Source organism: Equus caballus, chromosome 1 (genome assembly GCF_041296265.1).
Source record: "Equus caballus isolate H_3958 breed thoroughbred chromosome 1, TB-T2T, whole genome shotgun sequence".
In the NCBI taxonomy this organism is placed as follows: domain Eukaryota; kingdom Metazoa; phylum Chordata; class Mammalia; order Perissodactyla; family Equidae; genus Equus; species Equus caballus.
Window position 1 is genome coordinate 22557296 of NC_091684.1, and position 72089 is coordinate 22629384.

At 40.5% G+C, this 72089-nt stretch overlaps 1 long non-coding RNA gene across 1 annotated transcript; it reads left to right on the forward strand.

Moving 5' to 3' along the window:
• The first annotated feature begins 3685 nt into the window (after positions 1-3685).
• On the forward strand, positions 3686-28572 carry LOC138923217 (uncharacterized). The gene is made up of 5 exons (XR_011436535.1): positions 3686-3914; positions 15735-15793; positions 26584-26713; positions 27011-27232; positions 27324-28572. It is a non-coding gene; the product is annotated as an uncharacterized lncRNA (long non-coding RNA).
• Positions 28573-72089: the final 43517 nt, after the last annotated feature.

The following is a 72089-nucleotide window of genomic DNA, read 5'->3' on the forward strand; positions in this document are numbered from 1 at the left end:
GACGTGTATCATAAACACCCTGCAGTATCATTGATACTGATAAGAGGTTTTAAAGAATGAACTTTTACGGTATTTTGGGGGGGAGGAAGATTGGCCCGAAGCCAACATCTGTTCCAATCCTCCTCTATTCTTTGTGGGATGCTGCCACAGTGTGGCTTGACAAGTGGCGCTAGGTCCACACCTGGGATCCAAAACTATGAACCCTGGGCCACCGAAGCGGAGCATGTGAACTCAACCACTACGTCACCGGGCCAGCCCCTTACGGTATTTTTCAATCAGGTAGATGACCTTTCCTGATTTTACAGAAGTAAGTTCTTAAGTCCTTCATCCAAAGACACTCAGAGAAGGTGAATAAGCTGATACCTAAGAGGTGAGATGAAACCAGTCCCAGACAGAGCGGGGATGAGCATTCCAAGCAGGTAGACCTGTACTCACAAAGGCTACCAGTTGGGAATAAACATGACACATGAAGGGTTTGAGATCCCAGCGTGGCTGGAGCATAACGAGTGAGGTGGGAGACCCATGACAAATGAGCTTGAGACATAGGCAGGGGCCAGCTCACTCAGGCCTCATGATCCCTGTTTGATTTTATTCTGAGTACAATGAGGAACTGTCAAAGGTTTGAAGCAAAAGGAGTTACACGACATTTTTATGTGTTTAAAATATTATCTTATGCTGCTTTGGAGGGTAGGGGTTTCTCTACTGTTTTGATTATATATCTAGCTGAATAGAAAGAATTTTGAGCACGTGCTCCCCAAATATTCATATTTGTTCATGAACTGTTTCTGTTGCTACCCTTCAGTAATCAAACATTGGTAAAAATAATTGCTAGCTTTTAAATATAAAAATTAAGGATATAAAAAACGAATTATTTTCCTTCTTCTCCCCCTGCTGTGTTGTTGTCTGGTCCTGCTAGGTGTATAAACCCCACCTTGAATATGAATTTTGAAGAGAAGAGGTAAAGAAAGAGTGCCTGAGAAGCAGGGACAGTAACGTGGAAGCTGCTGGGGTAGACAAGATGGGATGTGGAAAGAGCTGGGATATATTTTTCATGTCTTCAGACTTCTTGTAGGAACCACCCATCTATTGCCTGGCTCCTGACATCAACCCCCTCTCCCCCACCCACTGAATAGTTCATCCTTTTAGCATCTCATCAATGAAATCCGTTGGAAGATTTTAAAGGGATTCTGGATTGGGACCTCTTAATTAGATTAGTCTATTTCTCTACCTGGTGAGGCTATTTCTATGGCAGTTTTGTTAAAGGGGATAGGTTTGGGGAATTAGTAGTGTTTTTAAACTTCTGCCTGGTGACAGAGACCAATGGGGAGCAGAGCTCAATGAATTAAAAGGTAATAACCATAAAACAAAGAAAGAAACAAACTAAACAACGCACCTTGGAACCAATTTAATCTAGATCTTCCTGATTAAACCCTTCCTCAAGTGGAAAACTAAAATTGAACATTAAAAAAAAAGATGAGGCCTCAGCGAATTCATCTCAAATGAATCTGAAACATCCTCTTTCCAAGGGGATGGTTGGGGTAAGTTAGTTCAGGAAGAAAGGCGATATAACCTCACGGGAGAATAATCAGCTGTATTTTCACCAAGTTTCTTCATGTTGGAGAAATGATTTAAGGCAGTAATAGTTCTAGGTTGAAATGCAAGTGTATTAAGGCAAAATCAATATTGGCTCATAGCCTTCAAATCTTCTGATTTCTTCTCTCCTATTCCCTTTTTATTTGCTTTTCCAGCCCTATATTTGGATAGGGATCTATTTGGCTTCTGACTTTTTAATCTACTTTTCCTCTCCAGAAGGAACTTTGGCATACTTATCCAGGTGGGAAAGGAGGTTAGTAGGGCGGGAAGAGAAGGCATTAAGCAAACGATCCTGCAAAGCTCTGAAAACTTTCTGCGGAGAGGGGAATGGCTGGCCTGGATTTCACAAAGAGCCCTTGCAATCTGGAGTGAGGAAGAATCTTCACTCTCCTCTCACCTATCCAGAGGCCACAGCCCACCAGATGCTGTTACCTTTATGGAAGGGACAGAGCTAGGTTCCAAGGATGAGCCATTAGTCAAGGGCCATAAAAGGGAGTTTCTGGAATGACATTCCAGGTTCCTTTCATGTCAGACATCACTCTATTCAACTTCGGTGATTGAGGAGGCTGCTCTCCTTCTGTTCCTGCTTGTCTTGGAGTGGCTTTAAGACTATGACTCAGAGAAGTTTGTTATAATTCTGCCTTGAGAAGAGTTTGTGTAAGAGATGTTTTCTTGAACCCCGTTAGAAACATTGATGGGGCATTATTTCTATATTTTCAAGGTAGACCTATTGTAGATATTGGGTCAAATTTTCAGTGATGTTACCATGGTAATAGCAATGAAGAAAATATATATGTTGAAATTAGTACTATTTTTTTTTGCAACAGGCATTGACTATCTGAGTGTTCATTTATTTAGTCATGAACATCTGTTGTCTAATTACATGTATGACCAACAGTGTTACTAAGTCTGAGAGGACTTAGAAATTTGAAGAAATTTTAGCTCTAGTTTTAAAGCAATTTTTTAAAAGAAAAACAGTAATTTAAAACATTTTAAAATTCACCTATTACAGATCTTCATTTGAACTTTTAAAATAGCAGCAGAGGTGCTGTGCTGATGTGCTCGAACAATTCAGAATATTAGATACTGGAGGAGACTTTGTGGTCTAACCAACCCATTCATTTTATTATTTATTTATTTATTTATTTTGAGGAAGATTAGCCTTGAGCTAACTACTGCCAATCCTCCTCTTTTTGCTGAGGAAGATAGCTCCTGAGCTAACATCCACGCCCAACTTCCTCTACTTTATATGTGGGATGCCTACCACAGCATGGTGTGCTAAGCAGTGCCATGTCCACACCAGGGATCAGAACCAGCAAACCCCAGGAACTTAACAGCTGCGCCACCGGGTGGCCCCAACCCATTCATTCTAAAGCTGAGTTCGTTGAGAGCTGGCTTGAGCAAGTATCCTCTACAAACTAATGGGAGAGTATCCAGTACTGGAGTTGAGGCTGGCTAACTTCATTTAGGTTCATTCCAAGACGTTACAAGGCACATACCGAAACCCGAGGCCAATTTGGCTTTAACTATACTTCATTAGCTGTCTGTTTGCAAAAGTGGTTAGACAGTGTATTACTAAAACTCACCCTGTAGACAATGTCGCTGAGGCTTGGGTCACCATGGTAACAGGTAGATTGCTTGAGTTTTTCAGGAACTGAGCGTCCACTCCTTGTCCAGTTCAGGCTGAGACCACCAACTCATCAGCTGAGCCTGCACACAAATGCTCCGTAAGTGACCTGTTTGAGGTCAAGGAGCTAAAAACTCCACCCTCAGATCACAGTAATGCTGCCATTTTGTGAACATACCTTCCACGAAGAGCCCTGAAGCTGTACTACGCTTGCCCAGATCATCAATTACCTCACTTCAGACCTCCAATCATCTATTCCCACACTTCAGACCACCTTGCTCCCTACCCTGTAAACATCCCTGAGTCCCCATTTCCGAGGAGGCAGATCTGAGATCGATTCTCCCTCCTCCTCGCTAGGCTGCCTTGTGATTCAGTCTTTTCTCTTTGTAAACTGCTTGTCTTGGTGATTGGCATAATCATGGGCGGGCAGAACCAACGTGGTTGGGTAGCAACATCAGTGGCTCTGAGCTTGGCAGGTAGGTGAGGACAAGACCAGTGCTGACAGCTACCTCTCCGGGAGATATCTATGTTTCACACTCCGTGTCAGGCACGTTTCTAAGAACCGTGAGCAAAATCCAACTCTGTGCTTCTTCCCAGGGAGCTCCCAGGTTTGTCCTCCAGTCTGCAGGAAGTTTACCGTGTTTGGGGAGACCCAAAATACATGCCCACAAAACATGCAAAAGGCAGCCAATAGGTAAGTGCTCTTTCAAGGAGGGTGAAGTGCGGCATGAGAGAGGAGTGCTTTAGGAAGTCAGAAAAGGGAACATGTATACACCATCAATCAATGATTAACATTATTTTCTGCCCAGGCGGGGACACGCAATCTATGCTCTGGGTCAGGTCAATGTCTCAACGTGCAGAGAGCGCAGGAAACCTGCACCCCAGCGTGTAGTCTCAGGTTTGATTCCACAGTCGGTAGGACTGGAGGAGACCGCCGGCGGAGGCGCCAGCTTGTGCTTGGGATGGGGCCGGGAGGAGCAGAGGCGGTGGCTGCAGTGCATCCAATATGTCCGCAGCCCGCGGGGGCGCGGCGGGAAGGAGGGGCCGCGGAACCCGAGCCCCGCCGCCCCCAGCCCGGTGCTGGGCTCCGCAGGCGGCCGCACCGGACCCTGAGACGCCTTTGCTCTGTGCCAAGCAAGAGGCCGTCTCCGCCCACCGCCTCCGCGGCCCAGCTTGGATGGAGCTGGGGTCCCGAGCGCCTGTCCCCCACGGCCGGCCTGCGGAGAGACCCGCGCCGCCACCTCGGGTCCAGGACTGCCCTCCGCTCCCGCGACGGGAAAAGTTGGCGCTGCCGGCGGCACACCGGCCCGGCTGAGCGCGCTCCTCGCCCGCGTGGGTCTCGGTCCATCACGCCCCGGGCGCCCGCGGCGGCGGCTCCTGCTGTATCCCGCGGTCCCAGGGCTCCGACCCAGTGGGGCTTCCCTCACCAAAGGCCGCAGGGCCGGGCTTCTGCCACTCCTTTAGCCTGTCTTCGGGCGCTGCCTGTAGTGAGGGCGCCAAGGCGGGGACGAGAACTGCGGGTCCCTGAGTGCCTGGCGCTCAACAGCGGAACACGGGCAAAGCCACCCGCCTGGAGCTGGGGGAGCTAAGGCCAATCAAGGTAGCGTTTGCTTTTGACAAGAGGCTCCTTACACATCTAAGTCTTGGTGCGCGGTTCTGGCCCCAACCGCAGGGTGAGGAGAGAAGAAGTGATGGGGTTGGAGCCAGAAGAGTTAAAAGAGAGGAAAGAGATAAAGCCGGCTGAAGGATCACATGGAGAATGTGAGTCGATGGAGCTTCCGGACGCCGGAGGTGCTGTGAACTGGAGCTTTTGTCCATCTTCCACGGAAGTGATATTTCCTTCAGCAAGACACACCTCCATGCCACCCGAAGCCCATCTTCTTTTCTAAACCCCAACCGTGTAAAAACTTCGTAGCGCACGAACGGTGTGACCTGCCCCCCTACTCACAGGGGCGGGTGTGTTGCTGAGGGCCAGGCAAAGACTTGGGAGCAACAGTGTCAGGACTGCGGAGATGAAAGAGTTAATTTCAGCAGGTTGACTTTCCTTCCAGGGACTTTCCCTTCTCTTGCTAGACTTTGAAGTGGGCTCAAGTTAGACAAAAATCGTTTGTGTTTTTAGGTATTTTAGATGGGGAGTCACTCCCTCATCCCTTCCTTCTCCAGAGGGGAGGAGAGTGCCAACAGATGCTCTGGCCTTGGGTATTCCCTGCTTCTGGGCACTCACCACTTACCTTACAGGGAGCGAACTCTGCAGCATCTTCTCATAGCGCTGGAGAAAGCGGTCAGACGTGGAGCTTTCCAGCCTGTGGATGAGCCATTGTTTCTGATGGATCAGTCCTAGGAAGATAGGATATCCCAGTGACAACCCCCGGTTGTCCCCTTTGCCTGGCCTCCTCCAGTGAAGAGCACAAATACAAACATGATCCTCCTCCCCTCTCTATGGAGGGAGGCTGAGTATGAGTGGGCTTTGGTTACACACAGAGCATTGGAAGGAAGTCAGTGATCTGTGGCCTTTTCAGGGGAGTTTGTAGATTTTTGAGAAAATTCTGTATATTTTATTATTATTATTATTTTTGTTGGAGAAGATTTGCCCTGAGCTAACAACTGTGCCAGTCTTCCTCTATTTTGTATGTGGTTCGCTGCCACAGCGTGGCTGCCTACGAGTGGTGTGTGTCCATGCTCAGGAACCAAACCCAGAGCTGCCGAGGAGGAGCATGACAAACTTAACTACTAGGCCACCTGCTGGCTCCAATTCTGCATATTTTAAATCTCAAAGAACTGTTACAATTTAAGCTGGTCCCAGAAACTTTAACTTCCCGGAAGACAAACATCTTGGATGCAATAGCTAAAGACCATCTAAAAATGTTCTCCAGGCTATGAGAACATTAACGCCAAATAAAGGTACCTTTCAATGTGTGTTCGATTGTCATGTAATTTCCAGAAACATTCTCCGAGAGGTGTCACTTTTAGTTGTGGCTCATTGTCAGCTGATAATGAATTTGTGAGCATTTAAAAATAACAATTTCCTTTTTCAGAATCCCTTTGGTGTCCAGGCATAGATTGCATTAAGACAAATCATGATAATAGTAGTTCTTACACTATCAGTTAATTTTGCCTATTTTTGAACTTCAAGTAAATTTGTACTATTTTGAGTACATATAATTTCAAGTAAATATGCAGTCTTTTGCTCAACATCATGTTTGTGGGACTCATCTGCAGCTGTCCTTGTAGCCAGCAAATACTTGCTTACACAATCTTATGAATATCTTAGTTTTGTTTTAACTTACTGGTGTGGTATAATAGAAAAAAATGTCAAACAATGTTTTATCAAACTCCCACTGTGCACTCAGGCTCTGTGCTGAGAACTGGGGAGACATAGATGACAAAGTCAGGGAAGGTGTTCCCTTGGGGTTATCAGTTGAACGAGGGAGTCTTATTAACCAAAGACCATTACCTTGTGATAAATGTTGCAGAACGTATGTGCAAGAGTGATAGGAACACAGAGCATGCTGGGGCTCACATTTTCCAGGGCATTGTCACAGCGGAAGTGAATATCTGCTAGTTCTTGAGGACAATTAACAGTTTAAGTAGAAACTTAGTGGAAACTTGGAGGTCGTTGTAGGGAAACCTGTGTTCAGGTCGGCTGTGTCAACCAGCCTTGAGGTGTGGTCTCTGAATTCAGATTCCTTCTCTGTCATGTTGAGATGTCCTGCACTACCCACCCTCACAGGGGTCTGGTGAGATCCAAGGAGATGTTATGATACACTTCTCATGCTAACAGCGCTGTATAGAGGTAGCTGTCATCCTTAACTGTGAGTGAGTTATCTTATGCTTTTTACAAGATCCCTTGAGAGCCTGGTGGTTTGTGTGAGGAGTAGCTGCAAGAATGAAGAAACCCCCAAGGAAGGGAGATGAATATATAGAACTCAAATATCTCTAATAACACTAATTTGCTGATGTCTGGTTGGAGATGGAGATGACGGAAGCAAACACAGACAAATACTCAAGCAGCAAGGCAGTGTGGTTTGGAGGAAAGAGAATGGGCTTGGTAGTCAAACAGTGAGGGGGCTGAATCCCGACTTCAAGTTCTGCAGCCACTGAATAAGTTAATATTTTGGAGCAGGTCATTGAATCCCTCTGAGCTTTAGAATTCACATCCTGAAATGGAGCTTGTAGTTACTAAACAATTTTTGAAAATCACTTGATATGGTCTTTTACTAGCTTATTTAACAAACAGATACTGAGCGCATCCCTTGTGCTAAGTGTCGTGCTGCCGGGATAAGCAAGGACAAGGCTGCTGCTTTCATGGAGTGTCTTTTGTAGGAACAGAAAATAAGTTAAAGACGAACTTGGGACTCCTTAGTTATTATACAGGTTAATCAGTAGATGTGTTAATAGTGAAGAAAGATGTTGAGAAGATGAAATGAGCTGATGCTGGGTTGATGAGGATAAATAAAAAAGCATGCCAAGGAATTTCCTGCTCATTCATGTTGTATGACACAATGGTAATAATATCAAATCCCTGATGATACTTTTGAGGAAGACTTTTAAATTCCCACTTTAGCTATTTTAATGTTTAGATACAGAATGAGCAGCCCTTGAAAGTGCACACAGCTGAGAATGGTCTCTGTAGCTTGTGGCTGAAAATGTGGCCTTGTCCCGGCTTAACACTGGTACCCTGGCTCCAGTTGCTTTTGGTACTGGTATCAGGAAAGGAATTGGGTTATTGCATGGGAAGTCATCCTTCTATCATCTGGTGCCTTCCAGGAAATAACTGGCTTTGTAAAGAAGCTGTCCTGGTCAGGGAAAAATGCAAGAAGAGCTGTTTCCCTGATGAATTTGTCCTACAAAGATGTCTCAGCAAAGAAAAGGTACCAGTTTTCTGAGGGTAGAATTGTGTCTCATGAATTTGATTAGCCTTTTCATTTTTTGAAAAACTTAAGGTGTAATTGACATATTGTATTAGTTTCAGGTGTACAACTTACTGATCTGATATTTGTATATATCGCAAAATGATCACCATTGTAAGTCTGGTTAACATCTGTCACCATACAGTTATAATTTTTTTTCTTGCAAAGAGAACTTTTAAGATTTTATCTCTTACCAACTTTTAAATATGCAGTACAGTATTAACTGTAGTTGCCATGCTGTACATTACATCCCCATGACTTATTTACTTTATAAGTGGAAATTTGTACTTTTGGACCCCTTTCACCCATTTCGCCCATCTCCCTCCCCCCACCTCTGGCAACCACCAATCTGTTCTCTGTATCTATGAGCTCTTTTTTTTAGATTCTACGTATAAGTGAGATCATATGCTATTTGTTTTTTTCTGTCTGATTTATTTCTCTTATCATAAGGCCCTCAAGGTCTGTCCATGTTGTCACAAGTGACAAGATTCCATTCTTTTCTATGACTGAATAATATTCCATTTTATGTATATACCACAACTTCTTTATCCATTCATCCATCAGTGAACAGAGTTTCTTTCCATGTTTTGGCTATTGTGAATAATACATGCTGCAATGAACATAGGGGTGAATATATCTCTTTGAGTTACTGGTATCATCTTTTTCAGGTAAATACCCAGAAGTGGAGTTGCTGGATCTATTTTTCATTCTTTGAAGAACCTCCATACTGTTTTCCATAGTGGCTGCACTAATTTACATTCCCACCAGCAGTGCACAAGAGTTCCCTTTTCTCAACATCCTCACCAATACCTGTTATTTATTATATTTTTGATAATATGCATTGTAACAGGTGTGAGGTGATATCTCATTGTGGCTTTGATTTGCATTTCCCTGATTAGTGATGTTGAGCATGTTTTCATGGACTTGTTGGCCATATGTATGTCTTCTGTGGAAAAACATCTATTTAGATCCTCTGCCCATTTTTTAATCAAATTGGTTATTTTTTTATATTTAGTTGTACGAGTTCTTTATATATTTTGGGTATTAACCCTTTATTAGATATAGATTTGCACATATTTTCTCCCATTCGGTAGGTTGCCTTTTCATTTTGTTGATGGTTTCCTTTGCTGTGCAGAAGCTTTTTAGTTTGATCTAATCCCACTGGTTTATTTTCACTTTTGTTGCCTTTGGTTTTGGTGTCAAATCCAAAAAATCATCACCAAGATTAATGTCAATTTGCTTACTGCCCATGTTTTCTTCTAGGAATTTTACGGCTTCAGGTCTTACATTTAAGTCTTGAATCCATTTTGAGCTAATATTTGTGTACGGGGTATGTTTCAGTCTGCTGTCTGTGCAGTGCCCTGGGGTGGTAGCCTGCCAAGAACTCTGTCTCCAAGTGTTACAGTCCCTGGGGCCCCGGAACGCAAGCCCGCCTAGCCACCAGAGTCAGGCGATCAAGGAGCATCTTTGGGCAGCAGCCACAAAAATTAGGGCACCAGACACGTGTCAAAGCTCCGCTTGGGAGATACTGGCACTCCAGAGCAGGACAGAGGGAAGCACAAAGACAGCACCCTTTCTCTGAGGTCTCTGGAAAGGATTATAGTCAGCCCTTATATATGTGTTTAATTAGAAGCGTGCCACTGAGGCTGCAGCTAGGATGATAAGTTGATAGGCCTTTTTCACAGAAAGACTGAGCTCCTGGGTCTGTTGCCTCTTGTTGGGCCCTGGATGTGGTAACCAATTAAGAACTCTTTCTCCATTGGTTATAGGCCTGTGGGGCCCCTGAGCATAAGCCCTGCTGGCCTTCAGAGCCAGGAGATGTAGACGTGTCCCATGGCGGCAGCTGTGAATGCTGGGGCGCCAGACACTTGTAAAAGTGGCCCTGCGAGCTCTGGAGGGTGGCCAAGGGAGAGCTTGGAAATGGTGCCCACTGGCTGGAGAGAGAAGAAGAGCGTAGAGATGGCACCGGCAAGGAGAGAGTAAAGAAAGAATGAATGAAAAACCAAAAGAGAAAAGATGGCGCACACCTGCGAGGCAGGAGAGCATAGAGATGATGCCCTCTGGGAAAGAAAAAATAATGATTTAAAAAAAAAAAACCTGGAATGTTTTTTAAAAAGAATGGCCCCCACTGGCTGGAGCATAGAGAGAGAGAGAGCACAAAGATGGCATCCCCCAGTCTCAGCCCTGACAATATGACAAATGTGTGTCATATTGGATGCCTGCCCCTCAGGCCGAGGCTCCGAGTCAAGCAGATGAGCTGCTCCCACACAAAGTCTGGCCCCTCCATTGCCAACTCCATGCTGGGTCCTCAGGCAGTGAGCTCTAGCCCCTAAGAGTAGTTTTTGTCAGATCGCGCCTGTGGGTCTTGGGATGTGAGCCCGTTGGTTTTCAAAGCTAGATGTTTTGAGGGCCGTCTCTCAGCAGCAGGTCGTAAATGTTTGAGGTGCCAGATGTCGGGGCTAAAACCCTCTCTTTCAGGGAGAAGCTCCCAGTTTTGAGTTCCCTCCAGACTGTGGGTCCCTGCTCTGGGATGGGGTTTATGGCAGGATTGTGTCCCAGCCTCTCCACCTGCTTCCAGGTGGGCCTTCTCTTGTTTGCCCGATGTGTAGGAGTGGCTCAGCCAGTTTTTAGTTTTTTTCCAGAGGAAGCTGTTCCATATGTAACTGTAGATTCGGTGTGTTCATGGCGTGAGGTGAGTTCAGGATCCTCTTACTTTCCCATCTTGAGCTGGAGCTGATTTGGCTTAATTTACCTTTATATTGATTCCTTGCTTAAAGCTTGTTAGAAATTTGAATTTGATACTGCCAAGGGAGCCATGGTTTTGGCTGCTCTTGATGGTTGTTTTTCAGGTTCTCCCTCCTTTCCAGTCAGGGCCATCTCCTTCCTTCACCAGCATTTTGGTGATTAGCATCTGAAATGGAGAGACAGTGTGAGAATGTGGGACTTCACTAAGTGGGCTTTGATCGAGACCCCAGTGTATTCTCTGGCAGTGTCAGCCGTGAGGGGATTGAGGGTGTGGCCTCTGAGCTCCAACCGTCTGGGTTAGTATCACACCCCCATCTTTCGCTGGGGCAGGCCCAGGTAAGGCCGGAGGAGCATGGATGGGATCTGGAGTCGGTCAGACAGACCCATGTTCACATCCCAGCCCACTGACAAGCCCAGCTTCCTTGGATAAGCCTTTTTGACTCCTGTGAAGTACAAGGTAGAAGGGCCAGGGAAGGCTTTGTGCAAAAGTTGGGTGTTGACAAAGATGAATACAAGTGAGCAGAGAGGAAAGAGGAAATTCCAACAAAAGGTAGATTTTCAAATGCCGTGTTGGTGGGCTGTGGTGGGATGGATCCAGTCGGCATGAATGCTCTGAGAGGGAGAAAAACAGGCAGGTAAGTTGGTCACTTTAATAGTGAGAATTGAAGTCTAATTTTTGTCTTATTTGCCTTTCTGACATCTGTCTACTGGACTTCTCCCAGGTTCCAGGGGGCATCGGTCATGTGTAGCTTTCTAGTTGGTCGACAGAGCTCAATGCCAGGCAGAGGGAGATGACCCTAGGGAGGCAAAGGAGGAAGACAAGGAAAGTATTTCAGCATGATGACTTGGAATTAGAAGTCTGTGTAATTTTCCATACCTGGAGTTTGAACACTAAAACTCAGACCTGCTAGTTTGCTTAGCTGATAGGATCTACAGAAAAATGTGACTAGACCCAAAGATGGAGGTCTTTTGACTGACATGGTCCAGAGTTTGTTGTCTGGTGGGAAAACTTACCAGCCTTGGTGAAGACTCTGGTGCCTCAGTGTGCATGGAATTGTTTCTGTTCAAAGAACATCGAAGTTTGCCTCCTAAAGAATCATTACGGTGTGAGGGGATTTCTGTAGGTCTTGTGTTGAGAAAACCCTTAGGGACTTGGAAGTTCTGTAGTAATCACTTCCAAACCCAACTTCTACCCCTGGATCTACCGTGATTTGGGTCTCTCTTGCTATGTCAGCAAATGACAGCAGCGGTGTTTTGAAAAGTGAAGGTGGTATATTCAGAAAAGAGTAAAGTTTCTGTCCAGTAGCATGCCAGGCCACCCAGGTTGGGAGCAGTATTACTGAGCCCTCTGACATTGTGTCTACCTAATTGTAGTTTCATACACCAGCTTTGCTGGGACACTGGATGGTGAGATCAAGGAGAAAGGGAGAAGAGGCTGGAAGACTGAAAAAGACAACTTCCCTCTCTTCTAACTCCGTGATCTTTCTCTTCTTCTTGAAAACCATGTTCACAACCAGGATTTGGACAAGAGCTCTGTTTAAAATCACTTTAGTGGAAGCTTTCATTGAAATAATAAAACTTGAATTGGCTGTCTCCACTTTTCATAGTCTCTCTAAATGTCACCAAGTAACGTTATTGTTGCTACATTATGATTTATGGTGCCCATGGCTTTATTTTTAGTTTTGCCTCTGCATGGTTAAATTCTTCATTCTCGTTAAATGGCTAGGTTTAATTGCTCTCTCTCTCCAGCCTGGTTCACACCTTGGTTGGTCTTAAAGAAAGAGACGAGAAAAAAACATTAGTCCTTTAATAAGCAGAACTGTTACCTGTGAGCCGAACTATTGGTAGTATAATCAGGAGATCTCTTCTTGGAAAACAAGTAATAAGTAGACAGCTAGAATCTTGTCCATCTCCCAGAGTAACAGAGATAAGAAAAATGACTTGACAACCATTACCCAAGTGCATTCTGTGGAATATTAGTAGGTCTTACATAAAACAATATATGTATATTTTTGGTGGTGGTGGTTTGGACTACACTGGGTTAGACTGCTTGTTTACTGCATTACTTATCATAGTCTTTAGTATTCTACACTCATTAAGAATTCTCAGATTTGTGTGAAAATATGAACTTTCTTCCCCCCTGGACCATCTTGCCAGACCAGTCTTCTGTGAAATGCAGTTGGAAAGGGATGGATCAGTGGCCTCTTATCATGTTGTGGATTTTAAATTAATGAGAGATGTGGGAAACAGTTCTTACTTTTTTGAGGAAGACATCATGGAGGGCTATCGCTCAGTCTTAAAAATATCACTTTTGCGTCTCTGTCAGAGACATTTTTTGTATGTCTGGATTAATGGACAGACCAAAGGGTGAATGTCCTGTTGAGACATTGTCAGTTGCTGTTCCAGCAGGCAGTCTTTGTCTCTGTTCCCCTTTTCCTTGCTGACACACCATGGTTTTTGTTTTTTATTTTCCTGAGGGGGGAGTGAGGAGTGAGGAGTGGAGTGATGGTAACAACTTTGTTGTCCTTTGCCGGATACAGTCACACACCGCATAATGATGTTTCGGTCAATGAGGGACTGCATATACGACGGTGTTCCCATAAGATTATAATGGAGCTGAAAAATTCCTATCATCTAGCGACATCGTGGCTGTTGTAATTTCAGAGCACAATGCATTACTCACATGTTTGTGGTGATGCTAATGTAAACAAACCTACTGTGATGCCAATTGTATAAAAGTATAGCACATACAATTACCTACAGTATATAGTACTTGATAATGATAATAAATGACTATGTTACTGCTTTATGTATTGTACTATACTTTTAATCATTATTTTAGAGTAAAAAAGTTACAGTAAGTTCAGATTAATTTATTATTGAAGAAAGAAAAATATTTTTTATCAATTTAGTGTCGCCCAAGTGTACAGTCTTTATAAAGTCTATGGTAGTGTCCAGTATTGTCCTAGGACTTCACATTCACCCACCGCTCACTCGCTGACTCACCCAGAACAACTTCCTGTAAGCTCCATTCATGGTAAGTACCCTCTACAGGTGTACCATTTTTTTTTTTTAAAGATTTTATCTTTTTCCTTTTTCTCCCCAAAGCCCCCCAGTACATAGTTGTATATTCTTCGTTGTGGGTCCTTCTAGTTGTGGCATGTGGGATGCCGCCTCAGCGTGGTTTGATGAGCGGTGCCGTGTCCACGCCCAGGATTCAAACCGACGAAACACTGGGCCGCCTGCAGCGGAGCACGTGAACTTAACCGCTCGGTCACGGGGCCAGCCCCTAGATGTACCATTTAAAAAAAATCTTTTAGACCATATTTTTACCGTGTAAGGTAATTACACAAGTATTTACCGTTGTGTTACAATTGCATACAGTATTCAGTTCAGTAACACGCTATTCTGGCTTGTAGCCTAGGAGCAGTAGGCTATAGTGTGTAACCTAGGTGTGTAGTAGGTTGTACCATCTAGGTTTGTGTAAGTAATCTCTAGGATGTTTGCACAATGACAAAATTGCCTAATGATGCATGTCTCAGAATATGTTTCTGTTGTTAAGCAATACATGACTGTATTTACTTTCCCGGCTTCCTTGTAGCTAAAGGAGGCCTGGTACCCTAGTGGCTAATGAGACAAAGAAGAGACCTACTAGGAGCGGGGGATGGGTGGAGGGGAGACTGGCATTTTCTGGATATTTGGAAGTCCACAGTCCCTTGTAGTCCACAGATGTAGAGGAGCCACCCTTGACTTGACCTTAAGACTGGAGACATTTGCTTAGGTTGAAAGCTGGTTTTAATTGTTGATTTCCTTTGAATGAGTTTGGAGCATTGGATGGTGAAGGCACAAACTAAGAGTGAAAAGTCAATACTCTGAGGATGACAGAACAGAAGGACACAAAGAACTTAGACTTCTGGAGATGGGACTGAGCTGCTGCACTGAATTGCCTATCTTCAAATTTCTTAAGTAAACAATGAATGTCTTTATTATTTAAGTCCCTGTTAACAAGTTTTATTATTATTATTAACTTGCTGTCGAACACGTCCTAAGTGATACATGTTTTGTTCCCGGTATGTGCCTTCCTATTATTTTCTTTCTCCCGTGTCTGCTCTTGAGACTTTGGGTAGCTCGACGGAAGCAAGCACCTTTCTTTGAGTGTTTTGAACAGGATCTGAGCATGTTGATAACCTTTTACTGGTTGCAAAACTAATATGTTGGCCTGTTTTAAATGACTTTTTTCTTCTCCTGACTTAGTCAAGTAGGGCAGGTGCTTTATGGAAATATCCCCATGTTCCTCAGTGGCTTGAGAGCTCGGCTTGTGTTTATATATTAAAAAAAGACATACTGTCATGTACAGGTAATAAGTCAGGCCTGTTATTGACTGTACAAAAGTAATTGCTGTTGGATTAACCTGTGAGCTTTCTGGGAGTATTTCAAAGAGGATTTTAGCAGCCAAAGTGAGGGTTGTCAGAGCCTTTGAGGAGCTTGTCACTCGAATTGATAGAGGTCTGTCCTTTTGTCTCTTTGTTGCTGACTTCTGTTCCCAAACAGCTGGGCGGCTTGACTGGTAAGAGGGCTCCCAGGAGCTGGATTCCAGACCCCCTGGGACAGGGAATAAGGGAATGACTATGAGGAATCAAAGGGCCTGCCCAGTGATGTAATTAAGGATTCTGAGAATAAAGAACTGAAATGTGCTGGGTGATAAGGGCATGATATTTTAAGTGCTTTCAGTTTCTAGACTGCTAGTGCACAGTGTCTGGTGTTCTCCTTTCTGCCTTCTAATAAATTTAAACTGTGCTCAGATTCCCAAACCTCAACCTGTCACAGTGTAGCCCTTTCTGATTTTGTGTTTTTCTCAGGGTATTGTCGTCTGGGAGTTTAAGAAATTTGGAAAGTGAGAAACATGGACAGATCACAGGTAAATTTTATCTACCTACCTAATCATTCTACTTATCTACCCTCATACCTTTGTTGCTGTTAATGCCAGCCGGTTGACTCCTAGCGACGCTGTGTACAGCAGAGCAGAACCCCTCAAAGTCTTTTTGTGCAACCTTCTCACCTTCAGGTGCTGTATCAGCCAGCGCTCTGCTGCTATTCATAGGGTTTCCATGGGTAATTTTTTCCAAGTGGGTGGCCAGGTCCTTCTTCCTAATCTGTCTTAGTTTGAAAGCTCTGTGAAACCTGTCCACCACGGGTGACCTGCTGGTATTTGAAATACCAGTGGCATAACTTTCAGCATCACGGCAACATAGCAACACGCAGCCACCACTGTATGACAACTGACGGATGGGTGGTGTGGTTCCCTGACCAGGAAATGAACCTGGGCTGTGGTGGTGAGGGCACTGAATCTTAACCACTAGACCACCAGGGCTGGCTATCTATTTATCTACATGCATACTTACATATCTGCCCAACCTGCTTAACACTCTTAAACTACTTATCTTGCCTAATCTGCTTTCTTACCATATACGTACCAGCTTACCCATCTACCTATCTTTTTGAATCATAAAGAGGACCTGTGAATGAAACTCTTTCCTGGGGCCGGCCCAGTGGTGCAGCTGTTGGGTTCACACATTTCACTTCAGTGGCCCGGAGTTAGCAAGTTCTGATCCCAGGTGTGAAGCTATGTATTGCTTGTCAAGCCATATTGTGGCAGCCATCCCACATATAAAGTAGAGGAAGATGGGCACGGATGTTAGCTCAGGGCCAGTCTTCCTCAGCAAAAAGAGGAGGATTGGTGGCAGATACTAGCTCGGGGCTACTCTGCCTCAAAGAAGAAAAAAAGAAAAAAAATTCTTTCCCCATTTTATGATTTTGCTTACTGTTACTTTGACCTTGAATTGAATGGCGTTAGGCATGTTCATGGACTGTTTTTGTTGTTGTTGTTGTTATGGTTCTATTTAGGAAGCAGCCTTTATGTGATACTCATGGGGATGATAAGCAGATGTGGCTTTGCTAAATTCTTTAATAGATGATGGTGATACTGAAACTGATTATGAAGACATTGAAGGAATTATCTCTGAGTTTGTGGGAGATTTTTAAGTTGGCTCCATACAGAATGATTCGTTTATTTATTTCTCTTAAATTTATGCATTTTCCCTCCATCCCTGATGTTTTCCTTCTATTACTCATCAAGTTCATTAAGTGCCAATATGTACTTTAACTTATGCCAGGTGAAATAATAAAAGGCATTTGGATTCAGAGAAATGAAGTTACAGTTCCTGATGATAGAAACTTGATCTTTGTCTCAACAAAAGGAAGAAATTTCTAACACATTGTACTGGGTTGAAGAGTGTGCCCCAAACTTCATATCTACTTAGAACCTGTGAATGTGACCTCATTTGGAAATAGAGTCTTTGCAGATGTAATCAAGTTAAGATGAAGCCATCCACATTAGAGGGTAATTTGGACATGGACACAGAGGGAAGAAGGCTGTGTGACAACAGAACAGAGATTGGAGTGGTCCAGCTGCAAGCCAAGGAGTGCTGACGATTGCCAGCAGCCGCTAGAAGCTAGGAAGACGCGAGAGAGGAGTCTTCCCTGGAACCTGGAGAGGGAGCATGGCCCTGCCTGCAGCTGAATTTCGAGCTTCAGTGCCACAGACTGTGAGAGAATAAATTTCTACTGTTTGCAGCCATCCAGTTTGTGGTAGTTAGTTACGGCTGCCCTAGGAAACTAGTGCCAATATTTGGAGTTTTAATAGGACATTTAATTCAGGAACATAAAACATTAGGAAAAAAGAGACAAAAATCACCCAAGCTTCTATGTGTGAATCCAATCTCTTTCAATCCTTCCGTAATGTAAATATTTACTGGTTGTAGACAGAGTGTAATATTTTTTGTTTGTTTCTGTTAGACATTTATCATTATTATTATTATTATTTTTTTTAGGAAGATTAGCCCTGAGCTAACTGCTGCCAATCCTCCTCTTTTTGCTGAGGAAGGCTGGCCCTGAGCTAACATCTGTGTCCAACTTCCTCTACTTTATACGTGGGATGCCTACCACAGCTTGGCTTGCCAAGCAGTGCCGTGTCCGCACTCGGGATCCGAACCAGCGAACCTCGGGCCGCTGAGAAGCAGAATGTGCGAACTTAACCACTGTGCCACTGGGCTGGCCCTATCATTATCTTTTGACCATTTAGCATTTGTATCTTTTTTGGCAAAAGTATTTGGGGGATCTTCCAAGCACACTTGCAAATGCCGGGGCCTCACTTTCCCAACATCCCCTAAAGCTCATGAATAGTCAGATACACCCCCTTTACACCTGAATGAAAAGCTGCTCACAGGAAGGTGCCGGGACTGCACAGGAGACAGCGATGTTTGGGGCCAGCTACACCCAAGTTCAGAGGTGATGGGGTTGGTGACTTCAGGCCCAAACGCCTCAGCCTGCAGAACTGGCAGCCTCAGCGCCAGAGCCTGGTTTTCTGGGTCGCAGTGAATTACCTAATGTTGTTTTAATATAACTTTTGGGGTAAAACTAACAAGAGTGAATTCTGAATGCTTATAAGAAAAATTCTGGCTGATACAGCATCCTGCTTTTTTAATTTAGCATTGTATCATAAGCAAACTCTATAATGTTACATATCTCTGACCATCCTTTAAAATTGCTGGATAACATTCAATTGTGCTGGTGTATAATGATAGATGTAGTAATTCTCCTGCTAGAACAGTGGGTCATTTCAAAGGAAAACTGCAATGGATGTATTTGTGTGTATAATTTGCTTTTCCCTTGTATTATTTTTTAATGAAAATTTCAAGAAATACGTACACTGGGTCAAAGAGTGTGAACTCTATATCACTTGCTTTCCTGAAAAGTAGTCACGATTTGTACTGCTGCCAGCAGTGTAGGAAAGTGCTAATTTTACTGCATCTTTGTTTACACAGGGGGGTATTTCTACAATCTTGCTGGGTGGAAAACAGTAACTAGATGTTTTAATTTTCCCTGATCTGATTACTAGTGAGAACAACACATAGTTCCCTTCTTTTATTTACTGATTGGGTAAAATGATTTTTCTATTTTTCTATTTTTTTTTTTACTTTTTATTAACCAGGCAGGAACCTAAAATAGACACGTAGAAGCTTGGGATAAGCAGGGTAAGCATGTTAACAAGGTTACAAGTCCAAAATCACTACACCCATTTGAGCAGACTGGGCAACTTGATGAGGTGGTGATGAGGGTGGGGGATTCAAGAGGTACAGATGCAGTAAAGTCTTTCAATCCTGAGATTTTTTTATTTTTCTTGGGGAAAAAGAAATGCAGAAGCATGCTGTGCCTGCAAGTGCCAAGTTCACAGTGACAGAATCACCAAGGAAAAATTCTTTCTCTTTCTGGTTTTGCTCCAGTGTTCTCATTTCTTTTCGTGTACATTTTATATTTCCCATCCTAGGAAATGAAATCTTAGTGACATTTCTTTAGTGGTCACTTTCTGATTAGCACCTTTTAAGAACTGCTGAGTTTTCACCTGTCGTTTTCTTTCCTTCCTCTCCAGGGTTTTAAGGTACAATCTTGTATCTTGTGGTTTCTTGAAGCTGATTTCTCACCAGTGGGTGGCAGCCTATTGCTTTCAAGAGGGGCAGCTGCAAGGATTTGCGTGTAGAGGACGGGGTGGGGGGCGTGTGGTGTGTAAGAGATAACTGGAGCTCTCCGGCAGGGAAACGGCTGTTGAACGCACTTGATAGCAGCGTCGGTTTGGCAGTTTGCTTGACCAATTTCAGATAAAGACTGATTTAAAAAACTCCTGGTGCATAAGCTTTAGCATTATTCCTGGGAAGTTTTGGGATGCACCCTACAGAGAAAAAAAATGTACGTTTGACATATATTTTTTTTCTGCTTCCAGACTCTCATGGAGAGATTTGATTTCATCAGAGAATACGGGCACCTGGCTCTCCCCTCACCCCCAGGAGTCCATCGCCCTGAGTCAGAGGATAATAAACCGATAATCTCAAACTCCTCTTGTCAAGGATAAGGTTTACATAATGCTTGTGACCGTTTCACTCATGTTCTAAATTTTGGGGCTGAGAGAAATGAAAGGGAGGAGTTTGTCTTAATTTCCAGAAGAAAAGAAATTCTGATCATTTTATAGAAGTTTGGGTGATTTGGGGAAGCAGAAACCCCATACACCGGTTAGTGAGGTCAAGAAGTTTGTCTTTGCATCTCCAAACAGCTTGGCTCAAGCCATTCTAGAGGGAGGCCAGGAGCCTGAGAGCATGGAAAGAGCAGCAGATGATGAGTAAATAAGCCGGGGTTCTTGATCCCGGTATCACCAGTTAGCCGAGGGACTGGATGCATTCCTTCCTGTCTCTGGGCAAAAGCTTTTCAACTACGAAATGAGAGGGCTCCAGGGCCAATCCCAGCTCTAAAATTCTGTGAGGCTTCCATCTTTCCTGTCTTAAACTTCTCTAGGCAATCCAGTCCCTTGACTTTTAAAATTAATCTTTCCTTAAACTGGGCTCAGGCTACACAATGAGTTGCATATTTTCTTCACATTTCTCTGACTGGGAACTTCAGCACATCCCTTATCTTGATCCTTTTCCATGAGCATTTTGCTGGACAGGAGCGTTCTTCTGGTGAGAAAGTCAGTGGCCTCAGGGAGTGTTCTCATTGACTTTTTGTGCTTCCTTTAATTGGCTGAGAGTCCTCTGAATTGCCTGCTTAGTCCATTGGATCACTAAAGAGTGATTCATTCATTCAATCACTCATTCAACAAATATTCACTGAGCGCCTACTGAGTTCCTAGTACTCTGCTGGGTGCAGTAGTGCTGCCCAGGGACTATTTGAGAATCTCCCTTTCTTTTGCCTAACTACAAGTCTGTCTACTCACCTCAATGATCTCCATGGGGGGAAGATCCTCGGATTCTCAGAACTTCTCCAGAGGCAGCAGTTTCAAGTAGGGGAAGAGCCTGTCCCTCCATTGAACCTTCCCTGTGGGGCTCACAACTTAGTTAAGCAGGACATAACATCAGCAGGCACCCTGCTCTGAAGGTGAGTGGGCTGAATCCTGGGCAAGGGGAGCCTTTTTCTAATTTGTACAAAAGCATCTTATGGGATGTGGTGGCTCCGCTTCCCAGGGTCTCAGCATCTGAGATTTTATTTCCTTCTCTTTCTTTCTTAGATTCTTTCTCATTTTCATCTTTCGATGCCCACTCCCACACATGAGAGATTTTGTCCCATTCTGGACCCCTCCACTTTCAAATTTTTTCCTTGGTAAAGAATGCTCAAAATGTATTTAAATTTTTATGAAGCTCTTGGTTTATTATACTAATAAATCCTCTTTTGGTTTGTGAAACATTTGCAGTAAATGTGATGCGTTTATATGGAAATCAAGGTAGCACTACATCTTTTTAATTAGACAGACATATATGTACAAGGAAACAAATGTCTGCTGGATGGAGGAAGGATCGGGCTTGGAGGAGAGAGTTTCTCCTCTGTCTTCATAGGTTACTGTGGACAGTGTTGATGCACAAGGTCCACCGTGGCGGAGTGCCTCCCTCCACAGAAAGAAAGGGGAGGGGTTCGTCCTTTTCTGTACCTGGTAATTTATTCAAAATTTGCGGCCTCTCCCGCTGATATTATTGATGTCACAGGCAAGGAAAGCAGTTTGCAGCTTCCTATGGAGCATGGCAGAGGCCCATCATTTGCCTGATACAGTCGTTCTCAGCCATGGCTGCATATTAGAACTGCCTGGGTGCTTTACAAAGCTCTTGTATTTAGTCTCCACTACAGAGTAATACGTGATAATTGTAATCTTTGAAAATGGGGTTTGGGCATCAGTATTTCTTCAAAAGCTCCCCAGAGTCTGTGCGGAGACATCGAGATTCAGTGGCCTGTATTTTGCAAGGGTTAGTGTGACAACAACGCAGAGTAACTTAAGAGCATTGATGGGCCAAATTGGAGTCATTCAGTTCTGTCCTTTGTCACACAAATACACATACATATGGCTTATTTGGTATGGGATACAAAAGAGGAATTTCACTGACAGACACAGCACAGAGAGAACATAGACACACACACAACCCCCAGTGAGAGACTCACACATCACAGACAGAGGCATATGTACACACACACACACACACACACACACGGTTAAGAGACCATGGCTCCTGACACACATTTAGACACATATCCCAGTTCAGATGCATAATCCTAGGACTTCATTGTAAAAAGTACCCAGACTCAGACACACACACACATTTCACAATACAGACACAGAGACACATGCACACAGGCACAGACAGACATATAGTTTCATGGTGGACACACAGTTACACATAGAAAGAGACACACATACAAAGAGCTCACATTTATAGACGTAGATCCAGATACACGGAGATGCACAGACGTTGACACACAGAGACCTATATCAGAGATGTGGAGGGGCACATGGAGCACGTTCAGACACCCTGCACGAAGAGACACATGCTCAGAAATGCACTCGGTAACTTTTAGGACTTTGTGTGCAAGATCTTGAAGCACACTGAGGAATCACTGGCTTCTTTTCCTCAGAGAGAATTTGCCTATGTCTATTTCCAGGTGGATGTGGGGAAAGATGATAAAGTTGTGTAGCTTCAGAGGAGGGAACACACTAGTTTTCCACAGAAATAGATCCTATTGAGAAGTTTTCCTTCTTGTGAGCCTGCAGTCTTGGGGAAGGAACAACAACATAATGACGAAACTGTCACTTTATTTGGGGTGCTGACAGCCCTGGAGATTAGAACAAAAGATCCTACTGATCAGGGTCTACTGATTTCTCTTATACCTATGAACTCAAGCATACCATTTGTAGTGAGCATTACAGGTATAATGTCGTTTTATCTTCAGAACAACCTAGTGGGCTAAGTTCTATTATTCTTCCTCATTTTGTAGGTGTGGAAACTCAGGAACAGAGAGGTTAGGGAAGTAACCTTCTCTGGGTCACCCAGCAGTAGATTCGGATTCATATCTGACTTGAGTCTGTGCTCTTCACCACCCCTGACACTGCTCCTTCTCTCACTGAGAGGGAGTTGCATTCCTACTGTTCTTTCAGATGAGAAGACAGAGGGTCAGAGAGGCTAAGCACCTCAGCCAGGCTCCTCAAAGATAAACTCAAACCTTGAATCTGAGTGTCTGGTTCCTGGTCCAAGCCTGCCTCCGCTACAGAGATGGACGTTCGGTTTACTCCTTAGGCTGTAGGTGAACTTGATAGTGTGGGGTGGTGATTCTGAGGGTCAGGACACAACGCTACGAACAAACAACAGTGGCCATGCCATGACTTTCCTCAGAGTCAGGATTTTATTCTCCTAAAAGACAAAGAAGTTGGAGGCTTTTTCTACTTCCATCTGCTCTTTTTTGCCTCTGAGAAATGGGCATCTGCTCTTTGTGATACATAGACCACTGGTACTTAAAAACTCTTGAATTTGATTGTGCCCTGGCAGAGTGTCCAGAATGTGTGTCCTGGCAGTTCATTCCTGGGGAGGGATGACCTCGACTTTGGGAGGATCTATTTTCTGTGCATGTGTGTCTCACTGCAATGACAAATGCTCACTGGATGGCAGCCATCTGGGTCATACTGCCTCACTGTGGGATCTGCTCCAGTCCTCTCCGTAGCACTTACTATGGAGAGGACTGTGGCTCAGGGTGTGCATGTGATGTCTCCTGTCAGTCAACAGTCAATCTAGGGTTTATGGAGCATTTATCATAGGCTTCTCCCTGTAACGGTTTCTATGGTGGTTACAAAGTGGGTTGCTGTACTTAGGGGGTTTATGATTTAACTGAAGAGACAATTAAACTGGTCAACAAATTAGAAACAATTAAACCAGAGGTTAGAGATTGGAAGTGGGATGACAGACCAGAAGATAGCCCCTTTCCCCTGCAAAAATCAAATTCCCATAATGCTTTAAAAGTATCTTTAAATGAGTTGGAAATATTTAAATACCATAATATTTCACATAAAAAATTTGGATTCCTAGGTTCTCTTGGAAAAAAAAAAAGTAGATCTGGCAACTCTGAACTTGTGTATTATTACAGAAATAATTGACTAGAGCTGAGTAGCTACTGCTTTTGAGATAAGACACATGCTAGTCCATTCCCCACTCTCTTTCTAGTCTTCCGTTCTGCCCTCTTTTTGCACTGAGATTACCTGTCTGGATGCTGCAGCTGCCTACTTCACTCCCACGCCTAGGCATAAATTAATATCAAAGCTTGGTGATACATGTCATAGGAAGGTGAGGAGGGAAACTCACTGAGGGCTGGAATAGTCAAGGGAAGCTTCGTGAAGGAAGTGGTAACTGAGCTGAACTATAAAAAGTCAAGATTCAGGTAAGGGGATGGAGTGTTGAATGTACGTGTGTGGAGGGTACTCAAAAGACGGGCAAAAGCTGAGTGCAAAGTTCAATTCTGAGTGGAGTAAAGCCCTAAATGCAAAAAGCAAAATCTGTGAACATTTAGAAGAAAATGAAGAGACTATTTATTTTATCAGAACTGGGAAGAATTTATTTTAATGACCTAAAAAGCCCAAACTATAATTGAAAACATTCAGAAGTTTGACTTCACTAAGTTATAAAAAAACCTTTTTATCTAAAAATGTAGAAAATAAAGTCAAAAGGCAAGCTGAAGACAGGGAGAATATCTGTAATGTATAAAATAGAGGATACATATTCAGAATTCATTCAATAAAAACTCCCACAGATCAACAAGGAAAAGACAAATAACTCAATGGAAAAATGTATAAAATACGTGAACATTCCACTGACAGAAAGGAAACACAATGGCCAATAAATAAGGAAAAGATGCTCAGCTTCAAAAATTTCATCTGGGAAATGCAGAGTAAAACAAATATGATATTTCATAAATAAATTGGCACAAATTTTAAAATGTGACAAAGGGTTGATAAGGATGCTGAAGTTGGAGCTTTCACATACGGCCTATGGGAGAGGACTTGGTACAAAACCTGAGGAGAATATGCCTTGTATTAAGTTCTTGTTAAAATGTATAACAACAACATGAAGGAGTAAGGAAGGAACGGAAGGATAGCGTTCTAATGTTCTTATGTTATACATGAAGGGGTATAATATTATTTGAAGACAGACTGTGATAAGTTAAAGATGCATATTTTAACCACAGAGCAACCACTAACAAAACAAAACAAGGAAGTATAATTAAGGAACCAAAGTGGAGCTACAATGAAATGTAATAACATTCTATTAATCCAAAAGTAGGCAGGACAAGAGAGGCAAGGAAAAGGTTAGATGTATGGAAAATAAAAAGCAAGATAGTAGATTTAAACATAATACTGATAACTAAGTGATCTAAATGCACAATTAAAAGTGGAGATGTAAAACTGGTTTTAAAAAGATCTGGTTATATTGAATTTACAAGATACACATTATAAATAAAAATATACATTTAATGAAAAGGACTGAAAATATATTTAGTACAGTGAGTAATCATGAGAGAACTAGAGTAGCTGTGTAATATCAGAGAAATAGTCTTCATAACTAAGGATTAGGAGGGTTTCCAGGGATAAAGAGGAAAATTTTGTAGTGAAGAAAGGGTCAATTCATCAACAAAACGTAGCAGTCCTAAACACGTACGCACAATAACATAATTTCAAAATGCCTAAAGGAAAGTTTGGCATTGCTGAAAGGCGGAATAGATAAACCTATAATTATGATTGGAGATTTCAAAACATTACTCTAAAATTCAATTTAATAATTGGTACAGAAAAGCAGTAATAAGATAGAAGACTTGAACAGCGCTATTAACCAACTCGAACTAATTGATGTTTATAGAATACGGCAGTCAATAACAGCAGAAAACAATCCTTTCAAGTGCACGTGGAACACTTACGAGGACCACATGCTGAGCCATAAAACAAATTTCAGTAAATTATGAAGATTGAAGTCACACAGAGTATGTTCTGTGGCCACAACAGAGGTAAATTAGAAACCGATAATAGGAAGATATCTTGGAAATCCCTGAAACTTGGAATTAAGTAACATACTTCTAAATAATGGATCTAGGAAGAAATCACCAGAGAAAATAGTTTTAACTGAATGAAAACGAAACAAACTTCAAAATTTGTGGGATGCAGCTAATGTGGTGATTGTGGGGAATATATACATATTCATAGGTGCATAGACTGAAAACTTACAAGAATTATATTACAATGTTAACCATCAGGTCCAGGGGATGAGATTAGAGGGCAATTACAATGCATGCCTTGAAACTTTCTATAATTCTTAGTTCTCCGCAAAGAACTCACATTATCTTAATATTCCGAGAAAAATGCTATTAATAAAAAACTGAGATTCATAGCTATTGTGTAACTTTCCCAGTCTCAAACAGCTGGCCAAGGATTTGAACTCAGCTGTGTTTCAGTTAGGAGACCCTTGGCTTTACCACTATGCTCTGCTGTTTCCCTGTCATAATCTCTGGAGAAACACCTGTCTTAGTTAAGCACACCACTTGTACCCAAGTTCTGTCTTCAAGCACTCAAATTTCTTATCTCTTGTCCATCCACTATGGGCAGGGAACCTGAGAGTAATGTTCTCCTATCTTAGAACTAGTGTTCATGTTCCACGTCTTTTGGGCATTCACGAACGTTTTAATACTTCTGGATGTGGGAGCCTCAAGTGATTCTTACTAACAAAACTCGTTCAACGTAACGTAACTGTGTTAGAAGAGTTCAGAGGGTGGATCCGTTCTCTACATGAACTCCACTGAATCTTTCAGCAGAAACCAAGTTGCTGTGATGGCAAAGACCAAGGGGGAGGATCCATCAAATCCATCTGAAGAGATCCTTGGAGCTGTCCTGATTCCAATTCTTCCTATGACCTGGTTACTCAACTATTTCTTGAATTTGGTGAGATACCCTGGTATCTTTTCCCTGTTAGTTTTTGTTACTCTAGATGAAAGGAACCTAATATCCTTAATCCAGCTTACCCACGTATGAAGTAGCTATTGGGGATTCAAACAGAGATTGCTTGAACTCCAGGACAAGCAACTGTTTATATTCATGTTCAAATAGCAAAGATAATAATCACTGCCCAAGAAGAAATTGTAATCTGTAGACACTTGTTTTGAAGAATGAAATGGACATTTGGGTAACTTTTCCTCGTTCACGTTTGATTGATTTAAATTGCTTTTGCTTTTTTTCTAGATCACATTTGGCTTATTTTTAATGGATAAAAGAGACATCTTACTCATTTAGGAACTTTTCCTTCTCCCTCCTCCACTTCCCAATTGCTCATTTCCTGGTTCAAGAGCTTTCTGGAGTTTCCTTGACAAGAATTCCAGTTTTCAGAGTTTTTCTAGTAAGATCAAAATACAAATAACAGGATGAGAAGGGGAATGTGCTTGTTCCTCCCTGTTCCCTCATAAGGTATGGAGCTGGCTCTCAAACCCAATGAGTTTCACGGCGTTCAGGGATTATATGGAGACGACTGACAACAGTGGGCTTTTCTCTATTCCAGAAGATCGTGTTACTCTGGGAATTCAAACCGCGGATCCAAGCTCCCCTGCAAACACCTGCTGTTCATTGATAGCACGGTCAGCTGCTTATTTCAGCTCTTTGCTCTGTTGTGAAAGCGTCTGTGTAGCTGCCTTCCTGAAGCTGATTATTCTGAAACGACAGGTTGGAAGCATAGGCCAAATAAAGTAGGTTTGTTGAAAGCTACAAGGTAATTTGATGATTTTCCCGCTCTTGAATGAACTTTCTGATGCCTTCACCTTTTTACAGTCTGAAGCATATCAGTTCATTACATTTGGTAAAAATACATATTAATATGTTCAGTAAGTAACTTGGGAAGAAATGTGTTTATCTTATTTCACGAAAAGCTGATCGGCGTGCATTTCCTAATCTGAAGAATTTACTTAGAGGAGGGTGATTATGATCATACAACTTGGATTGCCTCTGTCAGAGGTACATTTGCAGTGCTTCCTGGAGAAGTGATTATTTTTAATATATCCATATCCTTTGCCTTGTTCACTTAGTAGCTCCTTGAGTTATTGATTTCATCATTTAATCTGAAGTGGTGTCATCAGGGCCAGCTTCATGGGCATGCCACCTGTGCAGTTACTCAGGAGGGCCCCACACTTGGTTTAATACTCTGCAATTTCTTTCTTGAAATCCTTAACACATTGTGAACAAGGAGCTCTGAATTTTCATTTTGCATTGGTCCCCACAGATGTGTAGCTGATCCTGGGTGTCAATGAGCTGCAAGGACATTGGAGTGGGCCAGAGTCGAGTAATGAAATGAGCATGGAGCTTGGTCACTGGGTAGCTGTGTGACCTGCAATAAGTTTGGTCCTTGGTTTTCTCAACAGGAAATAAATAAAATAACTACCCCTACTTACTCCCAAATTCTCGTGATGCTCTAATGACATGATGCTTATGAGGATACAGTGTAAGCTCTTATGAATAGTATGTATGTATGAGTATTACTCATTCGCTTACTTTTTCTTAGACCTGAAGTCAAGTCATGACTTTGGAACAAGTTGGTTAACATTAAAGTCTTTGTGGCTGGGAAACATCCATTGTAGGGCAAATTGTTTCATCCTACCTTGCATGCTAAAAATTTCAGTTACTGAACTATCTTAATATGTACATTCTTTAGCATTTGGGCCATATAATGGCTACTGTTTTAGTTCATATCTCCTCCTTGGCTGTACAATACATCACCTGACATCCTAAAAAAAGTATTAAAGGCCAGACCTCAATAGATAGTGACTGTCACTATTTATTTTTCATCTTTTATTCTTACTTCATGAATGTTGTATGCCTAGGTGCATGTGTGTGTGTGTATGTATCCACAACTGGATTATAATGGCTTTGAGGTCGTATATTGTGGTTTAGTTTTCTTTTTAATCCCCTACAGCTTCCAGTACAGTGCTAACCATTTAACAAATAGGTTCATAAAAACTAGTTTTTGATTGATTTTTTTGACAGAACTGAAATTAAAAATCAATTCAGCTCTGTCAAATGCATTTAAAAACACCAAAATTGCATTCTGGAAGACTCACCACAGATTTCAATAAAATCCTAAGAGCATTTGCTCATCTGTGTCTTGACTACAGAGGCACTTTTTAATAATCAGCCAGTGGAGCCCATCAGTTTAGCAGTTCTGTTTGGAGGACTGATACATTTGTCCTGTGTCTTTCCATGCTATATAGGACTGTCAGAAGAAAGCTGTGCATAAGTTTCAAGGACAGTGCCTGGATATCATTTCTGAAAGGACTCACGGAGGTCCTATGTTTTATAAACTGGAGAAACGAGGGGTGTGTGTGGTGTTAAGTATCGCTCAGGAGAGTGGCACCTGAACACAGAGACAAGACTGGGGCACTGTTGAGGAACCAGAAATCACTCAATAGTATCAGAATAACAAGGAACGTGCCTGGAGAGTAAAGATGCCTAATCGTCAGCACTGAATCTTACCTTTTTGGATATCCCAACAAAAAGAATGGTCTGGTCTTAGTTAAAGTTCACTGGATTTGGGGAGGACAGTAAAGGGAAAGGATGAAAAACACAAGTCTTTTCTGCTTCAAGCCTGGATTTATCCTAGAATTAGAGCAGAGTGAACCTATAGACAGGGGGCCAGTGGCTCAATGGTGGTGGACTGTGGAGATGAAGAGCAAGGGAGGTCAGGCAGAGGGGCTGGACTTCTCTCTCCACTGAGCATTCTGCATCACTGTGTGAGCTCCCCTGCTATGATCTACACCGAGTGGGGAAGCAGGCAGAAGTTACCGCAGACTGGAGCCTCAGGCACGTTTTACGTGGTTTTTTTTCATATACACACACACAGTGTTTGTACCAGACAGATCCTAGGGTGCTCCATGATTCTCACCCCCTAATATTCGCTCACTGTGTGCTCCCCTGCCCTGAAGGTGGGCAAGAATTGTGATTTGCTTCTAGCCAATAGAATATGTCAAGGGAAAAGAGATTTTGCAGCTGTAGTTAAGGCTTCAAGTCAGTTGATTTTTATTTAAACAGAGTGATTTATCCTGGGTTGACCTGGCTTAATCAGGGGAAAGCCCTTGAAAAAGGGCCTGGGCCCTTCCCGAGGGGAGAGAGTCTCTTCAGGGGCTTGAGAAAGTAAGTGCTCATGGTGGAGGAGCCCACGTGGCAGGGAAGTATGGTGGCCTTTGAGTTCAGAGGTCAGCTTCCAGCCCACAGCCAGCAAAAAGCTGGCTCAAACAGTTGTGAGGAAGTGAATCTGAATGAGCAGATTCTTCCCCTGTCAGTCCTCTCCCTGAGAATTCAGCCTAGCTGGCATCTGTATTGCAGCATTAGGAGACTGAGCATTGCACGTAGATGAGCCATGCTTAGCCTCCTGACCCACAGAAACTGTGGGATGATACGTGTGTGTTGTTTTAAGATGCTAAATTTGTAGTAATTAGTTATGCAGCAATAGAAAACTAATGCAGTGTTTTAAAAAGTAATGTTACTAGGCAAGAATTACTCCAGGATTTTATTTTTTTCCAGCTTAATTGAAGTTTAGTTGACCAATAAAAATTGTGTATATTTAAGGTGTACAATGTGATGATTTGATCGCATATACATTGTGAAATAATTACCACAATCAAGTTAGTTAACACATCCATCACCTCACATAGTTTCCTTTTTTTTGTGATGAGAACACAAGGTTTACTCTCTTAGGAAATTTCAAGTATACAATGCAGTATTACTAACTACAGCTACCATGCTGTACATTAGATTCCCAGAACTTACTCATCTTATAACTGAAAGTTTCAACCCTTTGGCCAAGGTTTCCTCATTTTCCCCACTTCCTAGACCCAAGAAACCATCATTCTATTCTGTAGTTCTGAATTTGACTATTTTAGATTCCACATATAAGTCAGATGATACAGTATTTGTCTTTCTCTAGCTTGCTTTTTTCACTTAGCATAGTTTCCTCCAGATTCAAACATGCTGTTGCAAATAGCAGGATTTCCTTCTTGTTTATGGCTGAATAATATGCCATTATTATATATATAATGGATATATGTATCTCTCTATATCTCTATCTATCACATTTTCTATATCCATTCATCCATCATTGGGCATTTAGATTGTGTCTATATCTTGGTTATTGTAAATAATGCTGCAGTAGACAAGAGAGTGCAGGTATCTTTCTGAGATGTTGATTTCATTTCCTTTGGATGTATACCCAGAAGTGGGACTGCTGGATCATATGGTAGTTCTGCTTTTAATTTTTTGAGGAATCTCCACGTTTTCCATAATGGCTGTACCAATTTAGACTCCCACTAACAGTGCACAAGGGTTCCGTTTTCTCTACATCTTCACCAATACTTGTTGTTTCTTGTCTTTTTGATAATAGTCTTCATAACATGTGTGAGGTAACATCACATTTTAGCTTTGATTTACAGTTCCCTGATGATTGGTGGTGTTGAACACCTTTTCATGTACCTGTTGGCCATTAGTATGCCTTCTTTGAAAAAATGTTTATTCAGGTCTTTTGCTAATTTTTTAATCAGGTTGTTTGTTTTTTTGCTATTGAGTTGTCTGAGTTTCTTTTATATTTTGATATTAACTTCCTATCAAATATATGGTATCAAAATATTTTGTTTCCATTCTATAGGTTGTCTTTCATTTTGTTGATTATTCTCTGTACTATGCAGAAGCTTTTTAGTTTGGTATAGTTCTACTTGTTTATTTCTATTTTTGTTGCCTATGTTTTTGGTGTCATATTTAAAAAGTTGTTGCCAAGACCAATGTCAAGGAACTTTTTCCCTATGGTTTCTTCTAGGAGTTTTATTGTTTCATGTCTTCCATTTAAGTCTTTAATCCATTTTGAGTTAATTTTTGTGTATAGTGTAAGATTAGGATCCAATTTCATTCTTTTGCATGTGGATATCTAGTTTTTCCACCACCATTTATTGAGGAGACTGTTGTCTCCCTATAATGTATTCTTGGTGTCCTTGTCAAAGATTACTTGACCAGATATGCATGGGTTTATTTCTGGGCTCTCTATTTTGTTCCACTGGTTTTTGTGTCTGTTTTTATGACAGTACCATACTGTTTGGATTACTATAGCTTTGTAATATAGTTTGAAATCAGGCAGTGAGATGCCTCCAGCTTTGCTCTTCTTACTTAATACTGATTTGGCGTTCGGGGTCTTTTCTGGGTCCACATGAATTTTGGAATTGTCTTTTCTATTTCTGTGAAAAATGCCTTTGGAATTTTCACGGGAATTGTATTGAACCCATCAATTGCTTTGGGTAGTATGGGCATTTTAACAATATTAACACTTCCAACCCGTGAACTTGAGATACCATTCTATTTATTTGTGCCTTCTTCAATTTCTTTCTTCAAAGTCTTATAGTTTTCAGTGTACAGATTGTTCATTTCCTTGGTTAAAATGAGTCCTAACTATTTTATTCTTTTTGAAGCTATCGCAGATACAATCGTTTTAATACCAGGATCTCAGGAGCTTCACCCCTTTCCCTGCTGATATTTACATGCCTTCTAGGCATGTACATTTGCAAACTCATAGTTGAAGACCTTGGATGGCCACAAGGGCTCACTGTGTCTCTTTCAGACGTTGGAGCTGGGCTCCCCTATTGCGTATTCTATGATTCAGACCTATGTATCTTTGAGCTTTTTTCTGCAGAGACAGTGGGAAGTCAGACCAAGAAGAGAACAAAGATTCAATTTGTATTCTGAACCACCATTCAGAAGGCTATAACACTTCCAGATAATTTTGACTTGTGTGTCTTAGGTATGCAAGAAATTTGGGGAACCAGGGAGTTGTATGAAAGTTTATAGTCATAAGAGGTCAAGGCAAAAGTGGTCCAGTGCTCAGGCAAGCAAGGCAGGCTGAATTTTTGGGCAGTCCAAATCAGAGGTCAAGGAAGACAAAGGCTCCAAAATCTTGGCAGACAATAAATCAAGCCTAGACATCAGTCACCTGAGCTCCATGATGAACTCAATTTAGAAGAAAGGTCTCTCCTGACCAGGAAGGCCTGATACACAGTACACGTTCCCACCAGACTAGCAGTGATCCCAAGCACAATACTGCTTGAGCCAGAGATCTGATATGGGTTTGTTCTTGGCTGAGCAGGCCGGCCAGCAGTTCGTGTTTCAGTATACTTCTAGCTTAGGGAAGTTGCCTCCCTTTCCTGCTTATCAGGCTCAGAAAAATTACCTTGTCAAGTAAATAATAGAATAACTAGATCTGATACGGCTACAAGTAGAGAGTCATTGTGAAAAGGACGACTGCGTGAGCAGATAGCTTCTTACTTATTGGAATTCAGTGCAGCTGAATTTCCATGAATACTTGACTACCTCATAACAATTTACCATTTTCAAAATATATTTTGAACATTTAGTTTTTATTTATTATTATTTTTATAGAAAAAATTTCACTGACTAACACAATTGGCTCAGATTTGTTTTTGCATTTCTTTACCATTTTTTGTTCAAAAGCATCATAATTTTTACATTATTATACTTGTAATATAATAAAATTCTTTGCTTTTTTCCACTTATTATTTCATCATAAACATTTCTGACAGATAAACATAATCTCCATGAAATAATCTTTAATGGTAACATTGAATTGCATATGCCTACCATAAGTTACTTTAAAAATATTAAGTAAAACAAAGGACACTTCAGTGATTTTTATCGTTTGATATTATTTATTGCATGATATTATATTATATTATAAATAAGTTTCTTTCTCCTTTTGAATTATTTCTTTATTAATTGTATTACTAGATTAATGGTTCAAAATATGAAATGTCTTGTTAAATTCTAGACTTTAAGACTCACAACTTAAATGATGTGAGCAAAGTTCATATTATTTTCCCCATTTACAGGCTGAGAAACAGTCTAAGAGAGTTAAGTAATTTTTCGGTTTTACATGGTCAGTACCTGGCAGAACCAGTCTTTTTTTTTTTTTTTTAATTATTAAAGATGCCAGATTTTTTGTTTTTGTTTTTTTTCTGCTTTATCTCCCCAAACGCCCCCTCCCTGCCCCGCCCCGCCCCGCCCCGCCCCGCCCCGCCTCGCCCCGCCTCGCCCCGCACATAGTTGTATATCCTAGTTGCAGGTCCTTCTAGTTGTGGGATGTGGCACACTGCCTCAACGTGTCCTGACCAGCGGTGCCATGTTCGCGCCGAGGATCCGAACCCTGGGCCGCCGCAGTGGAGCGCGCGAACTTAACCATTCGGCCACGGAGCCGGCCCCGCAGAACCAGTCTTAAGACAAATGTCCTTTGATTCTTGGCTTTTCCTTTTAAACGAGAGATATCAAAAGCTTTTGCTCATTTGTTTGGTTTTATTTTGTTGTGCGTTTAAAATTGTATTTATAATTTCCCAAATTTGTAGTTTTTTCATATTTGATTATGAGATTTTGGAGGAAGAGTTTCAAGGGAAGAGATAAGAAAAATTTGGTGCATTTAATATATTTATTTAGATGGCTGTCATATGAGTGAAATAAAATAATAATAAAAATTACTAATGACTACCACTTATTAAGTACTTCAATATGATAGGCATTGTGCTAATGGCTTTAAATCAATTATCATATTTAATCCTTTCTGCAAGCTTATGAGGTTTTTGGTACAGAAATTCCTATTTACACATGAAGAAACTAAGGCCCAGAAAGGTTAAACAATTTTTGCCTAATATGTGTAAGGCATCAGCAATCGCTTTGTGCTGTTTTGGTTTTATTTCTTACATAAGTGAATTTACCAGTGAAACCATGTGGGCTCAGGGTTTCTTAGTGGAAAGGTTTTGAACTATGAATTAAAATTCTTTAATAGTTACAGGGCTATTAATATTTTCTATTTTGTTTTGTATTTGTTTTTGTAATTTGTGTAGTCCAAGAAATTTTCCGTTTTGCCTAAGTTGTCAAATTGATAAGAAAAGTTATTCATATCACCTGTAGCATCTGTAGCGATGTCTCCCTTTCATTCCTGATATTGATAATTTGTTTCTTCCCTCTCATTTTCTTTTTGATCAGTCTAGCTAGAAATTTATCAATTTCACTAATATTTTCCCAGAACCAACTTTTGTTTTCATTGATTTGCTATCTATTTTTTATTGTATTGATTTTCACTCTTTATTGCCTTCTTTTTACTTACTTTTGACTTAATTTACTCTTCTTTTTCTTAGCTTCTTAAGGTGAGATATTAGAACATTACCTTTAAAATTTTCTTCTTTTCTAATATAAACATTACAGATGTAATTTTTTTTTAAACCATGCCATTGGTTGCACAAATTTTGATGCTTTGGTTTTTTATTATCATTCTATTCAAAATATTTTCTAATTTCCTTTGTGATTTCTTTGACTTGTGGGTTATTTAGAAGAAGTATTGTTTTATTTTGGTTACTTATAATTTAGTTTTGTTGTGATCAGAGAACATCCTTCTTTCACAGTTTTTTTGGATTAGAAGTTAAAAATAACTACTCACAAGTCCCTTCTCACCAAGGACACTTCATGTTTATGCTCTCCTGGCATTTTATCCAGTTAGCATCCTTTTCCTGACTCAGAAGTGTCCTTGTTTGGATGATAAAATGTAAGGCTATACTATACATAACCCACAGACTGTCTGAGCATTCTCCCCCACAATTCCAAAGAACCCAAAGCAAACATGATGCTTCAGTCCTTCCAGAAAGACAGTAGGCTGATAAGGGAAAGCCATCAAACATTTGCAAAACTTTGGTTTCCTTATTAGAAAACAGGGAATAATAAATTCCCCTGCTTCACAACATTTTCTGAGTAATAAAGGAGAAAATGCTTGGAGTATAGTAATTTCTTATTAAAATGTGGCCAATATCATCAATATTTGAGTGCATTTTTCTGTCCCAGAAACTAAGCCAACACTTGACTCTGCTTCCTTATGTAATCCTCCTGACATCATAGTGCCTAATTATCTCCGTTTTATAGATGAGGCAACTGAAGATTCACAGAAGTTGTACTTGTTCAAGGCCACACACTGAGTAAATAACAGAAATTAATAAGATGATCTGTTTCATTACAAAACCTATTTTGCTTTTTTGCATCATATGTTATACTGCATTGAAAATAAAATGTCTATATCATATTTATAATAAATCAAATTATGCTTGTTTTATAAACAGAATCTGGTATGTTGTAGAAATTTGAATTAACAGGAAGAATAAGGCAAGAATGCGGCAGTTGAATAGATTTAACTTAAAGTCTCCAAATATGACATCACACGCTCACACACACACACACACAAATTCAAGAAGACTGAAATTTCCAACAGGTTTTATAGAGGAAGAGTCTGATAGTCCCTTCTCTTCCAATTGTCCTTCCTTTTAAGATGCCATAGAGATGCTGATGCTTCTTGGATTCTGCTTTTGTCTTAACATTGACTCTCTAAACCATTGGGATAGTTTTCCCACCTTTTGCGATAGGTCGCCATATTCATCTAGAGGCTGGACCATTCCTCTCCAAATTTTTTAAACTCTTGAGAGCAGGGATGGTGACTTTTCATTTTTATATCTTTAGTACTTGGCTTAGCACTCGAGAAGACAGGTGTTCAATACTGGATGAAAGTGCATTGCTTGAGGATTTTTGCTGACTCAGGAGTCTTTAAATGCCAATGATAATCCTCTCCTTTTCTTCTTTACTGTCCAAAAGGCCCCACAAACATTTGGCTGGTGTTAAAGATAACCCTCACTTTCTTTCCTTTAATATTTGCTAACTAGCTCAAAGGATTTATGAAACCTCCTTGGACAGTCATTTCAATATTTGTTCACTCTAAATGCTGTGGAGTACTTCCTTACTTCTGGTCTGAAACTAGTGCTGTTCCTCACCTTTGTCTGGCTTTTATTCTAGCATTTGCTTCTCTTTACATAATGTTGGTTTTATGGGACTCTACTTTATTTCAGAACTTTTGTTCTTCCCTCTCCTACCTTCTCAAGATTGGGGGCATTGGAACTCCTTCCTCCTAAGCCTCCTGGTGAGTAGGTTTGGCTGCAACTTAGGTTTACTTAGAAGAGAAACTAATGTTTGGCTCCAGAGGGCTGAAATAGACCCACACTAGGCTGTGTCCCTACTGGCTGCCAGATCATTGGAATAGTATATGTGCTTGCTCACACATCTGCTCTCTCATTCATATGTAGAGCTTGCCATTGTTCTCCATCCTGGGAAAGTTTGTCACAGGAGGAAAAGAATAGCAAAGAATAGAAAGAGTCAAGGTTACTCAGCAGCATTCCTCCCCCCTGCCCCCACCAACCCAAACATGCCTTTATTTTACAAGATAAACTCTCTTTTTGACTTGTGTGAATATGAAGATGTGGGGGACTGGCATTGGCCACCCCAAGATATGTCTCTTTGGCATGAGGATTATTTGGGGCTGCTTACTTTTAATAAACTGCAGACAGGAAAGGAACTCTGAGAAGCAGAGTTTACTTACCCTTTGTTAAGAGACATTTACATTGTAAAGGAAATCTCCATCTGTAAAGGTGTCTCCCTCTCTGTACCAGGAAGAAGGGGGATGACCTTATCTCTAGAAACTCTTAATCAATGCCAAAAGCAAGGACTTAAATCTGCATTTGTTTACTGTACTTGTGTGGTAATCTCCCATGATCGACTCCCCCTCCACCCCAAACATCATCCTTTGTCGTTAGCTGAAGATGTATTTAAGGTGGGGACTTCAGCCATTTTGGCGAGTTGCTCAGTTTGCCTGAGCCTCTCCCATGTATACATGTTATAAAGCTTTGTTTAATTTTCTCCTGTTATTCTGTCTCATGTGAATTTAATTCATTCTCTGGCCAGAAGAACCCACAGTGGGTAGAGGAAATGTCTTCCTCCTCTTCAAAGATTTCACCCTATAACTATCGTCACCCAATCAGCCTATTCCCACTCTCCCTGCAATTCCCATCAGAACTTTTTCTGCATGGGCATTTGCTGACTCCTCTCGCTCTTGCCTATAGTTGAGTGTGGATGAGAGTATTTACACTGATAAGACAACGACTTTGCAAAGATGCTTTGTCACCAAGGGCTTCATAACATTTTATCACAACTGTGGAGATTTACTCACTATTGTCTGAGTCTCTGCTGTGGTTTCTGCCCATAAAATGAAAATCATGCTATTATCTATCTGAATAAAATGGTACATATGTAATCATCCTGAAAGACTTTGAAGGTGAAGAGCTTTAAAAAAGGAAAAAGTGATTTTGAGTTAACATTGGAGTATTAAGTATATCATTGCTGACTACAAAAAAAGGGAAAACTAGTTTAGTCAGATAAATGTTGAAGACAGCTTGTTTAAAAGTCAGGTCACGTACTGTACTGCAAGCTCCTGCTAACAAGGTTAGAGTTAATAGATTATTGATCCATTTAATGTTTAGTAGCAAGCTAATTTTTTTCATCATCTATGCAATTGGGCATTTGTCTGTTTTAGAGGCCAATCCAATAAACATCTTTCATTTGATATTACTTTCTGATGTGGGGGGCCATATGCCTTGGATGCAGTCAACCCTGTTCATTGCTACACATCCCTCCCCAGGCTTTGGTTATTCTTGCCACTGTGAGCACTCTACCCTCAGGAGACTGGTAAATCCTTTCTAGTGTAGCAAAGCTTTGGCTTGCAGGCACAGAGATAAGGATGGAGTCTGATTGCTAACATGTGCTCCACTTGACTAAGTTTCTGTCGACGAAAATAATCCATAACCAATCTATAAATGAAAATTTGGGAGAGTTTATTCTGAGCTAAAATCTGAGGACCACGGCCTGGGGCCTTTCTTCCCGAAGGAAGAAAGGGCACCAAAGAAGTCAGGTGCACGGAGTGGTTATATACCCACAGAGAGGATGTTTCACATAGGATTAAAATGTCCCTTTTACAATAGTCACGAGACTGCTCTGTCGGCACAGCGATTGACGGACACAGCACGTAGGTCTGCTGTCTCGGTGAACACAGCAGGGTGGTGGGTCTGTTGTCTCAAGCTGGGTGGTCACAGGTGAGCTGGGTGCTCAAAGGTGAACGCAGCAATCAGTTCCTAGCCTGAGGAAAGATGCTTAAGCTTAAGGAAATGCCAATGTCGGGGGAAGTTGTACCTTTATCTTAAGGCCATTTGTTCTTGCTGTAGTAAATGTTTTAAAGCAGATATACAATGCGTGCTCAATGGCCACAGTCAGGCCCTTTTGAAAAAAGCAAAGTCAGGCCGAATTAGGTTTACACCAAATGGCGTCCTCATATACTCCAATATATCCTATTGCTTGCCATTTCTATTTGTCAGTTCCCATTATGTGGAATTTTATTCAATATTGTGTTGAGGAACTTGAAATAACACATTGCTAGTTATCTCTCTAACGTCCAAGAAGTTCTAATCTTTGAATAACAACAGAAGAAAAATTGTGATAGCACTTAAGCCCTGTAGTCCCTGCATTTTGAAGAAGATGCTAGGCTTTAGAAAGAACAGACATCAAACTCTAAATTACATGTGGGGTGTATGTGTGTGTGTTTAATTTTCCAGGCGCTAATGAAATTGAGGCCATGTGATATTTTCTGGTTTATATAAGATAGAATTGAAAACCTTTTCAGTAAATGCAATAAAGATATGTAGTCGGCTTCACCTCCTGTGGAGATGCAACACACATTTGCGAGGCAGCAGAGACAGAGGTTGAGAGTATAAACCATGTAGCCAGATGGCATGGGTTCAAATCCCACCTCTAAGTAACTGAAACCTTGGAAAAGACGCCAGAGAACTCTGGCTCTGTGCTCTTTTCCGAAAAAATGTGGATAGTAAGAGCACTTTCTTCATGGAGTTTTTAGAGAACTAAGTGAGTTACTATAGGCAAAATGCTTAAAACAGTGCCTGGATAAACACCTTGGGAAAATGCCTGCCTTTGCTCCTAGGACTTTACGTTTTCATTGTTTCCAGCCTAATATTTACTTTTTAAAAAATTATTAAACTTTATATTTTAGAGCAGTTTTAATTTCACAGCAAAATTCAGTACAGTACAGAGTTCCCATGTACCCTCTGTGCCCATACAGATATAACCTCCCCACTGTTGATGGCCAGCACCGCTCTGGTACATTTTTTACAGCTGATGAACTTACATTGACACATTATTGTCACCCAAAGACATTTACTTCTTTTAAATGTATCCTCTTTGATTTAAATGATTTTACCTTTTTCTTGATGCAAACTTCTATTTTCTTGCCTGAGTTCAGTGAGAACTGGGAACAGGTGCTTGTTACCCTAATAACTTAGCAGAAAAGAATGAAGCCACAGTTATATGTGGAGACCATCTCTTTAGTTTCCATAGTCTATAGGTGTATGTTTTTTATATTCATTCAATATTTAGATATTCATTCATTTATCTAGCATTTAGTGAATTCTTTCTGTGTGCTAAATACTGTTTTAGGTTTGGGAATATAAAAGTAAATGACAGAACCTTTAAAATCTAGAGAGTTTGTAATCCAGTTTGAGAGATAATGAGTGGCATGTTACCATCCACAAGAGGCTTTGGGGACAAATGAGGTCACATTAATGTTTAATGTTGCAATCATAATGTGGTGTAGGGGAGGAAGACATTTCCTCTACCTGCTCTGGGTCCTTCTGGCTGGACAATGAATTAAATTCACATGAGACAGGATAACAGGAGAAAATTAAACAAAGCTTTATAACATGTATACATGGGAGAGGCTCAGGAAAACTAAGCAACTTGCCAAAATGGCTGAAGTCCTCTCCTTAAATGCCACCCTCAGGTAAAGACAAAGGAGGATGTTGGGGATGGGGGCAGTCGATCATGGGAGGTTACCAAAAAGCACAGTAAACAAGACTAAGGTTATTATGCAGATTTGAGCCCTTGCCTTCCACATTGATGAGCGTTTCTAGAGATAAGGTCATCCCCCCTTCTTCCTGGTACAGAGAGGGAGACACACTTACAGACAGAGATTTCCTTTACAAAGGTAAATGTCTCTTAACAAAGGGTAAGTAAATTCTGCTTTTCAGAGTTTCTTTCCTGTCTGCAGTTTTTAAAGTAACCAACCCAAAGTAATCCTCATGCCAAAGAAACATATCTTGGGGTGGCTAATTCCAGTCCCCCACAATGACCAACATCCACTTTGTTGCTATCAGCCCTCACTACCTGGCCCTAAAAAATCTCCTCAGTTAATATTAGAAGAACAAATGGGATTCATCACAAGTACATCTGCATATTTTTGTGTTTCTAACTACTCTCTCCACTCAACCAGCGCACTGATTCAGACAATGCTTTCTTGTTTTATCTAAACAACTTACACTCTGAATGTAGGATACATTGGTTGTAAATAATGATGCCCATGGCAGATGCTATCTAACCTGCTTATGACAAGGAGTGCTAATGCGTCTGCTCAGATCTCTCTCCTCCCAAATTTGTTTCTCTTTTCCTCATGTGTCTGCTGAAGTGCTGAGGAGGGCAGGGTCTGTTTATTTTACACAGAGGTTGCTGTTCCCAGGAGTTTTCAGAAAGTTTTGAGAAAGCAAGAGTGTGAAATCAACAGGAATCCATGGAATCAAGGGAACTCTGATGATCTTTGCAGGAATGGTGGTTATTTAACCAAGTGTCAAATAACATAAAACTGTCTAGGAAAATGCCTCAACTATTGCTGGCTCTGATGTAATCCTGTTGGAAGACATCATATCAGGCGGTAGTATTTTTACATAGTACCATCTGAGTTTTATTTTCCCCATCACTTAATTGACCATGCAGTAGCAGAACAATTAGGATATGATTTATGACACCGGATCTCAGACTGATTACTATGACATCTGGATGCCATGGTGCAGAACATAACACATAGATGTCTATTTCCTGCTCAAGAGCGGCAGTCTCTACAGAGGAGACTCAAGGAGAGGTACACATCTCTGTTATTCAAGGTACCTTTATCCCCCTTGAAACAGCATCTGTGGTTCACTTCCATGTTCTTCAGGCTCCTCTTTATTTTCTTAGGCTCCCTGTGGGATAAAGCTTATTCTACCAAATGCTAGATGAGTTGGGGCTTTAAAAACACATAATGTAACCTTAGCCTCCACCTTTTTATCATCAGGGACTTGTGAACAACTCTCCCCCTGCCTGGTGGTCCCACAGGACTGCTTTCATTTACATCTCTAATGGGAGATGAATGGGTAGCAGACTAGTCATTACTGCCATTAGGAAATAGGCTTTCAAGCTAGAAATAAAGAAGAAGGATTATTATAACTGGGCATTTTTCTGAGTATCCGTTTCAGACTAGTCTGGATAAAGCCCTGCAGACATTACCTTATGGAACAATTTCACATTATCTCTAAGGATGGATCAGGTGACTTGTCTGTAATGGGCCCTTTTTTCCCTTTGCACTCACTTCGAAAATCCTATTGTGATGGAAATGGCCTGGCCAAATCTGCTTCAGCTGCAGCCAGGCTTCAAAAGTCATTTCATGAATTCTTTTAATATAGCTATTTAAAGGTATAACGTGCAGATAAATTTCCCCATCTATCTCCCTTATAGCAATAGCAATTATTAATAAGAAAGAGATAATTATTTCAATATATCCCTAATCACTTGGCATTATAAAATCATAGCTACCTTGGGTGTTTCAAATACATTGTGCATGTTTCCATAATTGCAAATACACTCCTGTCTCTTTTCTTCCTGCTAAGAAAGTCGTTTGGAAAACACTTATTGATGGCTTACAATCAAACGTGCAAATAATATGCTCAGAGAACATTAAAATGTCTCTAATAAGGTGACAATTTATTTCCTTTTCAATACCTATGATGGAAAACTTCAATAGCAGATGTGCTTAATGCTATCACCACGAAGAATAAAATTCTACACTAATGTAATTCTAAAGTTTAATACTGCTTGTACATTTCATAGGAAGGATGGACTGTATAGCACTTGTTTAGGAGGGAGCCTGGGCTCAGTAAGACATGAAGGATTAGACCAGCTTTCGAAACCTTTCTTTTTTCTCTTAGAATTGGCAGGAAACCAAGATCCTGCTCCTCTCCTAGAATGAATATTCGTTATTTCTGTAAAATAATGAATGTCTTTGAAAACATCACCCAACAGCTCCCTCCATTGAAGGGTCTGTGGGATTCTTGATTTTGGGTAGAGCCGTCTCTCTTTCACCATCTGTGTCACCATGTCAAAGTTTCAATGCCTTAGAAATGTGTTAAGCCAGGTAATGAGTTCTCTGGAGTCCTTGGGGCAATAGACCTTGCTCTGGCTGTTTCTCAACTGGGCATGATTTTCGGGTGATGGCAGCATCCAAACTAGCCCTAGTACCATGTGGAGTAGTTCAGAGTCCTCCCTTGTGAAGAGTAAGTGTTAGTATTATACAGAGTAATAAGAACAAGGCAAAATAGCCCTGAGTTCCATCTATTTGGTGAATGCAATAGAGGAATCAAGGGAATATTTAGCAAATCCTGATCACATTACTCTTGAAACTGTAGTTTGATTCTCTCTACCGCTTTTCTTAGATGGGAGAGTTTTGTTACAGTGTGCAATATTGCCACTAATGAACATTTTAGATGAATAATGCTAAATAAGAAAAGGTCCTACCTTCCATTAAGAAATTCTTTAAGGCCTAGGCTCATACTTTGGTAATTAAACCTTATATCAAAGATGCATAATAATGACAATTTCTTCATTACATTTGCCAATGACTCTAGGAATGTCTGTTGATACCCAGGGGTTGAATTATTCTAGTTAATTATTGTAATTTTGTGCTAACGTAACACCTTCTATCCCAAGGAATTCCTAAGCATGGTGAAAACTTTAGCCCCATCGGTATTTATGAATCTCTTCACTTGTTAAGTGAGAAGGCAGCCTGAGATAAATTACCCTGGGTAATTTTAATCAAGAGCTTAATTTTAATGATCACCTGCTGCACAAATAAAATAAGAGAAGCAATGAAACCATCATTATCAAGGTAAGTCATATGTGTCTCTAAGGGATGTTATTTTTAGCAATGTTGATGACAAATTTATGTAAACTCTGAATGGAATAAGAGGATGGTAGAGCAAAACTAGAAAGATTGCATAAATATGTAATTAAATAGGAAGCATCTTATTTTGCACTTGTTAATGATTGCTTTGGGATTGTCCTTTCGTTGTTTAATATATACTTGTCTAGTTCTACAACCAGGTTGAATATTTCTGCAACGCAGTGTCCACACTGTCCCAATGATTTGAATTTCTCTATGAGTGACCAGAACCTAATACAAGCTCAAAACTAGCTCTTTTCTAAGTACACATTTAAGAGAATAGACAGGAAAAATTAGTTTGGACAAGTGGGAAGGGTCAGAAAGGAATAAAATATGAAAAGATATGATGATTTATTGGTACATCCCCTCCCAAAAAACTGATTTTGGCTTTCTGAATAATCATAGAAGAGTATAGGCTGCCATTTCTTAGGGCTAAGGAAATAATGCCTTTCAAAGACCTGTATTCGTGTATTTCCCTCATTACTTAGTTTTTCTGGATGTCAGTTGTGCTGAGTTTCATGTATTAAACATAATAAGTGATGTTCAGTGGATAAATTGAGAACTGTTTCTTGGTACCAAATAGGGTATTCTCCATTGTCTCTGTAGAGTTCTACTGATTTTATCCAGTCCTTCCTTCCAAAACCAAGGTTGTCTGCCCTTCCTTCCTTCCTTCCTCCCTCCCTTCCTTCCTCTTTCTCTTTCTCTCTCTCTCTCCCTCTCTCCTCCTTTTTTCTTCTTTCTTCCCTTCCTCTCTCTCTCCTTTCCTGACTCTCTGTCTTTATTAACAGCACAAAGCAACATTTCTTTCTGTATGATACAAAATTTGTCTAATACTATAAAAGTTAAAGACTTTATTAAGCCAACATCGAGTGATGATTTGAGGATAGTATTCAAAAGATTTGTAGCTTCCTCGTTTATCATTTTCACTAATGTTTCATGACACCTGATATTCACAAATGCCACCTTATCTTGACTTAGACCTAGTGACCTGGGAATGCATATGTTTTTGCCAGCCTGTAGGAGGAGTGCAAAACAAAACCTAGATTTCCAGATCTGCTAAGACTGGCATTTTCTGCAATCTCTTCCTAATGGGAGCTACCTTTCCCAGTGATGAAAAGGATACTGCACTTGTAGTTCTCTCTAATTGTCTGCATTGACTCTGAGGCAGACAATTAGTACAGGGGAATTGGAGAAAATGAAATGCCCAGTTAGTTGCTAATGAAGTATGAAGATGCAATTCTAGAACACACAGCGTAGACTCACCCTTGGTAATTGTTCCCACCTTTGCCCCCAGGGTTCACTGCTAAGAGGCTTGGAAACTCATCACCTGGGTTTCAAATCTTGGCATCACCAGTTACAACAGAGAATGATGAGATGAGACTGTGAAAATTGGGGAGCAGGAGAGGAAAACTTATCCATCTCTTTCCGTCACCACCACTCAAACAGCTGTGAAGACTGAGCGAAATCTCCCTGTGGTGGAAGCATTTAAGTTCTGATGGTATAACTGGGCATCACTGCTATTTTTGAGTCCCGATCTGTGCTTGAATGGTCAGGCTACAAACACTTACTAAGTGCCAAGTATGTGTTAGGACTGGGAACGATAAAAGGTTTTGGGATTATAGGTAGGAAATTTAGTTTCATCATTAAAAGTTCTGAAGTTAGATAAACTTCTGAATCACCTTGGACACTTGCCAGCAGTGTGACCTGGGGAAATTACTTAATGTTCCTCTACCTCAGTTTCTCTTATCTATAAAATGGAATAACAATTTCTAAAAATGATGTAATGAGTAGTAAATAAAGGATACACTTACAGCACTTAGTAGAATCTTCAATATTTGAGGATTATTAACTGTTATTGTTGTTACTATTATTATATTAATGAATGTCAACCATATACTATGCCCATTGGTAAGGCAGAGTTATAGAGTTGAATAGATATGGGTCTTTAACCTTAAGGACCTCATTATTTAATGAGAGAATGCAAAATGAAAAAGGAAATATTTCTGTATGACAAGTGCCACAGTAGAAATGTCCACATGGTCCTGTGGAAACACAGGAAAAAATATAAATAGCTTTTTAATGGCTTAATTTGTAAACTGCAAGGAGTTTGGTGTGTCTGGGCATCCTTATCAGATTCAGGGGACAGTGAGCTCTGCTTGGGTCAGAGTGGATATTATGGGAGCCAGAGGGTTATAGGTAAAAAGTGAGGTTCTCTGGGAACATGGTAAAGTTACAGAATGCAGAATATATGAGACTCCTCTGCCAAATAAAATCCTTCATCCTGGACAACTCAGTCTTTCCAGGTTGGTCCATCCCCTGATGCAGAATTTGCTAGGTCTCCGAAGGCTTCTCAAAGGTGGAAGGTTTGCTTGACATGCAGGAACCTTCATGGTGTGTCTCTACAGGGAACATTGACTTTACCAGGTGAGCATAGGATTCCACCATTTCCTCACCAGCTCTATTGGGTCAGACTAAATACAGAGTTAGAGATGAGGCTGCACAGGGCTTTGTGCAGGAGACAAAAATGAATACGATGTGGCATCTTATTCAAGAAACTTAAACTACAAGTAGGTATTCTATCAGGTATTCGGATAAGTATTCTCACATGAATCAGTATTTCGAAAGGTAATGAGCACAGGATGGTAACAGTTCCACATCTTAATCTTTAGACTCTTAGTTCAACATGGAGCAATTTGTAAACCCATTCGAGATGATTAACTTTTGTATCCTGGCTCCACAGTTTACCAGCCCTGCGATAGTAGGTAATTTCATGTCTTTAAACGTTGATTTCCTCATCTGTAAAATGAAAATAATAGTATACCCTCATAAGGTTATTATGAGGTGAGGAGATTAAGTATGTCAAGTGCTTATCATAGTGTCTGGTCTTATAGGTATTCAATGAATTATAGCTATTATTTTTAGAGGAAATCAACTTACAACCTATGGTAAATATGGCAGGGCTTTTAAAAGGATTCCTTCCAAAATTGTGAGGCAAGAGATTAAAGAGTAAACACAAAAACTCTCCAAATATTTATGGGCTGAATCTCAGTTTTCAGGTTTGTCTGATGACTCTTAATTTTGCAGGCTGGAGAGTATTTGTCTCTGTTGATCATATGGCCATTTTACCCAGTATCTTTCACTGTGGTGCTTTGAAATTAAAGCTGATCTCATGAATAAAAGCTACTTGCTTTTAAATATATTTCCTTATAACTTTATTTCTGTAATCCCCAGTGATCTCTTAAAATAAATAGTTATAAATTGTTAAAAATTATGGGAGGTTGGATAATGGGAGGCCATTAAATTCTCCATGCTTTATGTTACCATTAACTATGTAGTAAAGAAAAACAATAATATAATATAGTTAACTAATAAAGAGGCCAATATCTTTCATGATTATATAAGCCTATGACTATCTGCCTTTCCAAGAACAAGACTGTTTTTTGTTCTTGCTCCTCACCCCAACGGGGAAAAAAAAAAAACGAAAGTGAGATCCATTAGGAAACTTCTCTTCCTCAACAGAAACTATGCTTCAGTTGTTAAAGTGATAAACACTGTCACCCCTTTTGAAGGTGACTGCTGTGTGATTAGAGCCTAGGTGAACAGCAGGCTAATTATGCTGTTGGTTTTAGTCCAAAAAATGACTTATTCTTGCAACGTATTAGTAAATTTATTGGATTACTAAATCAAGAGTATATTAAAACAAACTTTGATTTCCCTCAGCTTTGCTAATGCATTTTGGTTATAGAATAAGGTGCTTAAGGTCATTAGACGTTAAAAAATTTGTAGGCTTGATGCTTATTAAGCAAAGCTAATTTGGTTTAAAAGTAGCAAAGCATTTGCTTCACACTTGGAACCCTTAGCAAATTAACTCTCACACTGTGTGAAAAGGAGTCCTGGGTTTAAAAGGAAATTCAGGTCTTGAGTTTGAGTAAGAAGATGGGAAATGTGAAGAAATAATTTTGTGTCTAAATGACATGGAAGGGCATAGGTTCTCACTTCATAGACCCTGGCCCTTAAAGGCAATTATCTTCAGCAACATCTGTCATGGGGGAGCTTTTCCTCCTTGTTTCCTGTGGGTTTACAATGACTTCAATGCTTTCTGAAAGTTATCGTTACTAATGAGAAACAAACATCAGAATCTGAATCAATATGTGTTTTTAAATGTGAACGTGGCCTTTCCCTCACTTTTGAAGACCCATCATTCCTCTTACCTATGCAAATTCTGTGTCCCTGAAGACCCTGCTCAGGTCTCTTGGCCTCTATACCGTCTTTCATGACTACCCCAAATCTCAGTCATTTCCCAAAGCAATACCCAACTGAGCACTTGATTCTGTGCTGTCCCATGGTGTTTTCTTCTTCTTTCATGAGTGAAAATTTGTCCTCCCAAAGGAATTTCAAACTCTTCAAAGGTAGAGACAGTGGTGCCTCCAGATGGCTTGGCTAGGTCTCCGTGAAAAGACCAAGTATCCTTGGAACTGTCCAAGAAATCCTTCTCTTTTCTGGTCTCCCTTTTCACCCCTGGACACGTGGTAATACAGTGGCTGGATTAGTGTTATTACCTAGGCCTAGGAGCCATGGCCAGACTGGGCTGAACCATTTGACAATTGAATTCAAGACTTGAAACTCACTAGTGTCCCATGCTGATTAAGTGTGCTAATTAGCCCCAGATGTAAGATAGGAAAGGTAGAATTAATGGGATGAAATAACAGCTAGGAAAATATTTTTTCTTATTTAAAAAATTTTTTTTGGTGACGAAGATTCATCCTGAGATAACATCTGTTGGCCATCTTCCTCTCTCCTTGTTTTTTGGCTTGAGAAAGTTTAGCCCTGAGCTGACATCTGTGCCAGTGTTCCTCCACAGCATGACTGATGAGTGGAGTAGGTCCGCACCAGGGATCTGAACTGGTGAATCCAGGCCACCAAAGCAGAGTGTGCAGAACTTTAACCACTTAGCCATGGGGCTGGCCTAAGGAAAATATTTTTAAAATGTTTCATTTTATAGTTGGGAGTGGATGCTGAAAGGGAGTAGAGAGCAGGAGGATGTTACTTGTGAGTGGGACTCATGCATGCCTTGCTCGTGGTGGCATGACCTGCCGAGAATTTATCTGCTTGGGGCCTGAAGCAGCTCCTGAGAGAGAGCCCAGTCTAAGGGAGGAATGGTCTGATGATGAAGAAAGCTTCCATTGTTGGAGGCGAGTGCCAATTCTGTATAGAACATGGAGCCCATTACTTAGCTTTGTCTCTTAAGCCAGCCCTCAAAGGAGTTATTTATAAGATCAGTGTAGCACAGAGGTGCAGAACAGAAAGAAACTCTGCGAGGGCTTTGTGCAATGGAACATTCTTTGGGTGTCCCTATAACAGAGCTTGACTGAAGGCGAGACAGGAATCCTTCCATTTATCACAGTAATAGCTTACCACTTAGCACTTTGAGGTTCTAGTGCCTCTGCTGTAGTAGGAAACAGAAGACTTGGTAGTTCCGAGTGGACGCTTGACTGGAAACAGAAACATCTGAAGGGCCTAGAGAAAAATAAGGACTGCTTCAGAATTTCTGTTCACAGTTATCCTCTGAAATCCATCTGTAATTTCTAGGTTAGGCAAGATCCCTCCCTTTTATGTTTTTGTTGGATCACTCAAGAAGCCTGTAAAATCCAAGCTTGTTATCATTCACTCTTCTTTCCAATTGCCATGAAAACCAAAGGCTTAAGTTTCAGACAAACAGCTGAAGAGTTAGCAAGGGAAATATAAATAGATTATGGATAATAAATATGTTTTTTGTTCCTCTCAATTTCTTCCCTGTTTGTTCACCCTAACGTCTTTTCTTTAAAGATATTTATGAAGTGACAGGCAATTCAGTCCCTTTGCTCAGGAATATACATTTTACAATCAAAGTGGAGGATTGAGTTTTCCTGGGGGTGTCCTCAGTTCACTCTAGTGGGGCTTATCAAGCTCTAAGAGAAGTGGGGATCTTAAAATATCGTGAACTGGTGTATTGAGATGAATCATGCTGTGTCAATGTGATGTTCATGGAGTTGGATTCTTAAGAAGCAAAGTAAGTTGTTCCCTTAGAGGAAGCTGCCTTGGATGGGAGGCAGGGGTTTCTTTTGTTGTAAACAAAATGCAAGAAAAATGAGAGTGCAAAGAGAGAGCTGATAATTGAAATGTTTGAATGAGAGCTGAACATTGTTTCTGAATCGTGATTTATCCATCGCGAGGTTGAGAATTAAAAAAAGTCAACTGGGAAAACAATTAAGGGATAAAAATGGAGACCTCACATGTTAGTTAAAAAGCAAGGAGACTAGTGCTTTCGCAAAATATAGTATTTTCTCCTTCTTTAGTAAAAGAAAGCCAGACTTGAGACTTGGTGACATGAAGATAATTTGTGACATGAGGACATTTGATAGGTGTAAGTGAAGTGGGAAAATCGCTAGGCAGTAAAGACATGAATATGCTGGTTGGGCTGAATTCCGAGCAGTGTGGGTTGTGTGGGTGTGGGTGGGTGCAAGGAGCTCAGTAAAGAGCAAAAAATGAGATTCCTTAAGCACTCAACAGTTTCCAGTGACCCTGAGGGAAAGCTGTCAAAGAATAAGCAAAGCTGGACAGTAGTTGAAGTGGTAAAAACAGATTTTATTCAGGACAACTGCAGTAAGGGAAATGGGACCTCAATAGACAACTGGGCTCAAGTCCAAAGATAGCCTGGGCAGATGGGGATTTATAGCAAAGAGCAGGGTGAGGGTCAGCCGATGGGAAATTACTAGAAGGAGACGTCAGGTGTGAGGAGAATTATGGCTAAACTGATCTGACAGAATTCTTGCTGGAGACAGACCAGGGTGATCAGATATCATCTGGGGGTTGGTGGAGGATGGGGGATGGAGGTGGGGGATGGTGGGGGATGAGGAACTTGATTAGATATGGGGGATGGGGGATGGGGGATTCTTACCTAACTAACGTAGCAGGTTTCCTTAAAAGTGGATTTTACAAAGAAGTGCACAGAGGGGCCCTGGAAGAGGTTCAGGAGCCTGACTAAAGTTTTGTTAAGCAAAGAATCTTTGTCAAAGCTTTGTCTAAGTGAGCACATGTGTGTGAGTGGCTGGGCTGAGAAAGAAATACTCTGGCACTGGCTGTCACCAACTCCATTGTTGGAATTGAAAGACTGAGTTAAAAGGGCAGCGGAGAACTCAAGTGTTGGTTTATCACGGCCAAAATTTGTCATTGCTGATATTCAACCAGGAGGAGGGTTGAGGGATTTCTTCAGCTGAATACATCTTAGAGAATTTCTACTTCCCTCTACACACACCTCCCCAGGAGCTGCAACCCCCTGAAATATTTCTTATATGTTTTGAGGATCTCTTAGAACACAGGCAGGGCTAGTGTTGAACACTGAGGTCGGAGTTGCCCTGGCGGCAGAGTTTGATTGCTCTCTCTCATAAAAGTTGTGTTTGACAACCATGCCTGCTTCAATATGCTGCTTCCAAACTGGTTCACAAAATCTAGTTCCTAAATATGCCTCATCTGATGCTATGGTTTAAAACTTTTCCACAATCTATCAGTAGGTGTACTCAACACAGCACGTTCGCTGTGTTCCCTGAACGACCATGTGCAAGTTGTATCATATTTTAAAGTTTTCTAATGACTCTATTTAAAGGACTATGATCATTCTACTTGAATAAATCTGGATATTGGGTAACTTTAGATAAAGTAAGAAGTACAATATTATAGGAAATAATCATAATCGTAATTATCATACTGTCAATATAATATATTAAAAAGTTAACATATTAAGCATCTGCAAGTCATGCTAAATAAAGTCACATGCGTTTTCTCATTGTTTGGGGTTCCAGGATCATGCACTTTTGTGAGTCCTGCATCAAACAATGCCTCCTTGTAAAGAGATTTTCTTTATTTGGTCACTGGACTGTCCTCTAAATTAGTTGAAAATTGCAGGTCCTAAGACATAAATAGGCTCATGACAGCTTGTTATGATGCAGAAATTTGAATTCTGGTGCAGGCGATATGTTTGTTTAGCTTCTTGCAATATAATTTGGAAGAATTGCTGAATTAGTTGCGTGTTGGTAAACAGACCTGGAAATTATACATGCTGGCCATAATTTGGAATCAAGATTATGTCAAGCTACACCCACAAGAGAGAAAGCGCCTTGGTTCTTTTTACAGGGCAGTCTGAGGCATGAAGACTGACTCTGTGATCTCTTTTGATGCCAGAACCTTATAGTGAAATTGTTGTCCTTCCTTGATCACAAGAGGCTGACCAAGCCTCCTTTGATCCCCAGGATCTTCCAGAAATTCTTTCTTTGCCATCCCTCATGCTCAGTAACTTGTCAATTTATCTTTCTTTGAGAGCCATTGCATTTCCAAGTACATTTCAGAATTAGCTTGCCAATTAAAAAAACAACAACAAAAAACTGCTTAGATTTTGATTGCAAATGCATTCCTTCTATAGAGCAATTTTCAATTTGGGAAGAATTGATAAATTAATGATATTGTATCTTGAAATTCATGAACTTGGAATATCACTGTCTTTATTTGGATGTTTTTAAATTTCTCTAAGCAATAATTCATAGTGTTTTTTCTGTGCTGAGTTCTTTCACATCTTTTGTTAGATTTATTACTAGACATATAACAGTTTTTGATGTTGTTGTAAATCATATTGCTTTTCTAATTTAGTTTTTGATTGTTTATTGCAAAGTGACTTCAGAGACAACACAGTGCTAATAGCTGTTAAACTCTGAGACCAGTAAGAGTGAAGAGACCTTGTTGAATACCCCAAACATTTATTTGAGACCCAAGAAAAAGCCCTAAGAGTAAGAAAACTGATTATGGAATATTGATCTTGTATCTAGCACTTTGCTAAATTAACTTATTAATTTTAGATTTTCTATATCCAAGATCCTGTCATTTGTAGTAATGACAGTGTTACTTCTTTCCCTCCAATTGTAATGCTTTTAATTTCTTTATCTTACTTTATTGCACAGGCTAGCAGTTCCAGTAAAATGTTGAACAGCAGTGATTATAGTGAACATCTTTGTCTTATTCTAGAAATTAGGGAAAAATTATACCATAGTTTACCTTTGAGCATGATGTTAATTGTAGATCTATTAAAGATACCCTTTATCTGGTTAAATATGCTTCTTTTTCTAGTGTGCTGAAAGCTTTTATCATAAATGTGAGATGATAGTTATCAAATTCTCTTTCACCAGTAAGAGTTTCTGTTCATCTCTTGTAATATTTCTTACCTTAAAGTTTACTTTGCTGATATTACTGGAGCCACAACGTTTTATGCAGTGTTTATATGATATATCTTATTCTATCACTTTACTTTCAACCTGTGTCTTTATATTAAGCTGTGTTCCTTATAAATAGTATAGAGTTGGATCTGATTTTTCCTAATCTGACAATATTTTTCTTTAAATTGGCATGTTTATTCCACTTATGCTTTACATACTTAGGATCAATTACACAATCGCCATTTGTTTTCTATTTGTCTCACTAGTTATTTGATCTTCCTTTCCTACTTTCATTTGTATTGTATTAATCCATTTTTTCTCTTTTATAAGATTTTTTCTCATTTATTTAGCATTATTATTTTATTCTTTACCCTAGAAGTAAAAAAAAAAAAATGCATCCTAAACTTTTACAATGTAACATTAAATAGTACTGTTGAGTTATTAGGCTCTGTGGTACTTAGACCTTTCTTTCTTTCTTTCTTTCTTCATTCCTCACTAAAATAAATTAGGTCTCTTTGGATAGCTTATTCCGGGTTTGGGGCAGGAAGTAGAAAATGAGCCTAGAACATCTTGCTGAAACAGAAAGCAAGGAAGTACTCAAAGATTAATGGGGGGTCATATCAAATGGATTGAGTTGGTTTGAAGGGGCCCATACTGGTCAAACTTGAAATAATTTGAACCAAAATAATAAAAAGATGATGATATTAGGAGCAGTGAATTGACATGGGAGATATATAGGCTTTCATTGTACTATTCTTCTAAGTTTATTGTGAGCTTGAGCAATTCCAGTGCTAATTTATCATCTGTATCACTAATCAGGCCATATGGTTCTACACATCTTATCTTCTACATCTCATTTTTTTCCCCTGTATTCTTTAGGGCACCAATACAATTCTTGTTCAATGGCATTTGAATCATAAAGAAAATGTGGCTGCAGACAACAGGAAGAATCTGTGCTATGACAGAAGCTGTTCTTTCAGATTACATCCAATTGTGGAAGCAGAAGTTTCCTAAGAAGTCTGAAATTCAAAATGAGAGAAACCATATGCTTTTAAAGATCTTTCTGATTTCATTGCAAAATGCATAGTATAGGTTTTCCTTGTTGTCTCAGGATAGGAACATTTCCTGCTATATTTACTAGGAGAAAAAAATTTTTTTTAAAATGAAAATTGGCCCCTAAATGGGACTAATGCTGGTGAGTTACTACCCTAAAGCAATACCAATAATAATCCCTAAATTTTAACTCTCCAGTTATCCAGGATTTTCAAAGAAAAAATTAATTTTACCAAAAGACAAATGTGTTACTATTTAATAAAGCCAGATTACTGTGACAGTGAAAAAATAAGGAATTTACGTAGAGCTCTTCGCTACTTGAACAGGACCACTGAATTAAATAGTGGTAACTCCCAGACCTCAAAGGCGATGTGGATAAGAGAAAAAATTATTGGCCAAAGACATATTTGGCTACTGAACTATAAAATATACAGTGAATCTGTGTTAGCAGCATAGACCAAACTCTTGTTCTTAGAATGGTTATCTTTGTGGCTGTTAGTGGACTGTGGGTATGCGTTACAGCAAATGGTCCAGGAATTTGGCAGTGCTAGTAATTTATCTACCAAAAGTCACGAATGACCATAGAACACTAAATGCAACCATTGGCTTTTCCTAAGTTGGTCTTCTTAGAGAATGGTTCTAGGCTAGGCTCATGATTCAAACCAGTAGTTTTAGGACTGGGCCTTGGATTTGTGCTAAAATAAAAAAAAAAAGAAATGAGAAGGCAATGTTTTTAGTAACCAGAATAGGCTAGAGGCTGCTGCAGGAACAAATAATCCCTGACAGCTTAACTTCTTGCTCACATCAAATCCAATTCAGGTTGGGCAGCCCTCTGTTATGTTGTAGATCCTCCATCTGAAACGTGGGGCCTCTACTAGGTTGCGGGTCTTTTTGTATTTTATGAACACCCTTCAAACAAGATGATTCACTGCAAAGTTTTGCAGGAATTTGTCAGTTACCAACACCCCTTCCAGCTGCAGCATCTTTTTTGACAAGTTCAGGCTCTTCTCCCTCATTGTAGCAAACTCTGAGTCCTGGTATTTTCGTGCACATTAGTCTTGTCATCTCAACGAGATTGCACATTATCTGAAAATAGAGTCCTGTATCCCCATAGTCATAAGTACAGTTTAGGGGATATAATAGTTTCTCAAACAAGGTTTCTTGTTTTTTTATTCATCGGGTCTCAGAGGTATCTGACATTGCAGCTTTTTTCCCTTTCTGTCTTCAGACATTTTATACAAAAACAACAGCAGAACTCCTGAATTGTGTCTATAAATCTTCCTATTCTTTTCTTCTTGGTTACTAGCAGTAAAGGAGCTAGGGACTAAGTTGTAATGTTTTGACTCATGAACCTTCTCTGACCCCACAATCCATCTCTCCCTAAATCTCTCACTATCTTACAGAGTTGAGTATTGATAACTGATGCTTCTTCTCCTGCCTGTTTACGTTACCGCTGGTAATGCAAGTTGTGCTGAATATTTGATACTCTGCTACATTTCCACTCACTGCATTGCCACCTTTGCTTGTTGAGTGCTCGTGTGCCTAACTGGGTGTCTGAGATTGGTTTATTGTTCTAGTGTCATCTCTTGTTCTAGCGCCATCATCTGAGGTCTAAGGCTTTTGGGAGACAGTGTAACTGCCACCTGGGACGTAATCTGCTAATTGAAGAACATCAATAACCAAAGAACTATCATGTAAAAAGCAATTTTGGTCTACTTGGCATGCCTCCTAGAACCATCTTTCAGCAATGAATTTCTAATCTATATTAAGTTTGCATCTTAAAATAAATGAAAGCAGAGACCTATGGATCAATATAAATAAGAGAAAAATTGACTCAAAATCATTTTTACTCTTTAACCTAGAACATACTCTCAGATTTACTAAAGTTTATTGGTATTTCCCTCATTTTCAAGGAATTTTATTATTAGATATCTTGACAGCAAGAAAAAAGAGTCGAAGAGCAATATGTCTCCTGCTGAGTCATCAAGCTACCCCACTGGAGGCCTTTGTCTTGAATTCTGGTGGAGAAAAACCTAGTTCTGAGAAGCAGTTATGTGGAGCTGGGGTGTTTTTTGCCTGGTGTAAATGAAGTCCCAAAGTGGGCATCAATAAAGTGGTCAAATGGCACTCTTGCCTTTCCAAAGAAAAATAAATGAGAAGCAGACTAGCAGGTGGGGCTGGTGAGAAGCAGGGGTTCTTTATAAGGTCAAGATCCCCTGGTAAGAATAAAGGTTGTCTGCTGAAAGGGCTCAGAGTAACACTTCCCTTCAAACTTGCCCTAGATTTTGTCTCCTTTTCTCACTCAAATGAAAAATGAGTTTACCCAGTGAAGATATGTGGAATCACTTCCTAAAGTTCCTGGGACTTCCCAAGTCCCTTCTCCTTTGCCTGAGCTGAGCAGTCCTGTTCTCTGTCAGTCCATTTCTGTCCTTCCCAAGGCCCTATTGCTGCAGCATGGTTGCTGCCAGGAGTCCTTGTCACCACTGCTTATTGGCAGGTCTTCCTGGGAGCTAGTAGTGCTCCCATTAATTTCAGATTGCAGAGACCTGACACAATCCATTAGTTTTGGAGTCACACACTTTCCTGGCTTGGCCTGAAACTGTTTGAATTGTCTGCCTCCAAAGTCAAGGTCAGGAAGACAATAGGTATAAAAGTCAGAAAATGAGGAAAGAAGAAAAGGGGAAGGTGAAGAAGAGGAGAAGGACTTCCCCTAACATTGAAAGACAGGGTCGAGAGTTGAGTGCTTTAAGACCACAGGAGATTGGAATTTAGACGTAAAGAAGTGTCAAGAAATCTAGACTTACCAAAAAACTAATTTAATCCAAAGAACTATTCTGGCCCAGGAAAGAATGATGTGATGATGACAATGATGATGATGATGATGATAACAATAACATTTATTGAATGGTTCTTATAGTCAAGGCACAGTTTTAAATTGTTTTGTATATATTACCTAATCTGCTCTTTATTTATTTATTTTTTTAGGAAGATTAGCCCTGAGCAAACTACTGCCAATCCTCCTCTTTTTGCCGAGGAAGACTGGCCCTGAGCTAACATCTGTGCCCATCTTCCTCTACTTTATATGTGGGACGCCTACCACAGTGTGGCTTGCCAGGCAGTGCCATGTCTGCACCCATGATCCAAACCGGTGCACCCTGGGCCACCGAGAAGCAGAATGTGCGAACTTAACCACTGCACCACCGGGCTGGCCCCTAATCTGCTCTTTTTAACAAATTTATGAAGTATATGCTATTAACCTATGATGAAACTAAAGCTCAGGAATGAGAAGTTGCTTGCCTAGGGTCACACAGATAATTAGCCCAGAACTGAGATTCAAACTTAATCCTAATTGATACGTGGTAAATGTCTAATTTTTTTCTCAATTGTTTTAAATATTGTGGTGGAAGCTATAGGTACTCTGCTCAGATCCCCTCTGATCACCTTTACCAGTTCTGGATGCATAGCTACTAACTTCCGTGTGCTTCTCCTAAGAACTCACACCTGCAACTTTCTTGAGAGGACTACCCTTGGGCTACTGGAGCCTCTTTGACTAGAGCAGGAAGTGCTTAGTAATTTACAACTGAGGGGGTTCATCACCACAAGATCCCCCTTACAAGAAATGATCAAGAAAGCTCTCATACCTGAAAAAAAAAAAAAAGTATTTACAAAGCCTTGAGCAAGGAGATAAATAGGTAAACAAAATCAGAAAATTGCAACTCTCTCTCAGACCAGGTTAGCAAACACTTAATCATAACATTAAAGATAAGGGGAAGGAAAATATCAAGAATAAATATCATCACTTCATTTTAACCAGAAATTCACAATACAAAATGGATTGAGTTGGGACAACAATAACTTAGACAAGGAAGAGGAAAGGAATGAAATCTGCTTAGACTAAGGAAATAAGAGGCTATCAGAAAATGGACTCTTATCTATGAGATCTTTTATGCAAAACTCATGGGAATCACTAAACAAAAAATCAGAACAGAGACACAAACAATAAATCAGGAGAAAACTGAGAAACCATCATAGAGAGCCACCAAACTGAATTGGTAGTCTGAAATACATGGGACAAGAAACAAGGAAAATACAGAACAACCAGAAAACAAGTGATAAAATGGCAGCATTAAGCCCTCATATATCAATAATCACTCTAAATGTAAATGGATTGAATTCACCAATAAAAAGACACAGAGTGGCTGGATGGATTAAAAAACTAGACCCAACAATATGCTGCCTCCATGAAACACATCTCACTTCTAACGACAAAAATAGGCTTAGAGTGAAGAGATGGAAGATGATACTCCAAGCTAATGGGAAAAAAAAGAAGGCGTTGCTATACTTATACCAGACAAAGTAGACTTCAAGATAAAACAGGCAATGAGAGACAATGAGGGGCAGAATATAATGATAAAAGTGACACTCCACCAAGAGGACACAACACTTATAAATATATATGCACCTAATACAAGGGCAGCAAAGTCCATAAACCAACTATTAACTGACCTAAAAGGAGATATCAATAGCAACACAATAATAGCAGGGGACTTTAACACCCCACTTACATCAATGGATAGATTATCTGGATGGAAAGTCAACAAGGAAATAGTGGAACTAAATGAAAAACTAGACCAGATGGATGTAATAGATATATACAGGACATTCCATTCAAAAACAGCAGAATACACATTCTTCTCAGGTGCACATGGAACATTCTCAAAGATAGATCAAATGTTGGGAAACAAAGCAAGCCTCAATATGTTTAAGAAGATTGAAATTATACCAAGCGTCTTTTCCAACCATAATGCTATGAAACTATAAATCAAGTACAAGAAAAAAAAGCTGGGAAAATGACAAAAATGTGGAGGCTAAAAAATACACTACTGGAAAACCAATGGATCATTGAAGAAATTAAAGGAGGAATCAAAAAACATCTGGAGACAAATGAAAATGAAAATACACCATACTAACTCACATGGGATGCAGCAAAAGCAGTCTTGAGAAGGAAATTCATAGCAATACATTTCACCTTAACAAACAAGAAAAACCTCAAATAAGCAATCTTAAACTACACTTAACAGAATTAGAAAAAGAAGAACAAACAAAGCCCAAAGTCTGTAGGAGGGAAATAATAAAAATTAGAGCAGAAATAAATGAAATTGAAACAAAAAAACAGTAGAAAGGATCAGTGAAACTAAGAGCTGGTTCTTTGAGAGGATAAACAAAATTGACAAACCCTTAGCCAGATTCACTAAGAAAAAAGGAGAGAAGCCTCAAATAAATAAAATCAAAAATGAAAGAGTAGAAATTACAAAGGATATCACAGAAATACAAAGGATTATAGGAGAATACTATGAAAAACTATATGCCAACAAATTAGACAATCTAGAGGAAATGGATACATTCTTAGGCTCATACAACCTCCCAAAACTGAATCAAGAAGAAATAAAGAATCTGAATAGACTAATCACAAGTAAAGAGATTGAAGCAGTAATCAAAAACCTCCTCAAAAATAAAAGTCAAGGACCAGACGGCTTCTCTGGAGAATTATACCAAAATTCAAAGAAGATTCAATGCCTATCTTTCTCAAACAATGCCAAAAAATTGAAGAAGACAGAGCACTTCCTAACACATTTTATGAGACCTATATTGCCCTGATCCTAAAGCCAGACCAGGACAACACAAAGAAGAAAAATTATGGGCCAATATCGCTGATGAACATAGACACAAAAATCCTCAATAAAATATTGGTAAACTGAATACAGCAATACATTATAAAGATCATACACCATGATTAAGTGGGATTTAACCAGGGATGCAAGGATGGTTCAACATCCGCAAATCAATCAATGTGATACACCACATTAACAAAACGAGGAGTAATACCCACATGATCATCTCTATAGACACAGAGAAAGCATTTGACAAGATCCAACATCCATTTGTGATAAAAAACACTCAATAAAATGGGTATAAAAGGAAAGTACCTCAACATGATAAAGGCCATATATGACAAACACAGCCAACATAATACTCAGTGGGGAAAACCTGAAAGCCATCCCTCTGAGAACAGGAACAACACAAGGGTGCCTACTCTTGCCATTCTTATTCACCACAGTACTGGAGGTTTTGGCCACAGCAATTAGGCAAGAGAAATAAATAAAAAGTATCCAAATTGGCAAGGAAGAACTGAAACTCTCTCTGTTTGAAGATGACATGATTTTACATAGAGAGAACCCCAAAGAATCCATTGGAAAACTATTAGAAATAATCAACAACTACTCAAAGTTGCAGGGTTACAAAATCAAGTTACAAAAATCAGGTGCATTTCTATGCTCTAATAATGAACTAACAGAAAGAGAACTCAAGGATAAAATCCCATTTACAATTGCAACAAAAAGAATAAAACATCTAGGAATAAATTTAATCAAGGAGGTGAAAGATTTATACAATGAAAACTATAAGATGTTATCGAAAGAAATTCATGATGACATACAGAAATGGAAAGATGTTCCATGCACATGGATTGGAAGAATAAACATAGTTAAAATGCCCATAATACCTAAAGCAATCTGCAGATTCAATGCAATCCTAATCAGAATCCCAATGACATTCTTCACAGAAATAGAACAAAGATTCCTAAAATTCATGTGGGGCAACAGAAGACCCCAAATAGCTAAAGCAATCCTGAGAAAAAAGAACAAAGCTGGAGGCATCTCAATCCGTGACTTCAAAACATAGTACAACGCTATAGTAATCAAAGCAGCATGGTACTGCTACAAAAACAGACACACAGATCAATGGAACAGAATCGAAAGCCCAGAAATAAAACCACACATCTGCAGACAGCTAATCTTTGACAAAGAAGCTAAGAACATACAATGGGGAAAGGAAATTCTCTTTAATCAATGGCATTGGGAAAACTGGACAGGCACATGCAAAAGAATGAAAGTAGACCATTATCCTTCACCATACACAAAAATTAACTCAAAATGTATTAAAGACTTGAAGGTAAGACGTGAAACTATAAAACTCCTAGAAGAAAGTTTAGGCAGTACACTCTTTGACATTGGTCTTAGAAGGATATTTTCAAATACAATGTCTACTTGGTCAAGGGAAACAAAAGAAAAAATAAACAAGTGGGACTTCAAAAGACTAAAGAACTTCTGCAAGGCAAAGCAAACCAGGAACAAAATTAAAAGACAACCCACCAAAGGGGAGAAAATATTTACAAATCATATAGCTGGTAAGGGGTTAATCTCCAAAATATATAAAGAACTTATACAACTCAAAATCAACAAAAAACAAACAATCTGATCAAAAAATGGGCAGAGCATATGAACAGACATCTTTCCAAGAAAGACATACAGATGGCCAACAGGCACAGGAAAAGATGTTCAACATCGCTAATCATCAGGGAAATGCAAATCAAAACTACAATGACATATCACCTTATACCTGTTAGAGTGGCTATAATCACCAAAACAAGAAACAGCAAATGTTGGAGGGGATGTGGAGAAAAGGGAACCCTCATACACTGCTGGTGGGCATGCAAACTGGTGCAGCCACTATGGAAAACAGTATAGAGACTTCTCAAAAAATTAACAATAGAAATACCATATGACCAGCTATCCTACAAATGGCTATTTATCCAAACAACTTGAAGTCAACAATTCAAAGAGACTTATGCACCCCTATGTTCATTGCAGCTTTTTTCACAATAGCCAAGATGTGGAAACAACCCAAGTGCCCATCAACTAATGATTGGGTAAAGAGTATGTAGTATATATATATATACACACAAAGGAATGCTACTCAGCCATAAAAAGGACAAAATCGTCCCATTTGCCACAACAGATATGAACATTGAGGGTATTATGTTAAGTGAAATAAGACAGATAGAGAAAGACAAACTGCATATTATTTCACTCATGTGTGAAAGATAAACAAATACTTGGACAAAGAACAGATCAGTGATTAGTGGTTACCAGAGGGGAAGGGGGTTTGGGAATGGAAATAAGGGGTAGAGGGGCACATATATATGATGATCGACAAACAATAATGTAAAACTGAAGTTTTACAATATTATAAACTATTATAACCTCAATAAAAATTTTTTAAAAAGTGAGCTCTCCAACTGCATTTCAATTTCCTGGTATAGAGATCTCATTGCTGGCTCTCCAGATATGCTCGTCATTAAATTTATTCAGTTTTCTATTTGATCTGCTATTTCAGTTTAGAGGTCTATTTTTTCCCCCTTCCTTCCCAGGTTTAGCTTGGTATTTATTTCCTGTTTTGGCTTTCATCTTCTCTCCTTCTGTAATGGACATTTCTCAGATGTACAACAATCATTTGAGATCTGAGCCTAGCACCCAGTGATCCAGCGTTCTGCCCCCAAGGGCAGCTCCGTGGGAGTCATTTTAAAAGAGGGTCAGTGAGGCTGAGAAGGTAGGTGTGTGTGAGTTTGGGAGGAGTGGGGAAAAGAGTACACTGGACTTTTCTGCAAGACTTAAAATACTTGTTTATTTTGTTTTCAAATTGCATCCTTTAGAGAACTAGGGCTCCTTGGCGGTAAATCAGGGCTCACTACCTGGGAAACGGGGAAGCCGAGTGTGTGCAGTTTTGCTGCCCCCTCTATCACCTTCTTCTTCCCTCTTTCTTTCTACATTGTTTTATGCTTTGAGACTTGCATAATATTTCAGTTTTATACATTGAGAGCCTACATAATATTTGATTTAAAAAAATTAAAAAGACCATGCTGGAGAAAGGAAAAGATAAGATTATAACCTTCAGCAACGAAGAACTCTATGTGTTTTTGAGGGAGATATATGACGTCCTTAGTTTGGGTTTTAGAACACAGCACTGGTGCCAGGACGGAGGATAGCCCGGAGGAGGAAGAAGGAACTAGAGGTGGGGGTGTTGCTCAGAGTCCAGGCAAGGAGTGACACAAACCTGGACTGACGCTGTGGAAGGTAGAATGCAGAACAAGGCAACAGAGTCAAGGGACATTTCAGAGGTAGTACAAACATGATTTAGATTGAGAAATTGATTAGATTTAGAGCCGACAGCAGAAGGCCGCCATTTTTAGCTTTGGCTCTCGTAACTGGGAGTTCCAACAGGTGGATAAGTCTTCAGGCACAGCTGATTTGGATAATGGCTTGACGTTGTTTTCTTTTTTCATCTCTTGACTTTTCTTTCCTTCTTGAGAAGCTTCCCCATTAAGCAGTGAGATGAATATGTAGGCTTCAAAATTCATTATTTCAGTGGAAAACTGCAACTCTTTTGCCACCAGCATCCATGTCAGTTCAACTAAGGGACTCTTATTAGCCCTGCTTGGGTCATGTGCCCACTTGGACCAATTACTGAATCAGAAGGATTTATCTTCTCGGTTAACTTTGGATGTTAAAAGAATCAAATGCTAGGATTATCAGAGTGAAAATTATGCATCTTCCAGAGAAAGAAATTGTGCTTCTTTCAGATGTGAGCTAAGTTCTACTACAGCCCCAGAGCTGTTGCTCATTTTTCAGATGTCAGTGACAATTCAAGTTAGGAAAAAAGAAAGAATTAGATTTATTCTTTATATTGGTAAGGAGCACAAAAGGGAAGCAAGAGAGAAGAGGTTAATAGGGGTTTTAATGCTTGAAGGCCTGTGGGTCTCTTTCCAGGATAAACCTGTCAGACCATGGCCAAGTGCGCAGATACCAAATTCGTGTAACTTTGTTCTTTGGAGAGCTAGCAGACAGATCATGAGGAGTACATAGGACACAGCATGAACTTTTGACTTCATTCCAAGTCGAGGAAGCTGGTGTGACGTGATCTATGTTTTAAAGTTTACTCTGGATGTTGTATAGAGAGCTGGGAGGCCAGAATACTCATTGCTGTGAGAGTTGATTGTGGTCAGCAAGAGAGGATGGAGGACTGTGTGACGTTATCACTCTCCTCAGCACTCACATGCCTTCCTCCTTTCCTCCATCAGCCTCTGATTTAGAAATATGCCTTGTTTACCCATGAGGGCTTCGGATAGCACTGATGACAGTTTCCTTGGGAAGCTTTGACTTCTAAAGATCAGCATAGATACTCATATTCATTTCCTTGTATTTACTGTAGACAAAATAGCATTTCAGGGGAAATGGGACATGTAGTAACAGAGTTATTTGAGTGACAGATAGCATCAGGGCTTCCTTTAGAGTAATGTAGCCAGAGCTCCAACCTCTTCTCCATCCCATGAAAGAGGAGCCACATTTGAATTTTTGGCCTATTATGTACTAGCTCATCATCGGAGAGATAGCAAGATGTAAAGTAGAAATGTAGGGCTACATCTTTTGGAATGAGGAAACCCTCCAGGGAAAGCAGGTGATTTAAAAGAGAACCAACATTGAAAAAATCACAAAATCACCCTAGGGCTGGAAATTTATGGATTTAGGAGAAGACAGCAATGAATCTGTGAGTGATTTTATATTTTGAACTCTTCGAGATGCATATATACTAAATTTCCAGACCTCTTTTTGGTGTCATGGAAATCCCAGGGCTTCTTCTTGGACAGACAAAAAAGTGATATAGAGTGTCTTTAGGGAACAAACAGAGAAAAAGAGCGTAAGTGATGCTGGGCACATTTTTATCCATAAGAGGATGAATTTTCATGTGGAATGTTGATTAGCATGGAGAAGACTAGATGTCAGAATCAAGTCACAGAAGCACAGAAATTAATAGCTGTGGAATATCCTGATGCTGATGATTGAAGTCTGATAAGTTGTGTTTTCCATTCCCTTTCAAGACACAACTTATCTGAGGCCACATGGACATATTCATAAGGGACATTGTTATTGGAATAGTTCGTGGACTGTCATTTGTGGAGAGAGAGGGCTGGTTCAACACTCATCTCAAAGCCCTTCGCAATGACTTTTGTAATTAGACATTAATATGGTACAATATTTTAAAAATATGGCATTTACTCAATATTATAATTAACATATACGATCCTCTTCAAATGAAATCAGAGGAGTTTTTACGTAGAGACACTGTTTCATAGGTCCTGTAAGGCACACCATCATACAGGTAGTAAATGTTTATGTTTTTACAGAAATATTGATCGATGTGCTGCCATTATTTTTATATTCACAACCCTTTCTCATTTCTTCAGGCCCCAAACACATTTCTTACATCTTTCCCTCAATGTTATGATTTTTTGTCCTTTGGCCATTTGAAAAGACTTTAATTTTTCTTCAGGGTTATCAAACACGTCAATACGCCTAAATCAGTGACTCCAAAGTTTCTTTGTATCGTGCAGTATTATATTTTCTATGTGGTAAGGAATTTTTAAACACTGTTATTTTCTGAATGGACTTTTATCATGGGGATCACAGAGCAACAGAAATAAAGAAAGATGAGTTAGAAAGCAAACACAGTGTCCATTGGATGGAGGTGTGAGATGAAGGGGTCCCAGGAGTGTCAGGAGGCTGATTATGGGCCAGAGGGAGAGTCTCAGTGGATACTGCATCTGTCAAACAGCGGGATTCCTCCTGCCTTTGGTTTGATTCACCTGAGGAGTCAAGTGCGTTTCTTTGCTTACACAGTGACAAGAGGCAGGGGTGAGGAGGAGAATAAGGACAGCTATTCACATGTCTGTAACCACTGTTTACAGAGCACATGGTACATGCCAGGCCCCTGCTAAGCCTTGCACAAGTCCAATGTTATTTAATATTTGCCGCAACCCTATGAGGTGGGCCCTGTTGTCACTTACATCATACAGATGAAGAAAGTAAAGTAAGTGCCCCACATTTCACATATCCAGAATGGCAGGGGTGGGATTTGGTTTTATGTGACTAGGAATATCTTAATTCTTATGGTATATATCTAAGAGATTATAATTATTAAACTAAATTCTTAGAGAGTTGGATCCAACCAGTGACTCTTGGATTTCTAGGCTGAAGTCTTTCTACAGGAAGCAGGGACCAACATTCCAGTCTTTGAGAGCCTCTGCTTGCCCTCAGCTGTGAGTGCCCATACTGTGAACCAAGCATCCTCCAGGTGGACCCTGGCTTTGAAACTTAGAGATGTATGTTGCAAAGCAACAGTGAGAGAGCCAAAGATAAAAAAAATCAGCAGTTTTAAAACAGAGGAAAAAAAAGGTTCATAAAGAGAACTCTATTAAAGTCATCAAATGTCTCTTGCTTAAGGTCGAAAAACTTACAGAATGCCAAAATACTGTAATATTACAAATGAGTACCAATAGTCATCCATTTTCTCTCTTTGTCATGTTTATGCTCGAGGATTTAATATTTGATCACTTTTCTTTTAGTGGTCTTAAATAAAAGGACAAGCTATTGGGAACCACAACACCTGCAGATGTGAAATTTACAAAAAGAGAGAGTGAGATAAAGTTTAGGGTCTGGAGATTTGTTCTCTATTTTCCATGCATATTACATCATCCAAGTCAATTTGGCAGAAAAGGCATTAATTTACAGTTGAGGACAAGGAAATTTGTCAGGAAAGTGAATGCAGCGCATGAACCCATCTTGGAAGAAGAAAGGCACAAAAGAGGAGAGGTTCCAAAGGGGAAGGCTGAGTGTTTGTAAATCAGGAAGAGTTTGGGGCCAGGTTTATCCAGCACACACTTAGCTGAGCTGACAGAGATACCTTCTTTAAAGAGAATTGTGTGTAAGTCTTTGGGTGGTGGGGGGAGGATTTATGGATCACAGTTTCTGAGATTCTCATCATCAATCTCCTCCAATAATTAGATCACTGAGTCTCAGATTCCTCCAGGTGATTCTGATGGGGTGGTCTTTGAACCACTTTTTGAGGAAATCAAATCATACGATTTTAATCCCCCTTTGCCTCCATAACCTCAGAGCTGCAGTTAGAATTTAGTTTGCCTGTCTAAGAAAACTCTGGGCTCAACAGAGTGCCTTGTGCTAGGTGACTTACAGAGGTGAACTTTCCTTCACATAGGGACTCATGAAGAGGAATTTGGGACTGTCACTAAGTTTGTTATTGGAGTTTGGAAACTGGGAGAATCGTGGGGAATTCTCTGCAATCTCAAGAAATTAGGAATAGGTCTTTTGTTTTTGGCCTGAGAGCTCAACCAAACCAAAGCAGAGACAAGGTCATCTGACCCTGCTGGGGCGCAGGAGAAAGGAGTTGAGAGGCCAGATGGCAGGGGGCTCAGAACTGGAGCTCTGAAAGGCCAGTTGCAACAGAATATCAAATACTATTGGCCTCTCATTAGAGCTGCACGGCTTTGGAGGGGCCCAATTTGAAAATGACGCTATTTTTTAGCTATTTGAAAATGATGGCTCTTTTGTGTGTTTCCAGGTATGTTCCAAATTCAAATGTTCTGCATATATGACCAAATGCATGACTCAGTTGCATTTTCCTACAGTAAACATACATTAATTGAGGCTTCATTCTGTGCCAGGTACTGCGTTAGGCAAGTTTATGTGGATCATTTCACTTATTATTTACAGAAGTGCTAGGAGGTGTGCACAATTATTGTCACTATTTTACAGATGAGGAAAATGAGAATCAGAGAAGGTAGCTATGTGTCCACGATCACATAGCTGATAACTGAGAGAGCTGAGGGCTGGGATTCAGGCCTTTATGGTGCCTCCATGGTAGGCAGGAGAGTCTGGAGACCCTAGGACCACAGATTCTGTACCACGTGGTCAGCTCTCACCTCCTGGGCCTGGCCTGGTTCTGTAGACAGTACAGATGCTTCAGCCAGGCCAAGTGCTGACTCTGATTAACTTAGTAAGCTTGTCTCCACCCACCTGAAACACGTGGAAGCCTCACATAAGGACACCACCCCACATGCCCACAAGTCTGGGAAAGTAAACTAGGAAAACATTTCCAACTTTAATATCCAAAGCATTCAGGTCACTTTCCATTATAGGAATCCTGGCTGCCGCAGGAGATGGAAGAGCATATTTTACCATTTTTGTTCCTTAGAGTTGAGGTGGGGATAGTGGAGGAGAATGGAGAAAAGAGGAGACTTGTAAAATACCTAATTACACACATATAAACACATGCATACGTAGTTGTTATTTTAAGTTTATAGGGGCCCCTTTCATTCTCGGGTAAAATAGGTGGAGGCTTATGGGAGCTGAAGGTGTGAACTCATGTAAACTGTGGATGAGTTTCCATCCCCCAGAGCTCTCCCCAAGCTTTTGTAAATTGGAAGTAATAATCCTGTGTCCCACTACAAGCATCAGCATCTGCCGCCGGGACACAGCGAGCTTTCCTGGGGCCGCAGTTAACCAGAAATGCCAGCACTGCCCCTCTAACACCTGGCTAACTCGTCCTCTCCCCTACTCATTTATTATTTGTGGTGGCCACGCTTCCTCCTGGGCTAACAATGTGATTAGAAGGTGCTGCTGCCGGGTTTCTCAGAGTGCAGTCTGTGGACCACCTGCATGAGCGCCATAAGGGGATTTTATTAAAGTGTAGATTCCTGGGCTTTACCCACAGGGATTTGGGTTCAGCAGGTGAGGGGTGAGACCCAGGAATCTCTTTGAAATAAGTGCCCCAGGGGATTCTGACTCAGGCATTTTGATATTGCATCTTGAGAAACGCTGGTGTTTATAGATAAACTCACCATAAAAGATGGCCTCTGATCTTTTCCTAAAAGTTTGCATTTAAAAAAATTACACAGAGAGAATATTATTGTGTTGTATAAATTATCAGACTGAGTGGACCTTTAATCATTCTGTTCTCTCTTTTATCCTTTTTAAAAATCATATCTTACCTTCTAGTTTTAGTCTTGCGCCTCATACGTTTTTCCTCCTTGTAGTCCTACGTGGCTTGTGTCTTGAGACTGTTTGTCTTTTCAAAGCATGTGCATGTCCTTTTCTTGTCACTGGGTCCTTCTGAGAGTCAAACTAGGAGAGCCTGTTTCCAGCTGAGAACCCAGAGGCACAGAGACATTAGGTGACTTGTCTAAGTCATTTGTGGTCAGAGCTGTTCATCTCAGTTCTGGTTCCAGAGGGACTGCCAGCACCTGGTTGGAGACACTGTCTGCCTTAAAGCTTAGTTGTATTTTCCACGGGGGATAGAGGCCTTCAGAAGTCACCTGGAACTTTCTCCTATTCCCAGAGCCTCGAAGGAGGTGTCACCTCTTAGGTTCCTTGGGAAAGGGCTTTATGGTCAGGTGGTCTCCAGAGACATTTCTCTGCAGATGACCACCGACTGTTCTGTGACATCTCCAGCCAAATCCAAGGCCACTCGCAGGTCCTTCTAGAGCAGTTAGATTTTTCTCCATGGGTGCAATCAACTGCTTCATCTGCTATGCAGGCTGGCCTTGATTTTCACCCCTTTGCGAGGTTCAGGGTCAAACTTATGGCCAGTAAGAGCAAGAGCTGGGGTCAGGATGTACATCTCTTGAGGTATCCTGTGGAGTAAAAAGAACCCTGGGAGGAGTCAGAAGACCTGGCTTTGCATTCTGCATCTGGCTTTGTGAGCTTAGATAAGTGACTTAACCTCTCTGAGCTTTAGTTTCTTCCTCTGTGAAATGAGGATAATAATGGATAACTCATGGGACATGAGTATCTGTTGTGAAGCAGCATCTGTCCTTGTTGATTGGGGGGATGTTCAGGGAATGCTCCTCGTTCCCTCACTCTCTCTGTCCCATTTTGGGGCATGGTTCTTCCCTCCTCAAGTCTAGTCTCACAAGAAAGACCCCTCTCTCCAACCACTGTGATATAATGTCTCTTTAGAGATGGTAGCTGCTGTAAAGTAGCACCCTGTTGCTGAATATTTGACATTAGCAGGCAATTCTATTTTAAATTTAAGGTCATCTATAATATCAGTAAGGGGTTTTCCTAGAATACCTTTCTGGGCACTCAAAGGAACACCCACAGCCTTGGGTTCTGACTCTCTCTCCTGCTGCCCCTAGTGGTCCCAGACTCAGCTCTCAGAAGCCTAGGAGATGGAAGGAGATTCTGCACCATCTCTTGATGATGACGCTCACCCAGGGCCAAGTCCAGCGTAGGCCTCAAAGACTGGCTTCCACCTTCAAGGAGGTGCCCCTGACACTGGAGGGAACTTCCGGGCCCTACTGACAAAATCCAAGAGGGTTCTCGGACTGCACCAAAGAGAACTTCTCAGTCGGTGAGGGAGATGATGGTGATGATGCCAAATCCACGAGGCTGGCTTGGGCTGCTGAGCCTTTTTTTGAGGGAGTTGCTTTCTGCTAAAATGAAAGAAGAGGGGCAGGTATTTTTAAAATTATATTTCAGACAGCCTCTTGCTGGCACAAATGTCCTTACAATGGAAATAGAATTGCCTGCTAATATCTGAGATTAAACTCCAGCTCTCTTGAATCTCTGAAATATAAGCTATTTGGCTCTGCTTTTAAGATCAGCATAGATTGCAGTTTTTCTGCAGGTGTTTCCTTTTTGTGACTTTTTGAGACTGAAAAGGTGATTAGTAGAAGCACTTTACAGTTAAATCATTTGCTTCCTATCACTCAAAAACAGGGCTGGAAGAAATGAAAATAGCATATCATTGTTCTGTGTTTCAAATCAGAACTGAAAGAAGTTCCAAGACGAATAAGGCTTGTGTAAGACTCAGTTGCAGATAAAGAATGGCAGGGGTCGGAGATCGGGTGTGGCTCCTCCCAGCCCTGCAGCTCTGAGACCTCCATTTCCTGACTGTGCACTGTGTTCAGGAAGGGATAATGTACAGCTGCAAACACAGCCCGGATACCCATGAAAGGGCAGAAATCCCAAGCAAGAGGCTCATGCTGCTGCATATTCATGGATGCAAATCAGGCTTCAGGACTACAGCCCTTGACTCTGTGATTTTAGATCTGGGAATTTTCCAAGCTCCCTGCAAGTTCCTGCAGGTTATATTAGGGAAGAGGGAGATGGTGGTTAGACAGTCCCATTCTGCTGCCTGTGTGAGAGGTGGATGTTTCTTAGCAAGAAGCCTCCACATTCAGCCTTTGTGGTCTGGGGTAGCACGGGCAGTGGAAAGGAGCTGGGCGCCCTATGCCAAGGACCCTTAGTGAGTCCCCAGCACCCTTGGATGTAAGAGCTAGAGTCTGGCTATTTTATTCATTACTCTGTCTCCAGCTACAAGCAGTGTCTGGCACATACTATATGCTCAGTAAATATGTATTGACTGGGTGTTTCCCTTATTTTAGCACTTCATGGTTCTCTGTCGTCTACTGCAGGCTCATCTTTTAGTATATTAGCTTTGTCCATGCAACTACACTATCAACTTTTCAAAGACAGGGACAGATAAAATATTAATAATAGAAGTTACGATTTATTTAGTTATTCCCACTACTCCTGGTAAGAGGCCCTGTGGGAGACATACCTCACATACAATCTCGTTTTCTCCTCCCCACAGCTCTATGAAATTGATCATTATTGCCATTTGGCAGAGAAAGAATCAGGCTCAGGGAGGTGAAGCGACTTGCCTGTATTCACACAACTCATCCAAAGTAGCGCTTGGATTTCTATCTATGGATGATTGAGTCCAAGGTGCAGGTTCATAATGTCCAAGCCACGCTGATGCATCTTCTCCAGCCCGCGCAGTGGTTTGCAGAAGGTTAAGTGCACTGTAAATAATAGACATGAACCATGCTTGGCAAGGCCAACTTAGGTGAAGACCTGACACAGAGAAAATTGCTTTTCCCCCCATTTTCATCTCAAGTCTCCATAGTGCTATTCCAGGGCTGCCCCAGTCCCCACTGCCAAACCTCATTCAGGTCTGTCCATCCTAGGAAGTGGCCTGTCCCTGCACTTCCCCAGACCTCATCATGAAAACTTACTTATTTTAGTTTATTTTATTAGTTGGCACTTCTGAATGCTTTGATGAGCCAAATGACATGCTGAGCTCTTTTTACAGGCTGTCTCATAATCCTAAAAATGACTCTATGAGTCAGGTTTTGTTATTATCCTCATTTTAAAGATCTAGAAACTGGGTCTCAGGAAGGTTAAGTAACAAGTAACATGGCCAAGGACATGGAATGTGAGCTACCCCCCTGTGTTCA